At 30.6% G+C, this 55,646-nt stretch overlaps 2 protein-coding genes and 3 long non-coding RNA genes across 12 annotated transcripts; 3 read left to right on the top strand and 2 right to left on the bottom strand.

The window, feature by feature from the left end:
• Window positions 1–2,742: 2,742 nt before the first annotated feature.
• Window positions 2,743–31,908, bottom strand: Pgant5 (polypeptide N-acetylgalactosaminyltransferase 5). Of its 8 annotated transcripts, XR_011782327.1 has the most exons (11): window positions 29,924–30,157; window positions 29,434–29,869; window positions 25,522–26,007; window positions 25,290–25,467; window positions 25,058–25,238; window positions 24,859–24,998; window positions 15,206–15,304; window positions 15,007–15,141; window positions 3,509–3,647; window positions 3,393–3,446; window positions 2,743–3,102 (listed from the first exon to the last, which is right to left on the bottom strand). XR_011782327.1 is itself a non-coding variant. In XM_071891862.1 (10 exons), exons 3-10 carry the CDS (start codon window positions 29,787–29,789, stop codon window positions 9,772–9,774), a joined length of 1,722 nt encoding a protein of 573 aa, XP_071747963.1. In that variant the 5' UTR covers window positions 29,790–29,841; window positions 29,924–31,560; window positions 31,821–31,908; the 3' UTR covers window positions 9,519–9,771. The 8 variants fall into 8 exon arrangements, 4 of the variants coding, with proteins under 4 accessions (XP_071747963.1, XP_040577886.1, XP_071747964.1 ...); XR_011782328.1 differs by having other exon boundaries at window positions 2,743–3,446; window positions 29,434–29,841; window positions 29,924–29,967; XR_011782325.1 differs by lacking the exons at window positions 2,743–3,102; window positions 3,393–3,446; window positions 3,509–3,647 and adding exons at window positions 9,519–9,918; window positions 14,746–14,845.
• LOC121126648 (uncharacterized) lies at window positions 4,538–9,918 on the top strand. Its single transcript, XR_005867039.2, has 3 exons — window positions 4,538–4,612; window positions 4,856–4,910; window positions 5,108–9,918. It is a non-coding gene; the product is annotated as an uncharacterized lncRNA (long non-coding RNA).
• A 162-nt stretch (window positions 31,909–32,070) lies between the features above and the next one.
• On the top strand, window positions 32,071–41,213 carry LOC121126649 (uncharacterized). The gene is made up of 2 exons (XR_005867040.2): window positions 32,071–32,107; window positions 40,376–41,213. It is a non-coding gene; the product is annotated as an uncharacterized lncRNA (long non-coding RNA).
• A 7,065-nt stretch (window positions 41,214–48,278) lies between these two features.
• On the bottom strand, window positions 48,279–50,855 carry LOC121126612 (uncharacterized). The gene is made up of 2 exons (XR_005867001.2): window positions 50,590–50,855; window positions 48,279–49,922 (listed from the first exon to the last, which is right to left on the bottom strand). It is a non-coding gene; the product is annotated as an uncharacterized lncRNA (long non-coding RNA).
• An 86-nt stretch (window positions 50,856–50,941) lies between these two features.
• Window positions 50,942–52,867, top strand: LOC121126611 (nuclear receptor subfamily 6 group A member 1). Its single transcript, XM_040721915.2, has 2 exons — window positions 50,942–51,275; window positions 51,331–52,867. The coding sequence occupies exon 2, from the start codon at window positions 51,403–51,405 to the stop codon at window positions 52,816–52,818; it is 1,416 nt and encodes a 471-aa protein (XP_040577849.1). The 5' UTR covers window positions 50,942–51,275; window positions 51,331–51,402; the 3' UTR covers window positions 52,819–52,867.
• The last annotated feature ends 2,779 nt before the right edge of the window (window positions 52,868–55,646 follow it).

Genomic DNA, 55,646 nt, shown 5'->3' with positions numbered 1-55,646 from the left:
TTTTTAATACTAAACTTTTATTTTATTAAATATTTACTCACAGGATTACATAAATTATTTTCAAAAGAAATCAGTTAGATACTCTAACCTTTCAAAAAAAGAAAAAAGTAATTAAAAATTCAGTGTACCCATTACAAAATTGAAGAAAAACAATTATTGATATGATTTTTGAAATAAAAATAATGTTATTTGCATGAACCGTAACATCCATAAGAAAAAAAAGAGTGAAATAGCGTAAAAACACAGAAAAAAGGCGGTTTTCAATTTGCAAACCGAGGGCTAAAAACTATTTTTGGTATTAGAGGGGTTCCTTGAATGTATTGGCGGAGGAGGGAGGGGAGTTAGAGCAATTCCACACCACCCCCTCAGGACAGAGGGTATCGAAATATAATTTAAGAGGGCCTAAATTATTATTATATTCTTCCTAACAAATCCTCTCGATCCATTTCTTAGAAAATTGGCTTGTATTTAAAAAATTGCAACGAAATCGTATTGGAATAATGTTACTCCCTTGAGGAATGCAACAACAAATATGTTTAGATATTTGTCATAAATAATATTAAGTGAATTTATAATGTGTTATTATTCATCATGAAAATTGAACAAGATACGAGTAATTTTCCTCCAGGGTAATCTTCCACGGACAATCTTCCCCGTGGCAGTTTTACTAGTACCGACTCTCTCTATTAACTAGTGATAAAGTATATATATTTTTGTTTAGTGATTGTCAATCTATACCCCCCTCTTCTGGACACTATAATTATAATTGCATAAAATAAGAGACTGGATTGTCATATGTAAAAGATAAGGTATTATCAGAACATGAATATTATATATATGCCATAGTAATAAAATTTACATATATTCAAAACATTCTGGTAAATGAAGAGACAAATTTTATATTTAGATGTACTTTTCATTTCCATCTTCATTAATTAAAGACGGAAAGACTAAGTTCTTTAAAAATTAGGACAGAAGAAAAGATCCGAGATACTTTATACTCAACAAGAGATTCTGGGTTTCTAATCTAAAGGGTTTTCCAATAAGAGGTGTTATTTTGAATAGCCTGCGAATTTGGATGGTATTGATCTGGACTGGACTTTTTTCATTTACTTTAAGGAAGACAGCACTACGTGCCTCACAACCAATGAACCATTGTTCTTCTATGGGAAAAGTTCTGGGCCGTGTTATCTCTCGAAGAAGTGATCGCAATTGGCCTTGTGATTTAACACCTTGCATCTTCTTCCTTTGGGGATGCGTGGAAGATAAGGTCTACGCCGACTGCCAAGTGGCAATTCAAGACCTCAAAGATATAATTCGTGAAGCCCTTTAGGGCATACACCAGCCACTTTGCGATTTGAAAACGGCAATTTTCATAAAACAGATACAGTCCTGTAACTGTAGCTGTGGCGGCCATTTGGCTGATATTGTTTTCCATTATTAATGGCATACCTCTTTACATTGAAATAAACGTCCGATCGTTTATCTTCAAAAACGAAATTTTTCTTTGAACATCAAAATAACGCCTCATATTAAAAAACTCTATTTATGGGGATGATGATAGGATAAAAATTTATCCAAAAAAGAGAACCAAACCAAACTAAGCTTCATAGGAAAGTAGAATCGACTTCTTCTTTGGAAGGAATATATGCATCTATATATAACAATGATGAGTATATTTAAGGATTGAATTTATGACAGGATCCATTCACATTCAGATTAAGAGTAAAGGCTCTGGATGTGAAATATAAACTAAAGATACTATTAGGTACTACAATGATATGAAGTTATTACGCTAATATTAAAATATATAAAAACAACGCATATAAATAATTGAATCATTCTAACTGTGATAAATTTGATTTTTAAATGTGCCTTAAATTTGAAAATTACTAGGATCATTGTTCATTTATTAAGACCTGAAGAAAAGGACTTCTATGTGGTCCAAGAGTTTAGGATCAAAGGAAGAAAGAAGGAATTGAAGTAAAATATTTTTAACAAGATAATCCATCTCAAGAAATGTTCAGATACCCTATTCTAAAGGTACAACTTGATAATCATTCATCCGAGGAAAAATACCAGGCTTCATAAGGGGAAGTGTGGACTCCTTACTTGGGAAATATATTCCAGCATAAAAAAATGAAGAGATACCTTGGAGATGAGTAGGTAATTTGAATATTTCAAATATAATTAATAACGTAGTGCGGTTAAGTTTTACTATATATAATGTATGACGTCATGAAATTGACATTGAAATCGTGCTCAGTATTAAGATAATGATGTTTATTTGCTAGTACACTCATATAAAAATGGGGATCCCTTAAAAGATACAAAATGGAACAAAAACCCATACAGATACATATTTTTTAAATAGGTCTTATTTTTAAAAATAAAACATTGAATGATTTTCTATAATAGGATTTCCCCTCTCATTATGGAGGATGAAAAACTAAAGTTGATAATATTGTAGAGAAAAACGCGTGCAAGGAGAGGGGGGGGGGCAAATACATATGGTATTATTGTTTAAAATACTGATGTGATTATCAGCTCCCTTCTTTATTATGATTTTTGAGGGTATAACGAAAGTATTTATTAGCAAAATGTTTAATGAAGATATATTACGTATAATTGACTTAGACGTTTTTTATCCGTTGCAGTAGATTTTATAACGTCACACTCCATGAAATTTTAATTCATGATGAACCTTATTCTCAGAATAATAGCTAATGGAACGACAAAGAAGAGTATTTCGAAATATATTTGAAGTTCCAAGTTTAAAAAAGAAGGCTTTAATTAAATATAATCTACATACTAAAAATATAACATCATACATTTATGCTAAATATCCAAAATTAAACAATTGGAATCAATATAACTAATAACAATAAATTATATATACAGAATATTGAAATAATAGATTGATCCAAATAATATTTTCTTGTTCTGGCATCGGAATCCAGTTAAATATGTCATAACTTTAGGTTACATAACACAAGCGAGGCGTGGAGTTTAATCAAAGAGATAATCATCCCTCTTCTTCATGTGGAACTTGCTACATACAATTGTGCACAGGATAGATATATCTCTACCGATGAGATCTAACTGATTATTAACAATAAAGTAAATGTCAAAATCATAAAACTAGACAATAAATATACTAATAAAAAAATCTTAAAAATAAATCCATCTCAAAGATTTAGAGCAAAAGATAATGTAGTAATGTCTGGCGATATTACTCCTTATTAAGAGCATAAAAAAATATTTTCCCCCCGTTATTTATGCTTATATAACAACATACTATTATCATGAAGGATATAAAAAATTGCTAATTATAATGCTACACCCAATGCAAGTAACCCCGTTGTTGTGACCATTTAAGCAGTTGTTTTTACCTTTTATGAGTTTTCTGAACAACATTTCTTGGAGCTTATCAACCATAGCTAAGCCTTAAGTGATAAAAAAGTAATATTTATTGACTATGGAATATTGGAAAACCTAATGATCGTACCGAAGTCTTTAAGTGAAGAAATTAGTCTCAGACAAATTAGTTGCGAACCATTCAAAGCTGTTATCCCCGTTGTTGTGACCATTTAAGCAGTTGTTTTTGCCATTTAATGAGTTGTGTATCATAATGTTTGAAGTGTTAGCTAAAATAGAATCATATTTTATGGTTAGATTTAAAAAAAATTGATTACATACTGGTAGATAGTACAAAATTCAGAGTCCATTTCGAAATTAGTAAATATTTTATACTTTTTACTGATAACTTGATAGTCATTTGGTGTGGATGACTCAAAATATTTTTATATGTATTTCTATAAATGGCATCAGTACCAACATCCTCCATTAATTTAATTATGGTTCCTCGGGGAGGGATAGGTTTACCCGTATATTTCTCCATAAATTTTTGAACGTAGATTATTAGCAATAGAAAATGGTATATAAATGCAATAAGCATCTTTGTGAGATCAGAGTTAAAGTCTGACTTGATGTATTCATCATTAACTTGATTTTTTAGATGAATATCCATGCTCGTGATATGAGATGAGGATAATGAGTGGCGTGTAATTCTAGACAGGGTACTAAAGACACATTTATAACGACAAATCAAACAAGCTATCTGTTTCTCATCCGGTAAGTATTTTCCAAATTCCTGGGTCTCCATTTTCAGAAATCCAGACAGAAGGCGACGTTATTTTAGGCATTTTATTCAGTTCTCTATCGACTATCAGCATTTAATATTATATTAATATTGAATAATTAAGGCGGGAATGATAACGTTCTTGATTGATAGAAGAAGATGTATATTATTTAATCAATAATGCCATGCGTATTTATTTATTTCTCCTCGCACACTTTTCTATTCTTAACAAAATTATCACCCTTATGAATAAGTTAAATAAAATAAAAATAACCAGAAGAAGAACCATCCAGTTATCCTTTTTTTTCTTATAAATTGTATCAAGTACCTCGTTTTCTTCTCACATATTAATTTTTTCAAACAAAAAAAAAAAAGAAAAAAAAGAAGGATGTCTAAGGAATGTTAATAGAACAAGGTAACAAGAAAATCGCAAGACAAACATTGCCGCACAGAAAATAAAATTATATTCAAGTAAGGTCATATTCTTTACAACTCTATCAATAGGTGTATCTAGTATTCATCTATTCATTTTTACATCTCTGGTCACAAGTGATAGGACCTAAAAGTCTTAACCCATATGAAAAATGATGGACTTAAAACGTTTTTTATTGTAAAGCTAATGAGTGTAATTAATTATTGTTTTACAATATGAAAGTTTAGAGTATTAATTTTTATTCCCTCTTTTTTTCAATAATTATCATTTATTGTCTACAGAGCGTGGGAAGACGAGCTGTACTTTATCGAAAAAAATGTCTTTGCAATCAAAAAGGTAATTTGAAAAAATATATATATATATATAAATACTTTGCAGTAATTAAAAAACTATAGTAATATACTGGCTTAGACATTGCACGGCAAAATAAACGGTGTTAACGCCTTCCGTTCATTTTTTTGAGTAACGAACTATCATCCTATCATACTTCAAATACACTGAAAAGACTTTCAATTATCTTAAATAAATTCCAGATCTACATGTTTGAATCCATGGAGCATACCCAAAAAACCGGATGTTAGACAAACACCTAGCACATCATTTGAAGCTAAGATCCCCTTTGAGACCATTAAGGCAGTTGTTTTTCATTGTTTGTAAATTCAAATACAACTACGAAAATCAGGGCTTGTATTTTTGATGAGACGAAAACACGAATATTCTTTAGATATGTTCTAACAGATTGGACCAAAGCCAAAATGAGAAAATCGAATAAAGATACTTCTAACTTGATCATCCATATCAAGAGACCAGATTCGACTCCTTCCTTACAAAAGAGATTTAAAGATTGCAACATTGAAGAGATACCATGAGTAGGGAATTTCAAATATAATCATTATTTACTTTATTTGAATTTGTACGAAGCACGGTAAGATATAAGATTGAAATAATGAACATTATTAAGATAATTTATTAAATTATTATAACATAAGCTTATAATGGTAAGTTAAATAAGAATGGGTCAATTTAAAAAAAATCAACTAAAAAACAATTATATTAATTATAACTAAAAGTCATGAGAAGAGAATCAGACAAATTTAAAATGACAAAATGATATGATATAGAAGTTAAAATAAAACAAATATATTCATCAATTTATTAATGGCACTATACATGTACAAAATGAGACATTTTTATACATAAATAAAAAAACAAATTAGCAGAATAGAAGATGCATTAGCAATTTAGACAAAGCTATCGAGAAAACGGAGCCACATAATCTTTAGGGGTCTAGAGTTATATTCGATTCGTTTTCCAATGACAAAAGAAGCACGCATGAAATAAAGAAATGAAGGGTCAAAGTTATATAGGTAATTATCCATATAGACTATATATCACAAACTCCACCTTATAAATGTAATTGTGATTGAGATAAGTTATTTCTGCGTTATATACCTACATCAAGGAAACTGAATGACTCTTATAAATGAAATATTTTTCTTAGATTAAGAGACGGAAACATAAGAACTCCAGAATTTTAATGAAGTGGTAGTGGATGGACGATGAGAACTCTTTGTGTTACTCACTTGGGCTTTAAAGTAAGCGGCAAACTATTGTTTTTAATAGAAGGAGAAGTTGTCCACAATAAATATTAATAAATAATGAAGGAAAAAAGGAGAAAGAAAAATATACCAGCTGTTTACCTTTTTTAATATTAAAACATTTCTAACCACACAATTTGTTATTTTATAAGAACGTAGAACAGTGCCCTATAATTATTACGTAGTATTATTTATTTAATAAACATAGATAAACACATATGTTTTTAAGGCCTGGTAGTATACACAGCTTAATTAATAGGCCCAGCAAGTCGTAGATGATTTATTATTGTTATCAGCTATGTAATCGAACAGGGCACATGCGAATTTCTTTGCTCCTCTATGCAAAATATCAGCTAATAATATGTATTGTCGATATTATAATCACACCCAAATCTGAATATATTAACTGCCTTAGACATTTATTATATTCTGAAAAATAATAAAAACCTTCAATAATATAATAAATAATTACAAAATGTAACATTAATAGGCAATGCAAAATATGAAGTACAAAATGTACTATGTACAATACGAAAACTGAAGACAAGTATTACAAAATAATTTATAAATATTACAACTGCACGAATATATGTATAGTGCATACTGTTGATATGCACTTATTATTTTCATACTAAAAAATGCAGTTCTTAAGTGGTCAGGGTAGTGCATTCAGGCCGGGATGTAGCAGAAAATATAGACGAGTGATTCTGGAATAATTTTTACATCTCACACGCCAAGCAATCCCTACTCCCAAGTCTTTCATTCTAACAGTAAAAGAAATAATAAAACAGAACCCACCTATCTGGAGAAGTTAAAACTATAGACAAACTAAGACCACTTTGGGATATGGGAGATGATCTCATAGGAGGAATGTACAGTGATTTGAAAAAATCTGCAAAGACATATTAAAAACCAATAAGAGACCTCTAAAAAAAAATTCAGCAAGAAAATAAAAAAATGAAACCCAACTGGTCAAATCAAATTAGAAATGAAAGCCGACCAGGTCCGAGTGTTATGGGCCCAACAATCATGTGAAAATGGAGCTTGACCCAAAAGTATGGTTAGGTTCGGCCTCACCTTTTCTTTCTTCGCACATGTTATGGCACACTATGAATGAACGGTACCCTTAAAATTTACCCATATTGTCTATGCTACGAGTCCACCTTACTAGTAAACAAGGTTAATCTGAAAAAATATATATGTTCAGATGTTATTAAATGGAAGGAGTCTGTTGAAAATAAATTGGAGGTTACTGTGAATAAAAATAATGCCTCTTAAACAGCTTTCGAGATTCCCCTAGAAAAATGCATAAATGCTATTTATCCTGCCATTAAAATTTTGTTGAATTTCTTTCATAACAAGTATTTCAGACCATTAACTTTAACCGAAGTACTAGATGAACTTGATAAATGGTCATATTTTTCATTAGATGATACGGACTTGTTAGATCAATATCCCCTATTGAAATATGACAAAACAAGACTGAACTGATCACATGGAGCAATAAATTCACTGGAACTCCAAACATATTCATTACTCCTCTTAATGATGGAAATATTACTGATGAGGATTCTGGCGAAGAAGATAACATGACCTTAGAAAACTTTATGTGTCATAGCTCACAACATTTGCTTCGGTGGAATTTGATATTGAAGAGGACACAAATAAAACCAATTCTATACATAAGGCTAAAAATTTATCCAGAAATGGGATAGCTGATGCAATATCTGATTACTCAAAATTGAATTAATCTAATTACAGCCCATCAAGTGCTGCCTTTCAAAGAAGTTCTCTAGAAAATGTTCAACTGCTACTGTTCAAAGAGGCCATTGAACATTTAGTCTAATCAACAAATAATTATGCGATTCAACAAGATAACCATGCCTTTACAATAAATTTGATCAAAATGTTTCATAGGTATAATGTATGTATATGTCAGATTATTGATCTGTTCCCCGTCGCCGACATTTTTGGCGATTGCAGCCAGATGTACATAATAAAGCTATTGTAAAATCTATGAGGCGAGATTCGAGGAGTATACAAGCCTAGGGTTGATGCAGATCCAAAGGGTTACGCCATTGATATATTGTTATACCAACAAAAACATGGAGCATACAACAAAAGCTACAATGAAGATGGTTTCGGAGGAAGAGTTATTTTTCAAACCTTGGAAAAAATTAAAAAACCCACCCTAATAAGGTTTAATTATTCTTAAGATAACTTTTTCACTTTGATAAAACTTTTGGAAAATATCAAAATATGGGCCATGATGGTACTGGAACCATAAAAAAAATAGAGTAGAAACAAAGAACATTTCTAAGGATGCAAATTATAATTTAGTCGATATCAGGTAAATGACAATAATATTGTTATTATTGCATCAACTATATGCTTTTTGTCCATGAGGAAGACTAAGCGATACGTAGTATCCAAAAAAGAATTAAAATTCCTATTCCTAATACAATTCATCAATACAACTTGACAATGGGAGGAGTAGATAGAATAGAAAAAAATATATCAATGTATCGACCATGCATTCTTGACCAAAAAAAATTTATTTCCCAAAAATTACCTATTTGATTTCTGTATGCATTAATAATTCTTAGATATTTGGAAGAGAAGGAAGTTACAATGACAACTTATTGTCATTTTTCCACGTCACGTAGCTAACAAAATACTGACAGAAGTACGGCAAACCCCAAATATTGTAGGTAGACCTCGATCAATATCGATGACGTCTAGTGAACATGGACGATTCCATGATATAGCTTATCATATTCAAAAATCCGATCCTTCATCCAAGTTGTGTAACAGCTAAACCGTATTTATTTGTACAAAAGGCAAGGTGCATTTACATCAAAAATGTTCTCAATAATATAACACAAAATAATTTAACAAATTTCTATTTAACTTTTTTTTGATTAGAATATTTGTAACATTGTAAATACCTATTTTTTTGAATAATTATTATTAAATTTGTTCTTCTTTAAATATTTATAAAAGAAAACCATAACTTTATACTCATATAATTATAGTGCAATGTGTTACGAAATTACAGAAATGTCGAAAGTTGCGTTAGCTCAACATTTGTTTAAGCTTTATAAAATTAGCAATTAATTATACCACGTTAACAGAGTTAAAAATATAAATTGTACTAATATATTTAGGAATTTATTTTTAACTTTTGCATGAATCTGTATTTCATGTAGATCAAGAATTTTTCTTTGACTAAGCTTTACATGTTTTTATGTCGGTACAGATTAACTTTTTAGTCAACTATGCACAATATAAGAAAAATCAAATTTATAGTTAAAAAAAAAATAAAAAAAATAGCGCAAACACACAGTAAAATTAACTATTTATTTATCTAAATAATTAGTTCTTTTCAAATGAAACAAGAGTTAATCACATACAACAGATAATATCACAGTTCCATTTTACAATTTCAAAGATTGATTATATATGATATTTTCGTAAAAAACATTAGTTACTAAAATCAAATATTGCTTTAAGATAGTCCTAGCGTAACATTATTAACGTCATTAGCTATATTTGATTCTTAAATATAATTAGCCATACATATTTTAAGAGTTGTCACCTCAATTATCTGCTTGCCATTTATATTTTGAATTCATAATCCATTTTTGATTCATTTCATTTTTACAAGGTTCTAGAATTGGATTTATGGGATCATTTTTCTTTGATGTTAAACACAGGTTGGAATTCAAATGCCGAATTGAACTATCCTATAAAATAAAATCGTAAAAAATATGTTTTAATAGATCTGATGAACAAAAATTGAAAAATAATGGAGAAAATATATTCATTTAAGTTATTTTCTTTTTTACTTTGCAAATATTTATTCATATTCAATATTAAATAACTAGACTATTTTCAAACCACCACTAAGAATCAAATGAAGTTTGGTAAAAAAGTAATTTTTCAGACTTTTTTAAACATTTCTTTTTGTATATCAGTTTACAAGATACAAAATGCTCTCCATTTTTTTCGTAGTAGTGACAAGGAGGAATAAAGTATGATGCTATGTCACAAAAAAAGTAACTTTTTTTAATCAATTTAACCGTTAAATGTGCTCATTTTTTTATTAAGTTATTTCTTCTAAACTACAAAACCAAATTCGAATAACCTTAAGCTCCTCCAAAAAGGATTATTTTTGACTCACTAGCAATTTAAAATGGTTCTTTCATTTTTTTTTCATCATGTTGAAAATAAATATGGACTAAAAATCCTTTGTTTTCTACACAAAATAATCTAAAAATAACTATACAAATCCAGAAATTTTTTAAGATTTTAAATAGCCTATTTTATTATCAATGTAACCACTCCAATAGACTTACTTACTTTATAAAAATAAAAAATAGAAACGTACTTTGCACAAACTGTAACAATATCTTTAAAAATTTGACGTTTAGATAAATAAACTGTAAATCTGAAATTATATTGAATTTTAGCCACTAATTTTCTTTTGAAAGAGGATATTCTAAGCTCTTATAAGAAAAAAAAAAAGGATTTGAAGCTGTCCCTTTTCAAAGGAGTCACTATATTGTATGAGCAATGATGAAAATCCTGTGTAGAGGGTGCATAATTCTCATAACGTTTCATTAGATTTCCAGGTTTTTTTAAGCACAGTGAATCCAATCTATTACAAAGCTAAAAGTGATATGGATGGAATCTCTTTACCTTTTGATGTACTGATTCAATGGAAAGAAGAATCCGTCTTGTTCTATGTCCTTACGATGATCCCTAATCATCATTTGAAATTCAGACTATTGGTAAAATCACTTATGACCTTTGAAGTGCATGTTAATGGAAATCCTGTGCCCATTATACATTTTTCTGAGTTGGCTCCACAGCCTATCATTATATCAACAAGTCAGATATGCTATTTGATCTCCAAGAGTAAATCCCTATCTTAAAAGTTATGTCAAAAACAGAATCCGTCACTGAGAATTCCGATGCCTTACTCAACGGTATTGTGGAAAATATCGATGGCAGCTTATAACCATCGTTACTTTTTTTTTGACTGAGCAACTGGAATTTTGTAAATCCAAAAAAGGACCTATGAAATACTCCCAAAGCACGCTCGGTAAATATTGTTGTTAATTTAATATATTAGTTTAAGAGAGGCCTCTTGGATGTGGTGGCTACAACATGAAGAGAAATGAGGCTTCCATCAACATCTAAATGACAATGTAGACACCGATGAGGGTGTCTATCCATGAAGATTTGATACTCAATTTCTATGCTCGAAGGCTAAAGTACCTCCTCAGCTAAAAGTTAAAACAGAAAAAACATGAGAGATGAAATAAAACATTTTCAGATATCCATTCTTCAAAGTAGACCAAATTTATAAGCACTGAAACGATAGCTGTCTAACCAGATACACTGAGGAGGTTCAAGAGGTGTTCCAAACGAAACACTCAGCTCTTCTGGGGTAGGATGGCCAGCCCAAATTTTGGGTCTAATGAAACGATCAATGTCAAGGTCTACAACAAGGTTCTGGGATACACCACCTTGCCTTTGGTTAAAGCCACATATATCAAGGACAACTAGGTTTGGATACAAGAAGTCGCACCGGCCTACACCTCGTCCAAAAACCAAAAGTTCTGCAAGGAGCATATGGCAGACTTCTAGCCGCCAAATTCCCTATACCTCAACTATTTTTAGTAGGGTGCCATCAAGAAGTAGGCCAATACGACCCCTCACCCCAATGAGGGCTCCCTCAAAGCTGCCATCGACAATGAGTGGACAAACTACACTGAGAGGTTATCAAGAAGGTGTGCACCCGATTTAGGGCCAGAATCGAGTCCGACATTAAGTCATTAGTCATATTGAGCTAATGATAAAGCTTCAGTTCACACCTCTCATATCCAAAAACAGTTTTATTAAAAAATCCGAAAAAATAAAAAGTTACACTAACTTAATTCAACATTTCTCAAACAACTCATTTTTGCCACACACTCTGTATTTGTAATACATTGAAAGAAGGCAGATTTCTTTGGATTTTGATGTGAAAAACATATTAATCATACTTAACCAAAAGAAGTTCAGAAATATATTTAATGATTACTAGACAAAACAATTTGAGCCTCTATAAATACAATTTTAAAGGTCCTTAATGATACATCATACAAATTGGAAACTATCATGAAATGGCAAGTTCTTTTTGATATATTCTTTCCATAGACATAGAAAATTAAATATTTATCAACTTGAACCTATAGATAATTCGGAAGAATAAGGCCGATTTTAATTTTTTATAAAATAAAAGTAAGTCGATATATACTGGATATTAAAATTTTGGTTATTTTTCATGCCTCTATAATAATAAATACTCATTACTAATATTCAAATAATCAACTTTATTATATTTAATTTCAGAACATTTTCACACAACCTTACAATGGATGAAATACCGAAAATGAAAAATGGATGGATACAATGAAACATTCTTATAAAAATTAACTCTGGAACTGAAAAAGTTAAACAAAATCCAACTTTTTTAAAGAAGTAAAATAAGGTGTATTCTTCTCTTATTTATAAGATACAGCAATAGAAAAAAAAAATTAGCTTCCAAATATGACCTTTCATTTTAACTGTTTCGTATGAAGCAATTTTTTGGGTATGTATAAAAAATAACTAAATAAATCTTTTGTACTTTGAATTCTGGAATGTTTTTTTATCAATTGAGATTACTAGACTTAAGAGTTGTGAGCGATCGCTCTATTACTCAAAAAATTGATCATTTAGACCTTTTCTGGAGAAATAGCTCACTTGTCTAGTTTGGTGTAAAATGAATATAGATAACTTGGATTCTAGTTAGATTAGCTTCGGTATTTTTTTTAAGGGAAAAACCCCACCATCAAGAATCCTCTCTTTTTAAGAGTTAAAACTATGTATTTGATGCAATCAGGCTCATGATTATATGATGGGATATGCGAGGAAGCCAGATTCTCTCAACATCAAAAAGGAGAAGGGCTAATTTGGGGTAAATTACTATTGAATAATCCCCCTTGAATCTTGCAAAAAAGGAAAAATACTTTTGCTCCAAATTTTTCTTAAATCTTCCTTGAATTAAACTTGAATCTGTTAGGAGTCATTGGTCAAGGCTACCATGTACAAGTAAGTCATTTTGAAAAACTAAATAAATTTGTATGTTAATTTAATCAAAAAGATGCACTCGGCATTTAAAATTGCCAGCGAGTTCTCGAAGATCCAGCCCTTGGAAAACCTACATCAAAGCTAGTGTCATGTTTACTGGAAACTATTAAAATCATGAAAACAGAAGGAAAACTCAAGCAGGCTTCTCTTAATAAACTTTCTAAAGCCGAAAATGGATAATAAAAAAAACTTTCGAGAGAAATAACTTCTTTCATTCACATAAATCCTGATCTTCCATTTATGCAAAAAGATTGGACGTATAATAAGAGGTAGTGATGATAAGATGCCTCCTTCTTACAAGACTCTTGAAGATTTCGCCAACTTCAAATTTGATCCAACTACTAAAATGGATGTTGAACGGTACTTGAGTGTGTTTAAAACTATCATTACTGATCGAATGGAAAAAATATAGGAAGAAAATCTTTCTAAAATCTTGATTTGTCAATATAATGCAGCAAAATTGATCAATAAATTATGGTAAAAAAAAATAACATAAATTGCTATCCTTTTTTAAAATACAAATTGCTCAATTTTGATATTTTTGTTCTCCTTTTTCAAAATTTTACTACCCTTTTTTTGTCCAAAAGATTTGCTCCAAAATCCAATGTCTAGTGAATATCTTTAAGGTTCATCTATATGTATCTGGCTCTGAATCGAAATTAAACTCTAAACCTCATACTTGCTTCTTTTAATCGACCGAGGTGTTTTCATTAAGAGAGTGAGGGCATTTCATCATATGACTATGAGATACAATGTGAGTATTAAGTGAGTTGATACAATTTAACTGAATTGAGTGAAACTAATGTTCCTTTACAAAATATCATACTAATTGTGAAAAAGTCTTAAAAAAGTAACGTATGAATCGACTGAGAAGTTATCTTGAGAGAGTAAACAATAATGTATGGACATTTGAAAATATATCGTATTCATATACATAAATGAAAATAATACTATAATAGAAGAAAGCCTGTTTTTTTTTTTCCTAATTGGACTTTCAGTAATGAGATTCGAAAACTGACTAATTCCTGCGTATATCATTCTTAGATACGGAGTGGGGTTTGTGTTTATTTCTTTCTTCTCATAACTGCTTGCAGCTAATTTAATGAAACTTCATGACAAAAAGCTGCTCTTCTCCAAATTGTCAGGGCAAGTATTAATTTCATCTGTTTATATTCATATATTTGATTTAAGAAACAACAACATAGTCATATTAATTTGATCTCGCAAGCATATTGCATGTATACATAAACTTTTATATACTCTTAACAAGTTAAGTATTATGAAAAATGTTGGTTAAGGCGGGTACAACTGCACGCATTTTTTGCGGTTTTCTATCTCCTTTTAGATATTATTATTATTCTTTTTTTATATCTAATAATCTGACAACTTACTTTATCGAAACTGAACATGAGCCTTTCAACTCAACCCAATTTTTTTTCTCCCTTGTATGACTTAATGCCTAACACTCAAGATGTTCGATATAAAAAGGTCCTTAAAAAAAGTAAATAAATGATAATGAAAATCACAAGCTGCTGCAATTTTTTTGACAACTTAGGAATTCGACCCATTATATAAAAAATTCTCAACAAATAGTTCTTAAGAAGATAAATTTTATGAAATGTTCCTACTAAAATTATAGTTACAATATTTACATCAGTAATAAATCTCCATGCTTGATTTCCTTCCATTCCGTGACAACGTACAAGTTTCACAATACCCACTGTACCAGAGGCGTCCAAACAATTATCATCAGACATTATCTGCTGTCTTTTAGTATAAGAAAAAACCTGCAAAGATAGATAAACGTTGATAAATGTAACATAATTTTTTTTTCTTCAAAAATATATTTACTTGATTGCCTCCAAGACCATGGCAATAACCTAAGCCTAATCTTTCTCCACTTTTTCGTCCCATGGTGTCTAAGCAATTGTGAGATCCTTCATTTTTAATCTAAATAGTAATAATTATAACATTAGGGGGGGGGGAAACACATAATATCGTGTGAAGTGAGGAATTATTACCAAATAATGTCATGATAATGTTACCAGTATGGCTGTATAAAATACGCGCAACCTTAACCGTGCGATAGTTTCATAGCTGCAATCTGAAGAGTGTTTTTTTTTAATTCTCCAAGGTGTTATCATCATTATTTAATTCTTAAAGAAAGAACATCGAAATATAGATTAAATCACTAGTTCATGAAAGAAGGAGAGTAACAATGATGACTAATTTGTAGTTATAATGTTAAGTCCTTCTGGGACTCAGAGTAGAAGGAAGGAAATAAACACAAATACCACTCCGTATATAGAGGACACATATGTTGAACATATTGAACTCCGAAGGCGATCTTCAATCCTACAAAGATTCACACTTATAACTCCCCAGCAAAACCTCATTGTTAATCAGTGTCTTTCATGAGTACACGCACATGAAATTATTATAGACTTAGATGTTCTGTCTTCATGATTTGAATAATAATGACAACAGCTTTGGAAAATAAAAATTCCCGTTCAGCTTACCAACTAGAAAAACCAGGAGCATAACTTTTTTGGATACTTTTTATACGCTTCTACAGATAAGGTAGAGTGGCGACCCAGCTATGGCAAAAAATAGTTCAGACACCCTATATAATAATAACACAATTCAACAAAATTTATCTTTTTCATATATCTTTTGAATTGCATAATTGAACCTATAACCTTTAATTAGTCTTTAGAAAAGCATATATGGTTGTCAAGAATTTTTGGAATATGTATACCCTTTTTATAGATTAAGGAAACCTTTTGAGTAAAGAAAAAAATAAACTTCTCTACTATCTATCCTTCCTCTTAATCGTACAAACCCTGAAAATTAAGGGTGCTTAACTAGGTATTTAACAATCAGGATTCCTTATCCTATTCTTTGTAAAGGATACTAACAATAAAAGTAATCCTTAATATATTCATTAAATATACATTAAATCGAGGAAATTTCTAGTATTTCAATGACAATATCTTGCCTTCTAATATTCTATTGAAACATATTATTGAATAATTACTTACTATAGTAAGTAAAGTATAAAAAAATATAATTGGTTACATTACAGTACTTTTTTTTAAATTTCTATGCCATTGGTTGTTTTACAATAAATCAACATATTCAAAACGTACACTTTTATACAAAAAAAAGGTTGGTTGTCACGGATGCTACAAAAATTGGAAAAATGTTCTCATCATATATTTAGAACTGCCTAAAACGCCAACTACACACTTGGGTGCAATTGCTTACACAATATTATTTGTATTATACATTGTTTAATGGAAAAATATGATTCTTAATTTTTACTATCTGTTCTTAGCAGGAATTTGTGTGCTAGGCATTGTATTGATAATAAATTTTCATGTTAGGTGGGTAATCAGTAGTGATGATAAATTATCCATCTATTTTGGGGTTAGATAATATAGAGAGTTTTTATAAAAATTATCGACACAATTTGTTTTATATTACAGTTTTAGATCTATTAAATTGAGATTTGTGCGTAATTATGGCAAAGAATGAAGAACATAATCTCCAATCGATTGGAAAGCCTACTATAAAATTTCATTGCGTTGAAAAACTGTATTTTGGTTCGGTGGACACAGATTATAACTTCATTATTCAAGACCCAATTTTGGTGATACAAAGCAATAGCAATAAGTGCAAAATGAATTATCATTTATTTTAGTAGCAGTTTCTTTATTTTAGAATTCCTTAAACTTTACTCGATCAGTTTAGTCTTATGAAGTTAAGATTTATTCTTGAACAACTGCAGTTCCCATTACTTATTGATTACAGGACTCGTTTCATTTGAAAGTATTCTCACTAACTCGATTGAAAGATTGATATATTTTGTTTTATTATTGACAATATCAAAATCTTTTTTTTAAATTGTAAAATTAAAATTAATTCCGTTTTTTTAGTATGAAACTTGAGCTTGTGCTTCACTAAGGAAGTGTTCATTCTTGGTGGCAGGGAGGTAACTATTGTAAACAGGCTCTTCTCCAGGGTACTCATGCTCACACAAAACTGTGTGAGTCTGTATTTGGCAAACTTCAACTGGAGGCCACTTTCAGATGCCACTTCTTAGTAATAATAGAAATCTTTAACCAAAATGGAGCTCTTTTCACATCTGCATAAGAGAGAGAAGAATCCTCATGAGGAAAGCAGGGGAATTTCCCCTACACACCTACTCCTCTCCACACTTCTGTTTTCTTTGGGATGCCTCTCACCTTGTCATACAGGCGTTTAATGCTGGTATCCTTGCCCTGCAGAGATGAATTCAGTTCGCTAAATACATCTGCTAGGTCGCACAGCATTGTCAGCCAGTAGGTGTCCTGGAATAAGTTTGTCCTTTTTAATGCGCAGAATGAGTCCCCTTCACATAAGGTTTTTCCTTTTTAATATGATCAATGAGTCTCCTCGTGCTCCCTGTCATTGACGCTGCTGCAAAATTAAAAACTATCCTATCCTATTGATCTACCATTCAGAGTTTTGCAGAAAAGTATGTGCTTATAAATGTCATCAGTATTGACGTATCTGACAAAAAGTAACAAGTTGTGCGTTTACACTGACATCTGTAGACTCATCCAGCTGAAGGGAAAAAGAGTTGCTTAGTTTTGCTATAAACTTGATCGATAATATCTGTTCCCATCTTTTTTACTCGGCGACAGTACATTTGACAAAGACACATTTTTAATTTTTCCGCGGTGTTTTTGTCGAGCACTGTCTCAGCGAGCAGAACAGCATCAGAAATTAGCAGGTCTTCACCTACAGTAAACGGTTTCTTCGCTTTAGCAATAAGTAAAGAGATGGGATAAGAGGCAAGAGGCTGATATTTTGTAGGCTTTACCAATTGTGTCTTGATATCATCTTAATTCTGATAGCTTTCTTTAGAAAAACTTTGGTTTTCCTTGAAACATGAGATGGATGGTTTGTCTTCAGATGACACAGGAGATGGGCAGATTAATTGTTCGCCAACTTCTTCCCACAGAAAAAAAACAACACCATGAGAGCACTAAAGCCTGTAAACTTGAATTCCATGAGGATGTATTCTTCTTAATACTGACAAAATTTGTGGGGATTCCATGTTTTTTTTTCTTGGTCACCTGTCCTCTGTGTTCTCATCAGCACCGCTACTGCACTTCGACCAGGACTCAATTATTAGAGTTGTCACGGGAAAGTAATTGACACGTGATACCAGGCTGGGTTAAGCCAGCCTTGTACGAGGTCAGGGAAAGACTCGTTTATTCTTTAACAATGAACCTGAATTGCTCAATGAATAGCAAAGTTACCTTAATTATATTATTCTTGTTAACAAATTTTTGAGAATAACTTGACAATAATTGTTTGGGTTACGAGATTTTCCCACCCATATCTCTATTCCTGTACATCTGTGATTCCCTCTCTCACTCTATACGCCATTCTGGTATCAGAAAAGTTCGCCTAAGGAAAGTTTGCGATAAAATTCGTAAAGGATAAACCTACTCGCCTACCTTAATTTAATGGGAAAAATAATATAACTTATGTAATGACTAATGCGTTGGAACCAGAGAATCAGAGACAAAATAAGTAATATTTATAAATGTAAGGTTAAAGAAAAAATAATATTAGATACACACATTAATGAATTGAGAGCCGGATTCTCATTCTGAACTGAATATATGAAGTTGTATTATTAACATTCTTTAAAAAAAAATCAGTGAAGACTATTACAAATGAAGTTACATATTCAAATGTCATTTTATCATAATATAAAAATACAGTAAAGATTCTATGACTTTCTTTATTAGTAACTTGTTAAGGTTCTCATAATTTTGCTTGAGATTCATTGGAGATATGAATTCCAAGTTCTGGATATATGACTCAGATGATTGAAGTTCCTTGAGTGACTACGTAATGCAGCCTGCTTCCTACTCTTTAAATAAGAAAGAAGATTAATGAAGAAACATCGATCTCATCCCCATTTTAATTGTAGGTTGCTCCAAATGTACTGAGCTCTACAGTTTCCTCGCTTAGATCTCTCATTTCCTCCTGCTCTCCTACGACTCGACCTTTCAGTGACTCATCGAATCCTTTAAGTGATTTGCTTCATCACATCCAATTACATCTTTTCCAGATACATTCTCACTCATAACGAAGAGGAAATCACTGCTCTAGCATAATCTTATGCTATGCTTGATCGTTCATCCATGAGTATTTTCCAATATGAATAATCCATTATGTCGGCTCTCTAATAATATTTATTAATTACGAATTATTAAGTAATTAGCATTTCATCCATTCTAATTGCTGTTTTGTTAGTTTATTTTTCTTTAATCTTCTATTTAATAATTTTACTTATTTTGTCCCCGGTTACACATAAGTCATTACATAACTAAGTGAGATTGTTATTTACATTTAATAAAGTGAGGCGAGTCGTTTGCCCGGCGAGCTTTATCCTATATAAATTTTTCCAGTGGGAGTAATCCCAGGACAAACTTTCCCAATGCAAATTTTTCGTAGTTGAGTTTTTCTAGATCCCACCATCCTCACCCTCTCTTAATAAGAAAAAATATATGCTTAATTTAGCTTGGAACGGGAACCCCCTCCACTAGTAATAAATATAATTTAACTTAACAAAATATTGTATGATTTTCTTTCATACAAGATAACTTCTGATTTTTTTACATACATACTTATATTTTATTGAAATTATCATTATTTCGAGGTTGAATTTTTCATATTTTTAACATGGTAAAACCAAATCTTACAAAAAAATAAAAAAATTGATTCCCATTCATGTCAACCAATTTTAAAAGAAAAATAATTTAATTACTCACAAAAAATTACTTTAAGTAATGTTCATTTAATCATAGTTGGTTCATTTGGTTATAAGGATGCTTCAACAGTTGGCTCCAACCGCTATTAGAATAAACATCATGAATTAATTAAACAAATAAATTAGAAAGAGAAAAAATGTTAAAAGAAGAGAAAAAGTCAATAAATCCAACATTGATTGAGATTCAATGGACATTGCGCATGAACCAATCGTTCATAAATAATGGAGCTCCTATGTATTTGGTTACGCTTAATTGACACTTCTCTATCTTAAGTTGTCTCTTAACCTTAGAATTGGATATCCATACATTTTCCTCATCGGAAAATATCCAGAATTTCTTACCTGTAAAATAGATACTCGTAAAAGAAGACTTGTGCTGTGGCTACCTGCTTAACCTATCACATTGATTCAGATCCGGAATATTCTTAACATCGATTTCCTAAAAATGACAATATCCATTACAAATTGATTCAAGCCTGCCATAGGCAGGATTTATTAAATGTTTCAACCGCTATAATTTTGAGAATAACTGTTTTGAAGATTCGAAGATTTCAGGGAATCATCTGGAATAAATTACATCCTTACTTCGTGATTGAATCAGGATTGCTTGCAATACTTTTTCTCGCGTTTGAGGGTCCTTGGAGTCTCGAATGGCCATCCAACTAGTGTTGATTGTATAAATGGACTCCGATTAGTTATCTTTGGTCAAGCTGATAGGACGCATACTGGATCATCAGCAGATCAAATTTAAGGTAAAGAAAACAACAACTTCCTTGGTTGTTTAATAAAGGACTTGAAACAAGAAGTGAATGAACCAAAAATTGATTATGAAGAATATGATGATGCGTTACTATTAGCACCTGGATTAGCCTTAAATCCTATTTTGGAACAAGAAGTATTAACAGATTCTTCCTTTTCCACCTTGGACTGTGGTATTCAAGGAATTGGTGATTTAACACCATGGATATCAACTTTATCCAGAGGATGGTTGACCAAGTCAAAAAGTTCATTTATTACTAAAACAAAACAATTCGAGGCAATCTTTGATAAATTTATTGAGTCATGAATATCCGTTCTCAAATTGTCAGTTCCAAATTTCCTTCAGGATGTCACAATGAAATATGCTCGACTAAGAAACTTTATTAGAATTAAGGAACTTATTAATAGTCTAAATGTGCAAAAAAACAAAGAAATTGGCGAAAATTAAAGAAATTATCACATTATATAATATAACTTACTATAAATTATATTAAATTTCCTAGAATTGGTTAATAATAAATTTACCATACGTTAAACTTTTTAGACCAGATGATTTTTAATATCTAGTTAATGCCAATTGTAATTATATACATATTTTTTTTGTAAAACCTTCTCGTGACCATTCCGTTGTGTCCCATGACCCCTCCCCCCCTTTGGAACTATTGGCATAATGAACCGGGGTGTATAAAGTATAACCTGGATAGCAGGAGCTACTTTTCATATTTGTCAATCAGAACAAGGATTTTTATTTTTCAGGACTGTTAGTTATTTTATTTAATTATTGAAGACAGAATATTGCTCGAAAGTTATGGTTTTAATTCATGCTGGACTAAAGAGTTGGAGAGTAGAATTAAGGATCGACATCCTTGTAATTCCAACCTTATTTCCTTCCTATATACGGAATGAAATTTGTGTTTATTTCCATCCAGGCAGGACTACTTGCGGCTGATTTAATAAAATGTTGTGCCACTTAAACATCCCCTCACTAACATTCCTCAAATTATAATGATGACCACGTTGAAGTTTTGAGACAAAAAACTGCAATACCTTCAGATACGAGTCCCATAACATACGAGCTGCACGAAAGTGGCGATGGAACGTTTGTAAGACATTTTAAGTTTTTTTTGTTTTTTTTTAAATCTCTTATGGGATCAGTTGTTTTAACTTAAACAGTTCATTGAGGGAACAAATTAAACTTGTATGTGAGGATACTACTGTTATTATTTTATCTCTACGTATAACTTTTTATTCCATCAGTTTAATATTATTTATTCGGTTGGGATTGTCGATGAAACTATGCAATTGCTGTATATTAAATCTAAAACTTAAGAACAATCCTTATATTACAGCTTAAAAAGATGAAATAACGACCAAAAAAAAAAAGAAGTTCAATTTTGTTGGATTTATTTTTTTACTTGTAATTATCTTATAGAATACTAGCACGAACACGTTATCTTAAAGATAACCAATGAATTTGTTTTTTCAGCTTCTAATCTCAATAAAAATCCGTTGATGGCTGAAGCTGACATAGAAAATCCCAACCATGAAAGATTAGCATATCAAAATAAATAATTATCTCGTAAAAACAGATCGATTCTCAAAAATTCGCCCTATTGTCGAACACTTTAAAAAAAATTGCGTAAAACGTATCCCAACAAAAATTTGTCACATGATGAATCCATGGTTCAATATTTTGGCCAACATGGATGCAAGCAGGCTATACGACATAAGCCAATCCGATTCGGATTTAAAATTTGGTGTCTAAATTCTGATTTCGGATATTGTGTTAACTTCGAACCTTACCAGGGTAAATCTAGTTTTGAAAATCAAAATTTAGTAATATGTTATAGAAAAAGCGCTTCATTTGTTCTACACCTCCTGAATGGACTTAGTATTGATAAAAAAAATTGCCACATCACATCATGTTTGAGAATCTGTTCAATACTTTACCCCTACTTGATAAACTACAAAAGCGAGGATATAATGGGACAGGCACCATGAGAGTCAATCGTTTGTGTAAAAACTTTCCATTACAAAAAAAAAAAGTTATTAAAATGGAGAGGATCTATGGAAATGGTTACATCATGCTCTAGGAACAACGAAATCAATATGACGCAGTGGCAAGATAACTCTGTCGTCACCATTGCATTGATAATCTATGGAATGGAGACCGATAAAAAAAAGTAAGTAGATGGATATATTTTTCATTTTAGTGCAAAAGTTAGTGAGTATGCAAGACGAAAATTTAACGTCATTGAACATGGAGATGCTACTCTTTGCTCTGTGTGATGATCAAGAGCATAACTAACAAACGTGAAGACAGGATTGCACTGCTGCCTTTTATCAAAACAAGATAATAAAATTATGAGAAAAATATTCTAACAAGTTGTAGAAGCAAGAACACCTGATGGTTCTGAGCCAGTTGCATAATTGCTTGATAGATAATCGGCAAAAAAATAATGTACAATTAAGAGCTTTGGAACAGCAAATTGGATACGCATAAACCCTTGTGATAGTGTGAAAAAGTTATTTCTGTTATTTGATCCAGAAAAACCAAAGTCAAGATAGCAGATGCCTTGTTCCACGAAATTACCACTTATGGTCTTGAATTTTATGCTAAGAATGATTACCCTGAATCAATATTCCGGATAAGATAAAAAAGTAGAGATCTGAGAAGAAATTGGTTCCATGATATTAATTAAGCATTGAAATACATATCTATTTTGATTAATTCTTAGGAAGTTGTCCAAAGCTTTAGGTGCATTTATAGAGTATTTTCATAATTTTAACTAAGTGAAATTTCATTTTATTAAAATGTAGATAAATGAGTGATATTTGGACGCTTTTATACTTATACATCGCTTTCGTAGTGGTGTTCCCAAATGTACAGGTTATATTTTGGTTGAAGTCCATTTATATATAGTAGTGATTGGATTAATAAAAATATATGTAAGGTTGCGTGAATTTTTTACGAAATAACATATCTCTTAGTCGATTATTTGACAAATTATAATAAGTAATTAATATTTTAGAGGCAGAAATATAACAGCAATTTAAGTATGTTTCATATCCTATGTATTTTATTGATTAGATGTAACACATCTATTCGACTTAATTATAATTAATTTCGGAACTTTTGACAAAAAAAAAAAAATTCTTATTAATTTAATATTCCATAAGATAATCAAAAGTTAAATTGAAAAAAAAGAAGTAGATAGGCAAAAACTAACTTATTTCTCCCACCCTACTAATTTGTTCAAAAAATAATGTTAAGTATCCCGATGAATTTAAAAGAACTCAGAGCACTCAACCTTGAAATATTGAAAATAAGATCTAAAACTTAGGTTAAGGTTAATTTTTTTTTTTTATAACAAAAATTAAAAAAACTATATAAATAAGCTATATTTAGCTGTTTTTATAGGTTTCCAATTATTGCCAACACTTGTCATGCATGAAATATCACATATCAAGGATTCATCCCAAGATTAATTACTTCATATTGAACACCTCAAAACTGAGTTAGCAATCAGAAATGTCATTTTTGGTTGACACAACTAGAAATAATACAACATATCAACTTTGTTTTGTCCTACTCATTTGTCATAGAATGACACAAATACCCTTTTCCATTATGTTTGAAATTCTGATCTATTAGATATTGATAAGAATAGTTTCGTCTATTTTCACCAAAAAAAATCCCTAATTTTAGAAGAAGATAAAATTCAATAATTACCGAATAACGGAAACATGAATACTATACTATTGCCATAACCCCAGTTCTGTTTTAAGGTTATAAGAGTGACTATAGATTACTCATAACTAATAGTACAAATAAATACTACTACTGAAAAAATAAAAGGATACTCAGACCCTAAATAATATTATGATAGTAAATTTACACATATATTACCTCACCCAGATAATAATAATCTAAGGGCATTTGAGATTCTGGATATATAGTCTCTAGATACCAACGAAAACTTCTACAATGAAGATTACTTCTTAAGCTTAGGCGTTCTGAAATATCACCTGCGTCAACATTTCTTGCACCTTAAATACAATAATTAATAATGTCATATTAATTAATATTTTTGTAAAAGTGTCAATACCTGGATTCATTGAGTAATAAAAATCACGCCATTCATCCATCCAAACATCAGCCACACGTGCAGCATTTTTGTTAACTATTTTAGCAACACCACCTGGAAAAGTATACGGACTCTTGTCCCGAAAAACATGCCCAACGTGTGAACAAGGTGTAATTAATAAAATACCACCACATTGCCAAACCTGATTAGGATCAAATTTAATGCTTAATTAAATAATAAAGAAACTAGTTACTCTAAACGACATTTCAAGATTTTCACCGCCCCATATATCCATTCCTTCATCATAAGTTCCAATTTCGTAAAAATAGTCTTTATCAATAGAAAAGAGCCCACCCGCCATAGCTGGAGTTTGAACTGGAAGAGAACGGTCCCCCCCACGTCGATTCATTTCTCGTTGAGGAACACGATACCTTACACAAAATTAGCATTGAAATCAAATTGCTGTGCTTTTTCTTTAACCTCACCATCTAAAATTTAATTTCCAATTAAATCCACCCCAAGTCATATCTGAAGCAGTAATATACTCAAAAGTATCATCAGATATTACATCAATTATAGGACAAACAACAGCTTTTCTATTATTAGCGATTTCTGACAGCATAGGTTCTAACCATCCCTCAGTACATTCACAATGTGCATCTAAAAATGTTATGACAGAACCTCTTGCATGTTTGGCTCCCAAAAGTCGAGCTCTGATTAATCCAGATCGCTTTCCTGTTCGGTATAAATGAATTAATACACCAAGACTCGAGATGTAATTTTCAAGTTTATCTTTCAGGTGATTGTGCTCGGAAGCATCATCGACAAGTATGATTTCCTCAAGTAATTCATGTGGAGAACGGTTGATAATTGAATATATTGTGCGAAGAAGAGTTGACCAGGCTTCATTATGAAATACTATCACAACACTTGTCGAAGGAAGGAGTGCTGGATAAACTTTACCACGACAACTAAGAGAGAAAATTGTAATAAAAAATGTAAACATGAATCATTCTAAATACTAATATTCTAGCACGATTTACAGTGAAGAAAATATTCGTTGTTGAGACATTACAATACATTACTATGTAGTAGTGACGTGTTCGCGTCCCAGTAAAATTTAATCAGTAATTGAATTAAATATTTCACATTTTTCGCCCCCCCACCAAAAAAAAAACGATAAATCCATAGTTTTTCTCGTAACTCACGGAAAAACTTATTAAAATCTTACAAGTCAAAATAATCGTATAATTTTTTTAAATACATAGAGAAATATTTAAGTAATAGTTACTGAACCATCTTGTTACCGGCGATTTACTAGTGCATCAGGTATTTTATTATGAATCTGAAGATATAATTTTTCTTATCTAAGTGATCCATGTTTTTATGCCATGATTATGGGATTTCCGATTTTATTTGTCTATAACTCGCATCAAATGTACATAGACCATAGACAACACAATATTTTGTCAATTATTTAGAATGAATCGAAAACTAAATTGTTGCTTGATTTCTATTTCTTTTGTTCCCTTATTGAAAATATCTATTAAGTGTTGATAATCTTCAATTTTCCATAAATTACTTATTTTTTAGATATCTTATAAAAAATTTGAATAAAAATGATAAACTTGAATCAATTTACTAAGGTGATAGTGAGGTCGATAGCAGCTCAGTTAGTGTTGTGACATTCCTTATTTATTCGGTACAGTTCAATCCAGTCTTCGGACTGTCAGTAATATAAATGTTTGAACGATGGAGAAATCAAATAGCATCAAGGACATAACTTTCAGAGTTTTTAGGACTGAGACTGAACTTCAAAGGAATGCAGTTATCAGTCACAAATAAAGACGAACACAACAGTACTCTTGGATATAGAAACTTAAGATGACAAATATTTATAAGTTTTACATACAATGAATTAAAAATATCTCCTGAATATATGGTGATCTATATTTATACACCTAAGTATGTATGAATGTATTTAAAAAAAAAAAAGAGTCATAAAATGCATTGTATATAGTGCTCCCTCATGTATATCATATAACAATATAGTATAAAGACAAAAACGAGTATAATATACAAGGAGAACTGTATTAAACGATGTGAAATATAACATGCGTTCAGTTCAACTTATATTAAAAATTAAAAAAAGGAAAGTACTTCATCTAAAATTTAAAAGAATGAATGCGACTTTCGATGAGGTTTAGCAACGAGCTAAAGTACTCTCTGGCTCATCAAATATACTTTTTTCTCAACCTGTTAATCCTTTCTATTCTTGAGAAGAGAACGTCTAAGTATTGAGTGAGTAGGTAAACATTAAGTGTACTCATGAAAAACGGAGAGTAAAACCAGTTATATTCTATATTATTCAAGCATATTTTGTATGTTCGTCCATGCCTAATAACTCCGGGCAATGCCGAGTACTACCACTATTATTTAAATAAATTTAAAAAATTAGAAATGTACAATTAAGTGGTGGAAATAATCTTAACGACACTCCAAATGTGATTATAATTCCGTACAAACTGCACCCATTAATCTATACGTTAATATACGATGTATAAATTAATTAACTATTATGGATATTTGGTTTTAAGCAATTTTGGCCGATTAATACTTTTTTATGTAGTAATGTTTTTAAAAGGTGGTATAAATAAAAAAAGATAAGTGAATAATTTTTTTATGTACCAAACTCCAAAAATTCAACTATTACATTTAATCTTTTTGTATTGTAATACTTCTTTAGATCTCTTTAGCATTGATTCAATTAAATTATTCAGGAAGCCAAGGAAATTTCATTCTAATATTGGTAACTGCTTTCCTTAAGATTTAATTGCCTTTGGTTGCTATAAACTTTTTTCTTAACAAAATTATCTACAGATTTTCCATTGGGTTAAAGTCTGAAACTTGGCAAGGCCAACTCAATATATTTTTGTTTTGTTGTTGCAACTCCTCTTTTTTTCTTTTAAAGTAGGAATGCTCCGCTGAAAGAAATAATTATTTGTATAGACCATCCAAAAATTGAAAAGCTGTCGGGATAATCTAAATTGAACATATTTTTACCCCCTCCCCTCCCAAAAAAAAAATTACAACATATTCCCATTTCTTATGAGTCCATCTGACATTATTCCTTACCCACTCGAATTTCATTATCTTAAGAATAGAATGAAGCCTTTATTTATCGTTATTGGAAATTTAAAAAAATCATCCTGAATTTCTGAAACATTTAATTAAGTCGATGAAGAGGTGTACGTTATTATCATAAGGGAGTAAATGCATTTTATATTAAAACAAGTTAATATTATACTATATTTTCTAAGGTAAAATAAAATTTTAAAATATTTTGATGTGTACTGGTTACAAGGGTTTGTACTTAAAAAGATTTGCATTGACATTGATTTAGGAGGTAACAAGTAGTAATTGAAATTTAATTAACGAATTTAGGTGGTTTATAAAAATTTGTCGAAGATAAAATACTATGTAGTTGTCATACTAGATTCGGTCATTCAAAAATTTATGGATTTGGTTTCAATCAATTCTGTTTATTAGGTTCAATTAGGTTTTATTTTTTTTCATTAAACAGCAGTAAAGGGTGTTTGATTTTTGTTATAGGCAACCCTGTATTAAGCACTTAGTTAAGGGAAAAACTAGCCGCTTGGTGCAGTTGGCTTTTTGAATCAAGTTTCCTTTTAGTAACAATTGAAAAATTAATATGATGCTTAAAACAGGTGGTTGATAGACCAGGTTTGACTGTATATAATAGTTTTTGAGAACTTCTAATCACAAAATTTAACTTGGGTATTACATTAAGAGAACCGTTGAGACACATCACTGCTAAATAATGGCTGATTATTATATTAAGAGAGAATTAAAAAACACCAATGATTTAAAAAATGGTCATTTAAAATATACTTCAGAAAATAATTGAAATGCAATAATAAAACCTTACTTATATAACTAAGAAATAGATTCTTAGATAAAAACTACATACAAAAATAAAAATTATAGCAAAAAAGTTGAAAGAATTAGACCTGAAATTGCCAGGAATAAGTTTCAAACCAAATTGAGCTTGTAAATTTCAAATTGTAGTCCCACCTTTACATCTGCACTTATTTTATTCCCAAAACTGAATTGCAAAATCTGCATATATAACTAAAATTTAACTCCTAGTCGTTAAGATTTCGACATCTTAGGGATTTGTATAACAGGATTAAATTTGAAATAAGACAATTTGATTTATAATAATAAAAATGTGAGGTAATTCCAAAACCCACTGGTTCAGCTTAAAAGATGAGCGGACATGAGATGGCAAGTGATGCAGTGAGGCGAGCTCTACTGCTCACGCCACCTGAGTTGCTCAACAACCTCGCAAGCTAGAGAAAAAAAAAGCACTCTACCTAGGGAGGCGCACGTCCTGGAGAGAGCGGTTCAAGGGAATGCGATCCGAGGCCAAGAGGTTGAATTGATTGATTTTAAAGAGTTCCTTTTTCTTTGGATCCAGTTCTGGAGCGAGGACAACTCCTTGCCCCATTTCGCCAGGATCCTCTCCACTTGCCACAACTGGAGCACGACTGCTCCAAGAGTGAAGTTGCGACTCCTTGTAAACACCCACTCTCCTTAAGGCTTTGAGGTCGTATCCAGGGGATCCCAGGGATCCATACCAACTCACACACCACACAAGGCAACAAAGAATCCAACAGTACACAACACCTTTAATCCCGGGTTTCTTCCAACGCATACTTGGTGTTCGCATCAACAACCCGCAACACCCACACACTGCCTCACACCAAAGAACACTCTTTTAACTAAACATACAAAAAACAACAGTCAACGCTATTGACAATTGTTTAATCAACAATCTTTTTCGACTCAGTATTTTTCATCTACCTCATATATCTTCATATTCCTCGTAAAATCACAATCACATACATAGAGTAAAAAAAGAGGAAAGAGGCAAAAGGAAAAAAGGAAACAGAAAGTGAAAGGACATTGTCTATTAATATCTGGAGTAGAACAAGCAACAGTCGCTCAATCTCGTGTAGGACCAACTCTACTTTTTTTTTTTGCTTAAAAAATCAAAAAGCAAAACCTAATAGAGTTTGTACCATGGACACTAATATGAGACTGTCCGTTCCAAGGACGCATGCGCAGGGAGGGGCGCATTTGTACATAAAATGCTGGTGGTGTACTCAACAAAAATAAATATAATTATTAACACATTTATCATGTTAGAGTTCCATGAACTATTTATGCATATACTTATGTAGATAATAGGAGAGTTAAATATGTTTTGCGGCTTTGGTGATACAGATACAAGAGTATTTGATTATGTCCATCAGGATTAGGAGGACTTTTAAATGTATCCGAAGGCTATACTTTAACTATTAATCTATATAGTATATCAAAATTTAGCATAAAATATATCTAGAAAAGAGAACCACGTTAAATTCATGCTTCTATAATTACGGTAGTATTTGGATAATTTTCTTGAAATTGCTGTGGTATATAGCCCGAATTTTATCTGCAGGCAGTCAAAAAATCTATTTTTTCCCGATTAAAAAAAACTACTAAATTATTAAAATTGTTATGCTATGAATGTTAAACATAGTTTCCAGGAATGTAAACGACATGTTATGCTTAAGTTTAACAATGAAGAGAAGGAAACGATCGACTAATGGCGAGCCTTGCATTTTTTTTGAATTTTAGCTTAAATTGAAACAGTAAAAAATCGAAAACCACTTTTCTACACCACAACATGCTTTAAAGTTTTCGTTTGTTACTAAATTTTTTACTGAGAAACGATTTTTAAATTCTTTTTCTGTTTAAATATCCATGGAAGTTCCCATATTTTTGTAGTAAACATTGGAAATAGTGGTTGCCATTTCGGAAATACAGGGCACAATAAATTTTTACAATCAAAGAGCGAGAAAAATATGGGTAAATAACAAATATATGAAATTTGCTATCGGTTTGCGTGGTTCTTGAGGATCTCCGAAATGGTAAAAATACACATTGAGACACAAAATTACTACATCTAAAATATCAAATATAGCAGTGATAAATACTAGATTTGTTACTTGTCAAATATACGTAATATTAGTACTAACTAATAAGTAATTGAATATTAATTTCACAACAATCAACAGTTCATAGTATACTGCAATTTATTACCACTAGTGTCATAAACAAACGTACATAGAGAATTCTAAAATTGTCTAAAGTTTATATTTTTGTCTGTCAAATAATTTAAAACTCAAATGAATAAAGTAATATTCTTGGCTTATTTACAGAACAAATTAAAATGAACGTCTATATTCGCTCGGAGACGAAAAAGAATAGTTTAGATAAGTACCCAGCACTTAAAAAATTGAGTCACCCGGTTGGTACTAGTACGGTTGAATTCGATGTAAAAAGCGATCCTTCAAAATTGCCAACTCTTCCTCAACTTCGTGGTCAGATAATCGAAATTTGCCACGACAGAGCGAGAAAAGAATGCTTAAATTACTTTCGTTTTTACCATGCAACTAAGATATTGGTAAAAAATTCAAAATTTGTGTTTTACTTGGAAATTCATTTTTTTATAATTAAATATAGCACTTTGAGGACGTATATAGGCGTTTGAGCAAAGAATTAACGCAATTAGAAGCTTTTTTCAAGAAATTAGCCGGGATAAGAGAATATAGGGAATATTTATTGAATCAACTTAAAGTGGACCGTAAAATAAACGGATCCATGTACGCCAAGGTTCTAAAAGTTAAAAAATAAATAAAGACAATGTTCTCACTTTTTCTATAAATACAGGATTTTCAAAACCAAGCTTATCTGATCCGGAAGACATTGTCGTTCTCATTTTGACACAAACAAAACCAAAACAAACGAAACAGCAGACTTATGACCAGAGATGTTCAAAAAGCTATTATAAAAGAGGGTCCGGATTTTTTTATTTGTTACCTGATTCTGGGAGTGTCCTCCCTGCCTGAATATATGTTTTTATCTACTAAACCTGTCATCATTATTCTTTTATTGTTTTTTATACTCACTACACCATCACCAAGTCAATTGAGTCCAAAAGTAAGTTAGTGTTGTCAAATATTAAGGAATAATTTGTGGGAAAGTATATCTTGCGTTAGACGAGACTACATGGAAATCCAAACATTACTTATTTTTCCATGGACTTGGAACCAGAAAACCCTGGAGCATAAGAACTTGGACTTGACGTGATCACTGAAAAGTTGGGCTCAAATACGGCTCTGAGTATTGTATATTTACTCTTTTCTTTCATTATAATTAGTATTAACTATTTAGACTGCGTAATTACTAGTTACTAATTATTTATGGTATACTGGAAGATTTAGATGACGTTGGTAAAGATCAGCGGAAAAAATAGATAGTAGCGGGCTCGATTCCCACATCTCATCCGAAGAAATACAAAATATATAAAGAGTTATAAGAAAAATTTAAGTGCCAAGGGTATCGGCCTTTCCATTTGAATTTTATTAGATATTTGTGAAAAAAATATATCCCATCTTAGAAGCTTCTTACCAAGACATTTGGGACTTAGGTTCCATTTTAAAGTTTATGAGTGAAGGGATTTTAATCCTGATACTAACGAAGGACAAAAACAAACTGAATATAGCAAATTATAGACCGATAACGCTTTTTAATACCTCGTACAAAATTCTAACAGGAATTATCAACAGTAAAATAGTCCAGACACTTCCATCTATTATACCAGAATCCCAAAATAGCTTTATGAAAGGAAAATGAGTTGAAGACATACCAAGATTGATATAAGACGCTATTGATATATATATGGCGAATGGGAAGGACTTTTCAGTGATGCTGTTTGACTTTCAGAAGGCCTTCCATCTCTCATAAATATATACTGTTGCAGCTAAAAAGATAATGATTTCCCCTGAAAATGATTGATATGGTAGCTGGTATATTAAAATACTCATTTTCTAAACTTATCTCTTTGTGTGGGAATATTAATTCGTGATAACTTGTGGATACAGGGAAGGAGATTCTTTGTCTCCAAACTTTTTCCTTATAGCAATGTACTATTTACAGGAAACCCTACGTTCTATCTCTAAAAATGAAATGCCAACTATAGCTCTATTTTACACGACTTAATTGTTAACTCCACGGGATATCCGAAGGAGATAACTTCATATATTAATGCAGTGTTTGGGATCCTAGAATCATTTTCAGAGCCCTTGGGTCTAGCCATTAGTTCACTAGAAGAACCTTTGAAGATATGTTTTCCCTTATTTAAGTTCTCCCGCAGATCAACACTTTTCTTGAAGTCTCAATAATAAAAGAGGATGGAGCTATCGGCATCAACACTAACGCAGAGAGAGTCCTAAAATTTATCTCTAATATTACATCTTGCTACGATAGGCGCCAAATATATTACGGTAAAAATATGGAATGCGGTAGCAATATCCCGAGTAGTCTACTTACTAGGGTATATTTCTTATTCAGAGAAAATTAAAGACAAAATTCAGATCATCCAAGAAAAATTTATATGGGGTTCAAAGCGAACTCTTTCAAAGAGCCGTCAGTATTCTCCAATTTCATCGTGGGCCATAGTTCTAAAAAACATAGAAACTGTGAGGACTTAGACCTCTCTCAATAACCAAGGGTACTTAATTAAATGGACTGTATTACTCACTTTATAATAAAATACTGGACAATAATAACACATATGTATTTGGTATAGAGTTATATCAATGAGTCCTATATTTCGAATATATAATATAATTAAAAAGAACAGAAAACCCCCGCCTTCCTTTTTGGAGGGAAAAACAGTTGAATATAATCAGGGTTGACAATAGGAGATTATATGGTCAAATATGCGAAAGGCTCAGATTCCACAGACTCCCCATAGAATGACGGCTACGTCAGAATACGACATTTTCTGTGTCTTTGTATAAACTACTCACTTTCGACTGGGATTGAAAGACCCCTATGTTGTAAGGCTATTGATCTTTCCAGGAAGTCTCACTAATTCAGCGAAGTGTAACTTCAGAGAAACAATACGTTAATGTCAGTAACATCTACCTTGTGTTGCCAAACTATGGCCCAGATAACTTTGTAATTTCTGGGTTGCCTAAGTTATTTTCTTTTCACAGCATAATTCTGGTCTTTAGTAAAAAAAAATTCTCAAATATTTTTTTTTCCCAAAGTTTCTCCTGTATTTATAACTCGGGTTTGGAATAGACAAACAAATTGTAAGGTTGTCCGACTCCCACGGCAGTTTTACCATGTTGAATAATTTTATAATATTATTATTTCTTAGATTATATATAATAATTTTTTACTGTATCTTTGAATGCATGGGTTGAGATGCTTGGTCGTCGAAGTTAAATAATTTTATCTAACTTCTTTTACATCCTCTTTTCTTCCTCAATTCATGATGATGAGTATCAGCAACATCTCTCTCTGAGGTCATTTCTGAATTGTAAGGAACTGGTTCTACAGACATGGTAGCTGTTTCCCTAGGAAATGTTTTATCTTCTTTGACTTAGGGTCGATCTCGAACAGGAGATTGGCACTTCTTAGTCGATTGTTCACCCAACTCTGGGGCCGTCAACATCTGCTCTAGATTTCCAGCACGTCTACATTGATTACCCTATTTATATTCCACCATTTCTTTTTCAGCAACTTTAGACTCTAATAGATCAGTTTGTCTTGATGAGCGTAAAAATTTTCTCCCATTTGTTGAGATTAATGTTGCTGAATTGACAACGTTGTCCAGGTTTTTATGGATTTTAGTAACCCTGCCTAACTTCCATGAATTTTTCTCAAATAATTCAGGTTTTAGGGCTACTGTATCACCTTTTTTGATTAAGTTGGTATAAGACTTCAACCATTTTTTGCTAATACTTAATTCATGTAAATATTCTTGTCTCCATTTTGTCCACAAACAATTCATGATTTTTTTCCTTGACAACCACATGTTAGCGTAGGGTAACGTGGACAAGATTGATTCATTTGGAATATTTATTATACACTGTCGACGACCATAAATCAGGAGGCTTAGAGTAATAGCTGAAGGTAATAGGGATCGGAAACTCCCAATTATTATTTATGCTACTTGTTATTTCTATAATTATAGTTTCTAAAAGAAATCTTAAAATATCCAAATGTGATTCCTTTTTTGAATTTTTATTCGTATGGATATTAATATTTTTGGTATTAGTATTATTGCAATATACTTGTGCATTTTTCAATATAAAATGAATTGCATAATTTGTGGTAATAAACAAAATATACGTTGGTGATAGTATTTTCTTGTAATTGCGTTGAAATTCTTCTGGCAATTCCGTTTTTAATAAAGTCATTTTAAGTATCATTTACTAATGATAGATGTTCTGATTTAACTTTAGTCAGAAATCTTTTTCCTGATAGCTAATGGTCTTTTATAATTATTACTCATTTGATTAACTTTAGCATTAAGATCTTTCCGTGGTGTGAGGATTTATGCCTCTCTCAAGAATCTAGGATTGTTTAAATAAGTGGACTCTATAACTTACTCTATAATAAAACAATAAATAATTATGAGACACACGCGTATGGTTTCATAATTCATGTAGTCAACTTCTTAAGAGAATTGTACATTTACATTTGTAACTGCATCAATTCCGATTGCTCCTCTCAAACCCCACCTCAACTTCGAAATTTTTGCTGATGCCATTGAAATTTCTGGAAAAAGTCTTTGTTCTTTTTCCATTACTTGAGAATAATATGGTTCAGTGATCAGAAGTTGAAATGGTCTTTCAACTTTAATCGGATAGCTTTCTGTGAACCGAATGTCTTTTAGGTGATCATAATTCTTAGGATTTATTTCTACAGGGTGAAGAGATTCTCACCTATTAATTTTAATTTCAAAGCAGTATCTTTTTCATAAATGATGCATTTGACCCGGAATCAAGTAAAGCTCTAACCTTTATATATTGTTGGTTTATTGGATTTACTAAATAACACATAATTGTCCCCGAAATGCCTTTATAATTAATAATCTTTATTTGTTTAGTTTGATTTGAACAAAAAGAATCTATTCGTAATTTATCTCCAAAAATGCTGGATAATGGTTTTGTATTAATATTTTTTATTGATTAATTTCGAGAGAAATGTTTAACAATTTTGCAATTATTTATATCATTATTATTTTTGTTGGAATAATTCTATTTCTGGTTATTTTTCTTCCCACTCCTGACTTTGGTGGAAGGTTTGATTGATGCGGAAATGGAAGCCGATATTTGCTCCGATTATTTTTGCTATTTTAGTAATGTCTGTGACCGGAAAAGAATGAGCATAACATAAACAGGAACTTATCTCATAATTTATAAGCACCTACAAATTTCAAATTATTATAAAAACTGATGTTCTCAATCAATTTTTATATTTTTTTCACTAATGAATAGAAAAATATTCAGCTTTCTTACGTTAAAAAAAACTATCTATTAATTAGAAGTGTCATTTTTGTCCCAAAACGTCGAAGCCAATTTAAAGATAAAGAAATGGTCATATTATTTATTAGCGATTAAAAACTATTTTATCTCATAAAAACTGATGCTCTAAATCAATTTATATATTTTTTCACTAATGAATAGAAAAATGTTCAAACTTCCTTACATTAAAAAAAATATTCATTAGAATGGCCATTTTTGGGCCAAAACGTTGAAGCCAATTCGGAAGTCATTTTAAGTTATTAAATCAAGCTGTATATTGCGACTTTTTTGTGAATTTTTGCCATGTCAATAGTGTTTAACCCCTCTAGAACATTATTAGGGAAATTTTTTATTTAATGTCTTTAAGAAAAAGTCATTAAACTTATGATTTAAAGGATGTACATATTTATAGCGTTTTATACATCACGAAACTTCTTATCGATCAGAGTTCGATCAACTTAATAAGTGGGGGAGAAAAAGATTAGAGCACTCCCTCTTTTGTAACATATCTATTGGTGTGGAGTTTCTTATATTTTCCATTTTTGACACTATAATATTTGAGACAGGTTCAAAATTTTCAACTAATTCTTCTATTTACAAGCTCTTTGTGAATTCCAAATTATTTCTACTTGTTTCCACAACTGAACGAGAATAGCACTTCTTTAGGTGCTTCAAATTTGATGGGCAAGTTATTTATCGAGACGTATCATCTAGTTAAGCTTTAACCAATGAGCTCATATACTATCTGGAGGAGCACATATTTGTTATTATTGCCTAGGGTTTTATCATAGAGTAAGATTCAATTAATTTCATTATCCTTTGTTATTGAGAGTTTCCTAAATCCTCTAATGTTTCTTCGGCCAACTTAGAACATATGTTGGTTCGTGTTTTCTCGAAATATTCAGGGATTCATTATATATTATACGATCACGATATATTTTTGGAAGATTAATTGAAAAGCGTGGGTCTTGAGGCTTAAAAGCGTCATTATATAACCCATACTGATGGTAAGTGAAGCTTAAAGGTCTCATTATAAAACCAGACGCGGTGGTATTTCGAAATTGAAGGACTCATTATAGCACAAAACACATTCAATAGGGCTTCCTTGAGTGTATTGAGTAGATTCATTTGATATTATACGATTTCGATATATTTTTGGAGGATAGACTGAAAAACGTGGACCTTGAGGCTTAAAAGGATCATTATATAACCCTATTGCTGGTATTTGAAAATTAAAGGACTCCTTATAACATCACGTATATTCAATCGGAGTTCCTTGAGTATATTGGAAGAATAAAGCAACACAAGGCTCATTGTAACAACTCCCCAATCGATCAGACTTTTTTGAGTATATTAGAGGAAGGGACAATAGTGTGGTATTTGAAGCTTCTAGGCCTCATTATAAAACCATATATGTTGGCTTTGAAGGATAAAGGCCTATTGTAACACCAGAAAGACTCAGTCAGACTTCTTTGAGTATATTGAAGGAAGCGATTGTAGTGAGAGTTTTGAAGCTTAAAGAGCTCATTGTCAGCGGACGTCGGATGCTTTCTTGCGTAGTTTCTCTTTTAATAGTACCACCTACCACCTGAAGGTGCCTTGCCGTGACATGTGGCAAAGAAATGCCACTAAGCAGACAATTGAAAGTCCTCTTGATGGAACGTGAGGTTCAAGAAGGCTTTACAGTTTTTATATTGGCTTGCACATCCGTCGGAAGAGTAATATATTTTTTTAATATGACTCAATGAGCTACAAGTTGTTTCTGGTATAAATGTACGACTACAACATCGTGATGTTTGTTATCGGATATAATAGTGCAAGAGTGGTGACATATCTTACCATTATTCTGATAATAGTAAACCCAAGGGTGTATTGTTGCCTGTGCTTTATTCCAATGAAATGCTTGAGCCGCATCCTGAACAGTAAAACTGTATTTTTCTGAAAAGTCACAAATTACCACAACTTCTTCCTCCTTAATTTATTCTTTGTTAAAAAATTGCTTTAATGCATGTAATCTAGTATTCTTCTCAATTCTTATGATGTCCTGATCAGATACTTTGGCACAGTCCTTCACCTTATAATGGGTAAAGGGCTGTGCCAAATAACTGTGACCATGGATGGTTGTTGTCAGACTTGAAGACCCACAGCTATATTTTCATGTAGTATTTAACTTAGAATTCAAAATTGTCATTTTGAACTCATTAACAAATTCATGCATGTTCTGAAAACGCTCAGGTGGAGGATCATCGTCAATGATAACACCTTAAATTTAGTTTTCGTACAGTTACAGAGGTATATACTAACTTTTTTTCAAATAAACCACGGTTTGAGTATCTAATTATAATAAGACAACTGTATTAACTATCTAAATTATATATAAAACACGGAATAATAACAAGGGACATGTGCATAGTTTAAGCTCTATATTTTGATTGGATACAATATTTTGTATTCGTATATTTGTATTGTATTACAATAGGTAAAAAAAACTCCTTCTTTTTTGAGGGAAAAAAACAGGTGCCTGTAATCTGGATTTGCAACTGATGATTACATGGACATACATGCAAGAGGCTCAGATTCCAATACTCGGCACAGATTTTCACCCATTACGTGTTTTTGGACCTTTAAAAGTCTCACTAATTGAGCGAAGTGTAACTTCTCAGAGACAATACGTAATGTTTGTATCTACTTGTATTATAAAACTATTCAGTGGTTAACTATATAATTATTCAGGGTGTCTAAGTTACTTTCTTTTAACAACATTTTTTCGGACCTTATGTGAAAAAAGAAAATGATACTAAAAAAAAAAAAAAAAATACCCTTAATTTCTCCTGTACTCATAACTCGGGTTTGGAATGGACAGACAAGTTGTAAGGTTGTCTGCTCCCCATGACAGTTTTACTATGTTGTATAATTTTAGAATACTGTTAATTTTTAGGTTTATATTAAGAGATTGTATTACTTAATTTTTTCCAAGCATGGATTGAGATGTTTAATGGTTGCTTTTTAATCATTTTATATAACTTCCTTTATATCATCGTTTCTTCCTCAATTCATGATGATGAATATTAGAAACATATTTTCTGATGTCTGTTTCTTCTGAATTGGTATCATAAAGACACTTGTACTTTTTAATGTTAAAAATATTAGAATGATTAGAATTTAAAAAAATTATCTTCAATAGTATTATTACTCATATTTTATTAATTAGAACGTGCTATATTTACAATTTTTATTTAAATATTATAACTTGGTAATAATTTAGTTCTAATTTTTTTATTTCTATCGTTCTAACTTTAGTTTACATTTTTGGAATACGGGTTTCTGTTTTGCGGAGCGGGTTTCAATGCTACAGTGATTGAAGCACAAATTTGTTCTATCATTATTTTCGAAATTTTTGTGATTTTTTCTTTTTTTAGAGTCACGTGTACGTTTTAGAATCCTTTGTACTTGTTTTTCCTTGAATTACGGTAGTGTAAAGGAACCGTCTAGAACTTAACTTTAGGACTAACTATTAAAGAATGGTTTAATTTTGAATATCCTTTACATCTAAGGCATTATTTGAAACAATTGTGACCAGGTAGAATTGACCCAGACACTTAAAGCGCCAATTGTTGGCAATGCATACTTTATGTTATGTGCCATGGAGGATGAGCTAGAAAAAAGACCACAAACAATCTTGTTACATGTGTCTAATATAGAAATTATATCTAAATAGAAACCATAAGATTAAAATCTTTATCATTAGATTGTCTAACCTATAAGTAGAGCTGGGCTATTTGGTCAATTCCATTACTGTTTTGAGATTAGAAAAGGAAAAAAGTTGTTAGAATTTCCCTTTTTTTTTATTTATTTATTCTCTCTCAAATTTTTGTTGTGCTAGGATCTCCTGAAAGAGTCTATTGTTCGCACAGTACCTCAGTAAATTAGTGAAATGCCAAAAAAAAAACCACCTCCCAACGCCTGGATTGAAATTAATGGAGACCAGGAAATTTGGAACTACCTACCGGACAATAACAAAATATTTTGTCGAATATGCCGATATAAGTACTCTTACATGCCTCATCACGAGTCTAACGATACTTAATATCCTCGTTCTACATCAAGAATATGAATACATACTAACAAAATTTGACTCATGATGATTCTAACAACTTTATCACATACCTCTTAAAGATGCTAGTTTCCCATAATAGGTTGTCTAACATCCATTTCTTCGGGTTAAGAATTGGGTATACTCCATGGATTCCAACATGTTAGAGTACAATTTAATGAAGAAAAGTATAAGTTGTTTTAAATACTGAACATATTAGATTACGTTTTCTTTTCTCAGCTTTACAAATTACTTAGATGACGAAAAATCAGGATTCTACATGGAATGTGAAGTATGATAGGAAAAAGACGGATTTTACTTCTACTCATAATTAGTATATTTTTTTCTTTATAAAAATGTCACATAATTTTTGTATATTTATAATTTACTTTGTCCCTAATAATTTGTTGAATCCATTTGTAATATTAAGTGTTAATAACTTCAATTTCGTATCATTTGTCCCTAACAATTTGTTGAATCCATTTGTAATATTAAGTGTTAATAACTTCAATTTCGTATCATTTGTCCCTAACAATTTGTTGAATCCATTTGTAATATTTAGTGTCGTTTGTTATTATGAATTTGTTTCCGTTTCTGTGTATAGTTACTATTAAATATTTCGAACTAATATTTTTGTTATAATTAATTGCTTTTTATTTGTATTTTTTATTATATTTTTATTTATTTTTAATTTAAAAAACAAACATTGATTGCCACACTTCATATAAAACATACAATCAGTACGGACACATGTAAAAATAACTTTAACTTTTGGTGCCCTTGCAATAGTTTGCCGGATTAGGTATCCTACAGCAGTCCATCTTGAAGGTGTTCTAGGGATGGTGCATTGTTTAGCCAGCCCAATATCAGAATTCAATAAAAAACTAGAGAGGTTGGAGACAGAATGTCTAAATTTACTGCTACAGGTTATGTGATTATAAATAGGTTTTGACTACTTATTGTATGACATCTCATATAAGCAAATTTTATTAATATTTGTTAATAAATCTATAATTTAGAAATTTGGAAGTTTTTTCATGATTTTCACGAAGTAAATCCAGTATTCCTGAATTTGAACTACTTTTTATATTCCCTCTTCTAGTGTAATATGAAATATAGGAGATTATCATTTTTATACCAGCATCATGTCATATTCTATCCTCCAAAACCGTAATTTTTCATCATTAGTACTATATGTCTCGCTCCCGCTTTTTATACACACTCGCTTCATGTCCAGTCCTACCTATCAGACCACCAAGATTGTTCAAAAAACCACAAAAAGACCAGCAAAAATACAATATAGAAATTGAAAAATATCTGGTAATATATTCAAAAAATTTAAATTTGTGTCTTTCAATTTTATTCTTATTTCTGCCCACCAATACAGTCCAGCTTCAGTAATTAGTAGAATCCATGGTTTAATAAATTACTTTTAGCTTTTATATATATAATATATAAGAGTATTTAGATTTCTATAAATTGTGTCAGATAAATTAGGTATAAATGTTGACTGCTGTTGTTGTGTTTATTTAAAGGAGCTAGAAACTAATCATTCTTTACTAAAAAAATATCTTGACTTTCATGAGAATAAATGGTGGTCAACTTCATTAGAATGAGTAATTCATGAATTCACTATATTGGTATTCTCTTGAAAGATCCTAATCCAATAGGTTGATAGCTCTTCGTAATCTGGGGAACCCGTCCTTGCTCATTAAAGAAACTAACTTCGGGGATTGAACTTATTGGATATTAGTATCTAAATAAGAAGAGGCAGTCCATCCTCATCTAGAATCTCTGTCCGTAGAAAAAGTAAAAACAATTTTCTTCTTGCCTAACCTTGCAATATTAAAATTGACTAATACATGGATTCATTTTAATGGATTTAAATTGTAATTGTCATTCAAGGACTACTAACAAGAAAGACTTCATACGTTTCTTATTTCTCGAAAAGAGTAGATTCTTGAAATTAACTTCTTGGGTTGTCCAACTCATCTTTGGAAGAACCACTTTGAGTCAAGAATAATTTTAATTTAATTATCACTTAACATAATCTCAAATTACAATGAATAATGAAATTAAAGGACTTTTGCCAATAGGTAACTCAACTTCGTCTGAAGTCTTTCTCCAGCTAATAGCTAGTACTCTTTGGCCGGATGATCATAATTATTATTCAAGGAGGTTTATTATTATTCCGCAAAGTCGCACTACTCACTGGTGAAGTGTTTACAAACAGATATAAGTAAACAACAAATATCCATGGTTATACTCCGAAATTTAGTCCTTTGAATCCTCTCACTTTCATGTTTTCCGAAATGATCAATAATTTATACGCCTCTAGTAAAAATGAGATTAATACAGCAGACATGGTTTATGTCTACAATTTTTATAAGAATATAACCCAAATCAATTATCCTTAATAAGAATCATTGAAGAAAGTATAAAAGATCATCTAGATCTATGATACAAATATTCAGATTATTGATAGACCTAAATAATAAATTAGTCCTAATATTTGAATACTTAATCGAACAAGCCAATAAAACCGCTAAAGGTGTTGCTTAGTTATTATTGGGAGATATAATTAGGAGTTATGATGTTATTTAATATATTTTATTTTTTAGAAAATTCTCATTCGATATCCAGAAGACGGATATAGCAAAGCTAAAGAAGATTTTTATAATATAGAGTTTTAATAACCCACTAATTTGTTTATTCGAGTTCGAAGAACAAAGAAGGAGTGACGTTAGACGTATGTGTTCATGTTTACTTTGTTAAAATAAATCTTAGTGGTTTGGTGATCTCTAATTGAGTTTTCCGTCTTCATTGAAGGAAATTTATATTTTAACTCAAACGATGGTGTCTGATGGGGTCGTCGAGGAACAGCGGATTCGCAGATTGCAAAGAATTCGACCTCTGGAAGTGATATTGAAGGCGAGAAAATGGATTAAAAGAACTGTAGAATATTGATCAAGGGATATCATTCAGTGTGAGGGGATTAAAAAGAATAAGGATGTTGTAGGAACGTGTCGAAGTAACAATTAAAAATGGATCAGAGGTAGATCTTATGAAGCTGAAGGAGAATATGAAAAAATATGGATCGCTTAGTGGGAAAATAGAAAACATACCACACTCCGTTCAGCATAGAGATTGGGCATTTGAAATTTAAAATTTTATTATCCAAGACAATTGCCACAATTGTCTCAGTTGTAGGAAAAAAGGTCAATTAATTTGCAAAGTGCAGCAATTGCAATGTTTTAAATGTCTTGAATTTGGACATACAAGAAGTTATTGGAAGTTTGAGAAAAGGACTTGGTTCGATGAGTTTGAGGAAAAGTTCAGAAAAAAATTGGAACTCCCAATGCGAATGGAATGTAATATTTCAAGTACTGTGGGTGGATATAACTCTGTCTCTGATGAAGATGAACAGAGTGCTCGGTGGAGAATGTTGAGAAGATCTCAACAAATCCAGAAGGTGTTAATCTAGGGGTTAAGGCTGTACAAACACATCCAGATTCTACAGGATAAGCTGTCTGACAAACAGAAAATTAGTAAGAATTATAAAGAAGGTATTGAATAGTTACAAGAAAGGGAATTGGTTCCACATCTAAAGTTGCAAACGCATATTCGCCTTACAGATGACTGGAGAATTGTATTGAGAAAACGAAAAGAGGGACTCCAGAACCCTACGCCAAGTCCTAAACCCCTTTATAAGAAGATTCCAAGAAGGACATCAAGTCCTGCGAAAGAGTAGGAAGAGAAGAGATCAAAGGAAAATAGTGATTCTGAAGATGTAACAGACATTGAAGAAATGAATGAAAGAATGGAACGTGATACTGATTCATAAACAAATTATGAATATTGTATCCCTTAATGTGGATTATATTGGCAGTTATGAGAGGAGAAGAAAAACATTGAAATAAGTAGTATCTTATGTTGATGCTGACTTAGTTGTTCTAGTTGACAGAAGTGTTAAGGAAAACACTCACTTGTTTCCCATTACTGAGGATTACAATATAGTGTACTCCTATGCTACCTAGAAGGAAAAACATCCATCGAGAGGTGTCATTGATAAGAAAAGGTATTGAAAGGAACAAGATCCTATGATGATAGGGCGAAAAATATAACAAAGTCTTCATTATATATTACTGTGATGATTCAAGCCTCGGTCGGTACCCAAAGATGTATAATAATAGTGTACTGTATAACTTACTAATAAAATGCGAAAAAAAGTAATTTGGTATTAATAGTACACAAAAACATCATCTTTTACTACAGGACTTGAATGACTTACGCAACTTATTAAAAGTGTGTCCTGTTTTCTTTAGTTAGATTCAATACATAGAAGTGAAGTTAAGAAAATATTATCCAGTTTATTTGGTCATCAATTAATTATAATTCTAACTCACTAATCAGAATTGGAAACTCGAACATGGGTTGTAGTTAACTCTTATTAAATTGGGACTTCGAACTCAAGGAGGACTCCATTTGGACTAGAAAAAAGAAATTTCAGATTTGACTAGGACTCAATATGTAGGCTCATAACTCGTCTAGAATTTGTCGTAAAGATCGACAAGGCTTATATTTTAATAAGATTCAAGACTTGAAACTCACTCACTCACGTTCCCAAAAACTCGCGACTTGACTTGGAGTAGTACTATATTAGACTTTACTTTTGAGACTTCACTCGAACTTATCTCTCAATTCAATTCTACTCTAGTTGCACTTAGCTATTATTAAATTGGGACTTCAAACTCCACTAGAGAAGGGCTTCATAATACTTTGTTCTAATACTCAGAAGTATAATGAAGACGATTCTTTAATTGGTGAAGATTCTATTGTTTTTCAGTCTGTTTTTATTAATGTTAGAGAAAGACTTGATGTTAAACCTGATGATGACGAAAATAATTTCTTTATTGAATAACCTTATCTACTAGTATTACAAAATCTTTAAGCTTTAAGTCTGTTAAAAATTCTGAGAGGGAAATATTTCGAGGTGGTGGAAAAAAAAGGAAACCTAAGAAATATTATTCCGATTAAGTAAAATATGGGTGTGATAATTTAGATGATGATAGTTTCAATAATTAACCCTTTTAAATGATTTTACTTTTTCTATAAGAAACAAGTAAACCATAGCATATTAACTTCTCCATGATATTTCTTATTAAAAAGTTTTTCAATGTAAATATTTTTTATTGTCTACATGGTATTGATTAAATTTAACAAACGGTAAATTTATGTCGATTCTTCAGATATTTAAATATAACCTTGATTCAGAAATTAGCATAATTTATTATAACATATGAAACTAGTCTTTAAACAAAATTTCAAAGTCAATAGCATGTTAATGAACGACACAGATATAAGCGTTTTCAAGATTGGGAAATTTGAATCCGAAATCAAACTAAAAAACCTCTTAATAAAGCACTATTACTTCAAATTTGTATAAAATCTTTGTTTTCCCAGGTAGTACCTTCAAATTTGTTGCAAAAATAGAATATTACAAATAAAAAAATATGTTAATATATTTGGTCCGTGATCGTTATTGCAGTGTATGCAAAAAATGCGTAACGTCACTTTTTAATTGCTACATTTAGCAATGACTCCTGTATTTAATTAAAAATTATACATCAATGAAATTAACGCACTTCACTATATCAGAAGATTTAAATTTGAATATATTTTTCTGAAGGAGACAGAGAATACTGCACATATTTAAAAAAAATCAAATAAATGGCAAATTTAATTGCAATTTCCGGTGCTTTCGAAGAGTCAATAAGAATAATTTACTCATATGTATTCCTCATAATTCATTGAATGATCCATACTCAATTTAAAAAAAAAACAATTCTATCTTAATTTTGTGTTAACGTTCCACAGATGTGAATATTGTCCAAGTCCTCCTGGGTGTAAATCAAAAATAAAAGTACGTCTAGGCAACTTAAATAGTCAGCCTATCTGTTAACAGAGATAACTTGAGTTGTATAAAATATCGCTTAGAAGCGGGAGCAGCTTTTTTTTTGTTGGTTATCTGAGCATATTTTTTATTTACAAAGCTGTTGTCATTATCATTTAATTAATGAAGACAGACCATCTAAGTATAAAGTAACAAATAACTAAAGTTGATATAATTCTCAGGATAAAATTATATATATTTAAAAATTTCAAAACGGAAAACGGTTGTTGCGTATGCTCTTTCTTCTTTTTTGCTCATAATTTAATAGGTTGTTATGGTGCTAACTTCACCCTCTGAAGTAAGCATCATCACCTGTCTTAGGTGGCAATGGTATTAAAATGTATATTAAAATAAATATATATTAATTTCAATATGATCAAGATATTTTTCCTTGTAATAATGTTATTTTAAATGTAGGGTAAATCTACATCAAATAATCCAGAAAAAGATACTTCGTAACCATCATCTCTTTGATTCTCTTCAAAATCGCAGTTGAGTTAGCTTATAAAAAAATATGATGATCCTGAAAATTTGGGAGACTAATACTCAGCGCTTCCTGAGATATCACATTTTTTTAAAACCCGCCGTGTCGATAATACTGTTGAAAGTTGTGACATTTAAAATGACCTTTTAGTCATAAAATCTGTTCTTAAGGTGAAATAGACCTGAAATTTGGACCAGAAAAGCTAATCTATAAGAAAAATCCAAAAATTGCATTTATTTGGCTTAAAAACTTTACATTTTTCAGATATAATCTAATTCTTTCTTTTTTAGTTCCATCCACACTTCATCGAAAAAATTGATGTTGGAATAAATATCTGACCAAACCTATGCTTGAATACATTCCATCTTAAATCCATATACTTCATTTTTACCACATATTTAGTCTGGGAAATAATTTTTTCTTGCATATTAATACCTTAGAACAATAATAGAAATAATTTGATTAAGCAATAATATCTCAACAACTAAAAATAGGAAGACTCTCTCAACCTCTCCTACCTCAATTACTCAAAGAGATTAAAAAAAGATCAAATATGAATATATAAATGTGAAACTATAATGAGTTAACATTGCATTAACTTAGAAGCGTGATATTTTAATTTAAAAAACATTGTTTGATTTATTTAACTATAGAATCACGGGTAAGATACATATGTATTGCACTAGGTTGCCGTAGTGGTTACATAGTAACTACATCCGTTAGTATCGAAACTGGCCCCGGAAACATAGCAAAATACATTTTCATATATTTCATAAGGATGAGTTATAAAAAAAACTTTGGATTCAAGGTACCTAGACAAAATTTGGAACTTTCAAAATATTCTGCTCTTTGTGAACAGCATCTTATTTCTTCTGATTATAAACTTGAATCTGAGGATACTAACAAAGTTTGTCGTAAAGACCCTAACATAGTCCGCAAAATATTGAAAAAAGATGCCATTCCATCCCTAGACAACAACTGGACTATTTCATCTAGCACAAGATATGCTAAATTTAGCCAATTAATTATGATACCATTGAGGCTCACTTTGGACCTAACAAGAGAAAATGCAGAACAAATATTGATTTCAGTGTTAGACAATATTTGAAAGTAGAAAAATGCATTCCCATGAAAAATATTAAAAAATTTGGCGACATCTCACTAAGAAATTAGAAGATAAATTTTATTTGGACGACGGAAAAATTAAAGCTGTGTCTTCCAATATATTTAACAATTAACATACTTAAGGTTGGAAACATCTTTAAAGCGTACTGAAAATGTACCATTTATTTATTTGTGCTCATGGTATATAAGCAATTTACTATGTAAAATAGTGTCGTGTAAGTATTTAAAAATATCTTAACATATCATGGAAAATATTAAAATTAAATTTATTTACATACAAAAGTGATGAAGAATGGCAGACTTATTTCAATCAAATTTATCGGGGTGGGTTTACTCGTCTATCTGATATGTTTTTTTTTAAATTTTGCACTCTTTCATTTGAAATATTTTTGGAAATAAAAAAAAGTCAATTTTAAAAGATATCACTTCCTCCCAACAAGGAAAAAAAAATATTTATCAAAATGTTAGCGTTTGACATTCTGGAATCAATAGTGAAGATGATCATCATTTTTACCAATACATGTATCTTATTGGAAGTAAAGTGTTTAATTGTACGGCCAAAATTTTTGTTTCCAAGGTGAATGATAATATACCTAAATAAGAAGAGATGCAGCCGCAAAATTAAATCGAAGGATTCAAAAAGATTAAAAAAAATGAATGGGGAATAAATAGGAAATAAAAAATTTATGTTGAAAGGGTGGAATATTTTTACGGATCTTATTTGTTTTGTAAGAAGTATTAGAACAATAATAAGATATAATAATAAAATTTAAAAGAAAACTATTATACATATAGTTAAAATATGTAATTAATTAATTTATGTGGAGATTCTAGGTTTTGATAATGGTAACATTTTAATATGGGGATTAACAATTTAGTAATCCAGACTCACTACGTTTTGAAATTGCAATAATATTCATATTTTTCAATGACATAGATGATTTATTAGTATTAACCAACATGAGAGTAAGGCTTGAAGTGTCTAGGATGTATAGTAATTAATAGTCTGTATAGAACGAATTTAGTCTCATAAATAGAATAACTATCAAATCAGTGTAGTAGAGATGATAAATTTGTTTACCAAGGACGCTAAAGAACTTGCATCAATAAAATATTAGTTATATTAGGAAACGAAGTGGGCTTGACTGTAGGAGGAATCACTCTGAGTTTTAATTAAAGAACTGAGGATGGACTCCAAATCATGTTATTGATAGAAGTCATTGTCACAGACATGGATGCTAAAATTCATCTGTACAATGAATGTGTTTCCATAATTAGCGATGAGATCCTCTTCATAAAAAGACGATATCCCTGAACATCAATTTCAAGGCTGGAGGTGTGTTGCTAGGAGATCCAAATGAAAATATATCTATTCAGAGGAACAATGGGTGGATTCAGTTCTATATACCAGGAGATTCATCATATTAATCAGTAAATTAGAGAACTAAACTGCCAATATATTAATTAACACTACACCCACTGACCATTTACAAAGACAATACTGAATACACGCTTCTATCAAAATTCTTCATTCTTTATTTCTTCCTTTTATTTGTATCTCTGGATGTAGTTACCTTTGCAGGTCTTCCTTCCTTGTTGTTTAAGTATTCATTGAATAACATCTTAAAAATTCATTGGATTAAGTAGGGACTACTGGACTTCTATTAGTCCTTGGATTAAGTTATTAATTCTCAAAATCAAAAAAGAATTTTTACCTTAGATATTATATTAATAAAATTTTCTCCACTAATTATATGCCTTGTCATTGGATCAGTCTGAAATAAAAAATATTTTTAAACCATTAATAACTGTTGATATATAGCACTGCAGCCCGTAAAAATAAAAAAATATATTCTTATTACAAGGAAAATTGAAATTAATATATATTATTATTAAAAGGAAAATTGAAATTAATATATATTGTTATTAATTATATTAATTTTTCGAACTAAATAACAAAAATATTGAATTGTCACAGGAAAATTAAATTTAATACACAGCTCAGCAAAGAAAAGTCCAGTATTTAAAAAAAAAGCATTTGTTTTCAAATACTGTTCTCTAACAGATGTCCAAGATTCTTCAAAAAATATATAACAATTATTTAATCAAAATATAAAATTACTAAATTCCAGAGTTCTTCAAAAAGTTTATGTACTCAAAAAGGTTCCTAGTCAAAAAAAAAAAAAATTGTAGGACCAGAAATGATGATTTTTTATTTAAAATTATGTATATTAATATAGATTTGATAATGAAAAGCTCCTATATTTAATATATACGAATAAATATATTAATTTAATTTAGTTTGACACTTATGTAAATAAAAAAAGGGATATAATTTCCATGTATGAATTAGGAGCAGACGAGAATTAATATAAAATATATAATAATATATGTTAATAAAATAAAGAATACCTTAGTTTTTATTATTAATTCAAAATGTACCTTTAAGACGCGTAACATTAATGATATATTCTTCGAAGTAGTAAAATAACTAAAAACAATTTGCAATCATGATGTAGAATGATTTTATTAATATAGCTTTAAACTAAAATAATATGTACGCCATGCTAGTGAGTTTCAGTGTACACAAAGAATTACGCGTACTGGGGTCAAACTAGAGGAGATAAAAATAGAAAAAAGAATGAAATGATACTATTAACATACAAACAACAACAAAAGAAGGTCTTTCCTCTTTTCATTATGAAAGTATATTAAAATCTGCCATACTGCCTTGAATATACGTAAAGAGATGACGCATAAGACTAAAAATCAGGCCGAATTGGCTCTTTAAGGCATCTTACACTTTAATATTTGCGTGTCCGTGAATTTGCAAAAAAAAAAAAAATCTGCAAACCTTAACAATGTACTAAAATAAAAATTATGCAGTCTGTTCTGATTTATCAAGTAATAAGGAACTGGATCTATCTTACATTGCAAAAATATAAAAATAGATCATTTAATTGAAATTTTATTAATATCTATTCCCAAGCAAACGTTTTTTTTATTATATACACTAGATTTACATCAAAAGTAGCGTTAATAAAGTTAAATTTATATTAAAAAAAAATTGGTTAATAACTTTTTTAGTTAAATTGGAGAAAGAAAAACACATTAGAGATTCATTAAATGTAAGTAATTAGACTATTTTAAACTACGGATCGAATAATAATCCTAAAATTTTAGTCAAAATCTAACTTCAATAGACAGAAATCAAGAAGAAAGGTGGAAAGATGAACTCTCCAATCTTTTTTGGAAATGTTTAGTTCCTCCTATGGGAATAGTGTGCCAATGTCATTATTTCACGGCTCTGTTACACCCCATCAACACTTTCTGTCACTACATCAGGCTTCAAATACACATAACCTCATCTTAAATAAAAGTAATATAAAAAAATCGACAGGAAATATTTCGTTGAATTTACAAAACGAAAGAAAGACAACCGATACAAACTTAATAGATATCAATAAGAAACGACGCAAACCAAAAATGACAGAAATGGTCTGCAATGTATGTGGAGATAAAGCACCAGATCATATTCATTACGGAGGTATAGCCTGTTTTTCTTGTAGAGCGTTTTTCAGACGATCAGTTCCTAAGCACACAACATACTTTTGTTCAACCGACCAGGCTTGCATGATCACAATAACAACACGAAAGAACTGTCAATTTTGCAGATACAAAAAGTGTTTGGAATCCGGAATGAAACCCTCATGGGTTCTAAGTGAAGAAGAAAAAAGTTCAAGAAATTTAATCAAATATGTTCGAAAAAATAAGACGACGTGCGGCAAAAATGTTAATAATAACAATACGATTGAGGTAAATTTGGTTTCACATTTACAGTCTAATAGTGCAGTTCAAGACCGGCTAACTTTACAGAGTTCCTCTTCATCCGCTTCCTCCTCTGCTTCTTCTTCACCTGCTCCTATTTCACCGTACAATATAATCCATTTCCACTCTTTATGTTTTACAACAGAGGAGTCCCGCCACATTGACAATCTAATATTTGCTCAAGACTCTACTAGAAACTTGATCCCCATGCCTGAGCTTGTCATGGACGAAATATTAGAAATGACAAATATTTCCAGCCTCAATATGACCTCTAAAGGAATAACAGAAATATACAGAGTAATATATTCCCGAGTAGCTAAATTTGCAACATATATTGATCATTTTGAAGAATTGACCTCAGACGATAAAAAATTGCTTTTAAGTAAAAATATGGACTCTATGGCGATACTTCGAACTGTTGTATGTTTCAACAAAGATGGAACTGGAAACCTAACATCGCAACTAAAAAATACCGGAAGTCCAATCTACGGAAACGTTGGACCATATTATATTTCAGTTGAAAGGGTTTTTAGGCACCCATGGGCTAAATCTGAGGAGCACAGACATTTGTTCAAAGAAACTTTCAGAAAAATAGCATCCCTAGGATTAGGAGAAAAAGCTGCCATGTTGCTTCAATTAGTAACACTTTTTTCAGTTCTAGACTTGCCTGTCCAAGAGAGGAATAAAATCGAACAGTTTCAAGAACAAATGGCTTTATTATGTTACAGATATCTCAAATCACAAAAAATAAAATTTTCTTCTAATGATATGATCAAAGTATTTGTACTATTGTCCGAATTACGCTACCTATCTAACTTATTAACTGACCAACCTGAACTTTAAGATCCATTTGCTAAATTGAAATTAAATTATATTAATGAATGATAAAAAATTTACGTAAATTATTTATTTAATCGGTACCGTCTACAAGTGTGCCTAATTAGAATCGATTTAGAAACCGTAAGCATCAAGCTATTCAAAAAAGGGGATATACATCAGGATCGGCTTTATTTTAATTGAGGTTTCTTAATAAATTATATATATATATATATATATGCTTGTAAAAACTTGATTTTAATTGTCATAATTGTTCCCAAAAAATTTTTGAATGCTGTTTAATATTCCTCGATGTTCATATTTAGTGGTTTTGAGAGTTTCATAAAACCGTTTTTAAAGGAAATCGACATTTTGTATTAATTTTTCATTTCTGAATTGGCTCAAAAAAGAGTTTGAGCTGTAGAAAGTCGACGGCAACTCAAAGTTTTAGAAATGTTAACAAAATAAAAAGCGTAGTGAGTACCAAATACCACAAACAAGTTAATAAGACAAATAGCATATGTTTCCTCTAAGTTAGATAAATAGCAACACCACACTTGTCATTCATAGATGAATTAGTTGATGGATGATGGAGTTAATTGCTTAATAACGAAGGAGGCTCCAATATAAATAAATTATCTAAATGTTTGAATAAAAAATATTTAGAAAGGTAAATTTTATTATGATTCTAGGTGAAATTTATTACTTTTGTTATAAAGTAATTTTTTTTATAAAATAAAAGAAGTCAAATTGACTTTTTGAATTTTATTTTTGTAGAACTACTTATAATTCCAAATAAGTATTATTCATGCTCTTTCTCGAAGTTAAAACCAAACAAATAGAAATACGTTTCAATATTTCTCTCTTACATAAATTATTAGAGAATTTTAATTGATAAAGCATCTAAGTATTTAAAAAGAATCTTTTTATATTAAGAAATTTTTCCTTTGTATTTGAACAGTTTTCTAAAATTGAAGACTTGATAAATACCATAACAATGAATATAATAAAATATACTTCTGGACATTTTGCATGGATTTACCAGAAGCAGAGAGTTATGTATATCTTATTAAAAATAACGAATATATGATAAAAACTCAAGTAAACTGTGTATCTAACTAACTTACCACTTGTAAGAGTAAAAATAATAATAATACTGTAGAGAAACTTATCTGATTGTTTTAAATAAAGTTACAACTATTTGTTTACATCTTCACTATGTCAACCCCATATGTTATAATACAAAGTATCAATCCAAAAGTTATTATAATATTAAATAATGCTTGGTGTGTCATTCTTTTTCTTGTCCTCTGACTAACTAATGATCTTAGTACTGTACAGTAATTGATTACATAATTCCCTAAGTATAGTAGGTAGAGCCAAATGAAATGGATAAATGACCTATGTACCTTAAAATCTTCATTGACAAAAGATTTGATAAATTATATATGATATCTTTCAGAAGACCCATGGAATAACAAATATTCAACCAAAATTTAAATTTTCATTTATGGGATTTATAGATGGTTACCAAGCTTTAAGCTTATTACAAATATTTATCAAAACAAAAATAATGTACACATAAGACAATATAGTATTTATTACTTATGCTTATGATATTCTCCGTTTTAGAACAAGTCTTAGTTATCACACGATTAAATATTTGAGGAAGGGATGTACATTAAAAAAATATGCTTAAGAATGTAGTCAGAGTCTAATTTTTGGGCAATAAGCCTATCAATCCTCTGATTCGTAAATTGGGATATGGACATTGTATTTGAAGTACTAAATAAGGCTGTGGAGTGTATCGCTGTGTTATTATGTACAAGTTTTTCTAGACGTATGTTCTTAAGGGTGAGGCTAATGCACCAACCTTGCCTGACTCTTATTTTTTTTTTTTTTTTTTTGGGTACTATTCATGGATCTAATCGTGGGATTATAGATACATGGAATAATCACATGAGCTTAGGTTTTTTTTCTTTTTTCCCGGCATGAAGGATAGAACGGGGATCTAATTAATTACATCCAAGGATAGAGTAAAAAAAAAGGAGGTTGACTAATTTTTTCCTTCTTTTTAACCAATCACTCATTTTACACTATCTTCGTGAAGGATGCGTGGGTATTCCATGTGTCTAGAATTTTATGATCTAATGAACAAATCTTTGAAAATTTGATTAAAATATATATTAATATTCACCTTAAGTACAAAGCCGATGAAATTTTGGAAAAAGATTTAAAAATATAGAAATGTGATCTTTATAGTTTATGTTGTCAGTGTTTAATAATATTTTTTTGATAAATAAATATTTTAAATCAAAATACTACTATTAGAAAATATTATTACAATGTTTTTGGAAAAAAATAAGATATATTATCAAAAAATAAATGAGAGTTACAAGAAAACAACATACGATTATTTTTTCATAAATCGAGGTGGTGTTAGTTGACTATTCTTAATATAATGCTCTTCGATTTCTATTATATAGATATTTTAATTAACCCTTTTTTTTTGTTGAATTATTAGAATATGGTTTTTCCTTGCCTTGCAAAGAGAGTATCTGTTATCTTGTCCAAATTCTTGTTTCGAAGTTGTTCAAGTATATTTCATATGGCTAATGGTTTTTGCTTCTAGGTATTACTGTTTCTTCCAGGATTGTGCCATTTTGACTAAAAATAATCCCTACTCCAAATTGCAAAGATTTCATGTATATAAATCATCGTCTGAGCCTCTTATCTCCCAAGATTTTGATACATTATTTTTATTTTATATAAACTTCTAAGAATAATGGAATCCCTATAATGTATCAAAGGAAGATAACCTGACATTTTTTATTACTCTTGTTGAATTTAAAACT

This window comes from Lepeophtheirus salmonis, chromosome 12, assembly GCF_016086655.4.
Source record: "Lepeophtheirus salmonis chromosome 12, UVic_Lsal_1.4, whole genome shotgun sequence".
NCBI lineage: Eukaryota > Metazoa > Arthropoda > Copepoda > Siphonostomatoida > Caligidae > Lepeophtheirus > Lepeophtheirus salmonis.
The sequence above is the reverse complement of the archived record's forward strand: the minus strand, read 5'-3'. Positions and strand labels throughout refer to the sequence as shown.

Bases quoted from the DNA above. Each gene is read 5' to 3' on its own strand.
- Pgant5 (XM_071891862.1), bottom strand. From the start codon at position 29,789: ATGCGAACACCAAGTATGCGTTGGAAGAAACCCGGGATTAAAGGTGTT. The intron at 26,008-29,433 runs GTAGAGTGCTTT...TTTCTCTCTTAG, and splicing joins CAGGACGTGCGCCTCCCTAG to TTGTCGTGGTAAAGTTTATC. The intron at 25,239-25,289 runs GTAACTAGTTTC...GATCCTAATCAG, and splicing joins ATCTTGAAATGTCGTTTAGA to GTTTGGCAATGTGGTGGTAT.
- LOC121126611 (XM_040721915.2), top strand. From the start codon at position 51,403: ATGTTTAGTTCCTCCTATGGGAATAGTGTGCCAATGTCATTATTTCAC.